General features: G+C 39.1%; 2 pseudogenes; one reads left to right on the top strand and one right to left on the bottom strand.

The window, feature by feature from the left end:
- Window positions 1–11,969: 11,969 nt before the first annotated feature.
- On the bottom strand, window positions 11,970–12,255 carry LOC119540611 (annotated as a pseudogene).
- Window positions 12,256–30,712: 18,457 nt separating this feature from the next.
- LOC119540610 lies at window positions 30,713–39,209 on the top strand (annotated as a pseudogene).
- Window positions 39,210–72,089: the final 32,880 nt, after the last annotated feature.

Raw genomic sequence — 72,089 nt, 5'->3', positions numbered from 1 at the left:
CAAAGGACTTTGTCAAGAAAGTGAAAAGGCAGCCTACTCAAAGGGAAAAAAAATATTTGGAAACCATATATCTGATAAAGGATTAATATCCAGAATATATAAAGAAGTCCTACAAATCAACAGTAAAAAGACAAACAACCCAATTAAAAAATGGGCAAAAGACTTGAAGAGACATTTTTCCAAAGAGGAAATACAAATGGCCAAAAAGCACACATATAGATGCTTAACTTCACTAGCTATTAGGGAAATGCAAATCAAAACCTCACTGAGATATCATTTAACACTACTAGAATGGCCACTATTAAGAAACAAAAAAACTGCAAGTGTTGAAGGGGATCTGGAGAAATAGGAACAGTGATTCACTGCTAGTGGGAATGCAAAATGGTGCAGCCCCTCTGGAAGACAGTTTGGTGGTACCTCAGGAAACTAAGTATAGGATTGCCATATGATCCAGCAATCCTGCTCCTAGGTATACACCCAGAACTGAAAGCAGGGATGCATATAGACATTTGTATACTGATGTTCACAGCAGCATTATTCACAATTGCCAAAATATGGAAGCAACTCAAGTGTCCATCAACTGATGAACGGATAAACAAAATGTGGTATATACACATAATAGAATATTATTCAGCTGTAAGAAGGTATAAGTCCTGATGCATGCAACAACATGGATGAACCTTGAGGACATTATGTTGAGTGAAATAAGCCAGACAAAAAAGAACAAATATTGTACGATCTCACTGATATGAACTAATTATAATAAGCCATAATAGAGTTAGAATCTAGAATATAGGTTAGCAGAAGATAGAATGGGGTCTAAGAACTAATGCTTATTATTATTATTATTATTATTATTATTATTATTATTATTGTGCAGAATTTCTAATTAGGTTGATTATAAATGTTTGGAAATGCATAGCGGGAATGGTAGCACACTATTGTGGGTGTAATTAACAGCACCAAATTACGTGTGTGTGTGGTTGAAAGGGGAAATTTTGGGTCAAGTATGTTACTAGAAGGAAAGTTAGAGGATAAAACATGGGACTGTATAACACTGTGAACCCTGTTGTGAACGATGACTGTGGTTAATAGTACAAATATAAGAATAGTCTTTCAAAAATTATAACAAATACATGTCACTATTACAAGGTGTTAATAAGAGGGTGGTATTTGGGAAAAAATATACCTAATGCAAATATGGACTAAAGTTAACAGTGATATTTTAATATTCTTTCATCAGTTGTAACAAAGACACCACACAAAGTGTCTACAATAGGGTGGTATATGGGAATGTTGTATTTTTACAAGACTTTTATGTAAACCTACAGTTTCTCTAATTAGAAAAGAAAGAATAATAATTTAAAAAATACATTATACTAAGTGAATGAAACAAGACACAAAGTACTACATATGGTTTAATTCCATTTTTATATAATGTACATATAAATAAATGTATAGAGACAGAATTAGATTAGTGATTATATAGAGCTGGGGAAGGATAGAGGACTTGAGAGGTGATTGCGAAGGGATATGGGATTTTTCTTTTTGGAATAATGAAAATGTTCTAAAATTGATTGTGGTGATTAATGCACAACTCTGTGATTATACTAAAAGCTATCAATCCACTTTGGATGGATTGTATGATATGTGAATTTATATTAATAAAGCTGCTTTTAAAAATATATTAATAGGGCTATTTACTAACAAATTAGGTTATAAGATGAAACTAAACCCTGATAAAGATTTTTAAATCTGTAATAAATTCAATTAATGACAACAGTTATTCTTTAGAATCTGAATCATAGATATATCAACATATCTTGAAAGATATTGATAGTGATTGTCTACTTTTAATATTAATAAGATTTATACAATACAATAATAAGGGGGAATATGGTACAATTTTAAAAAGAAATAAGTCAAAACTGTTGTTTTTCTATTTCTTTTATAAAGAGTTGAAGATTAATCTGCTTTCCTCTGAGCCCCACATGATACTTTCATTTGCCTCCATACATATCAAAAATTCTTAAAAGCAACTCTAAAATTGGTTATCTTAATGATCTTTTGCACTTAATCCATTTAAATGTGTTTTTCCATGCCAGCAGCCGTGGGGCTAAAGGTAGGCAAGTCAGTTATAATAAGGTAGCTACAATAATTAAATTATTGTCCTGCTGTCCCTGGAGCTGTAATTTGAAAGGATGAAAGCTTAATTTTTCCATCAACAAAGTCAATTCCATCCAAGCTGTTCTTCAGACTGCCACATGCATTTTAAAATTACATGTTTAAACTAATCAGGAGTAAAGGGAATTTAAACCTCTCATCACAATAACATGGATGGACTGCAAATTTATGGAAAACTAAGTCCAATCAAAACGTATCTGATGTTATCAGGCAGAGAGCAGAAGAGGCATAAAGTTCTCCAATAAATTAAAGTAAACAGCAGCTGAACTGTTCCTCACCACTGCTTATCTGTTCAACCTACCAGGGAAAGAAAGTTAGCATTAATTGGTATGCTCAACTGCTTTCTCAAAGGAACAGGCACTTAGAGCAATTAAGACAGTTGCAGAAAACAGCATTGCATTGAAAAGCTGACAGCAGGACTCAGGCACAATATATGTAATGAGTGGCTGAGGATTTTAATGGATGGATGCTTGGAGACTAATGGACAATTAATGTAAAACAAACAACTTCCCTTGGATATGACAGTTTTTTGAAAGATGCTTTACCTGCTGCTCAAACAAATGCCGTTGAAGTGAAAAGAGGAACATGGTCTCACTTAACTGGGCTAAGAGCAAGAATGTGCAGTCCTGTTTTCTTCTTGAATATGTTCAAAAACCAGGTCAGGGATTTAACAGTTCGTTGCAGCTGATGATGAGAGTTCCCTCTCTGTTGCCTCCTAACATTCAGGACAATCACAAGCTGTCCCTCTCAAGCCATTTTCAGCAGAGGTTCCCTGGAGGCTCAACTTGATTTACAGGGGAAAAGCAGACAGAGCATTTTATGATGTTTCAGTCAAGTCACCTCCAAATAAGAATTACAATAAATATATCTTGAAGCATTTCTTAGAAATTTTAGAACATGGTTTGGTTTCCATTTTAATTGTGCTCATTAAAGTGAGATAGCTGGGGTCCTTCAAGTTTGAGCTCTATAAACACAGATAGGCTTCTCTGGATGTATCAGGAATCAAAAGCATATACTTAAATCAATTGTTTGGAAAGATAAAGCCATTTCCTACAGGAAGAATATTACATATGGCATTGATGTTTCCCTGTGGTTCCCCAAAGCCTGTTTAACCCACGATGAGGCTGAGCCCACATCAGCTGTGTCCTGTGTCCCAGGTCAGGAGCAGCAGCCAGTGGAGGAGAGAGTAAAAGGGAGAAGGATGTATGTGTTTTTTTCTCTTTCTTAGTGGGAAGTGGGATTGGATGAGCTATAATTTTGAAATACAACAAGTATTCTTGACAATTTTCTATCTTCTACTACCCCCAGGAAATGAGTGCCTTTATGTGGTTTTAGTGGCTGGAAATTGCACCCCAACCCCCATACCTTTCTCTCTCTAAATGTATCTTCCTCCATTCTCCACTCATTCTCCTCTAATTTGGGTTCCATTTTCTCAGAAAGTGCATCTCTGCTAGAATTTAGAGGAAAGCAACCTGCTTGGACTAATTTATACCCTCGGGTGATGGACTGAATATTCTCAGAGATCTTAGCATGTTTTGTTTTGTTTTTAAGCTACTTCTAAACTTACACGTATCTCCAAATGGTAAAATTTCAGTAAGAAAAAAGTGAAAAATTCAGGTAGCTGAGCAATTCCATTTCTAAGTATCTAACTCATACATAGAAGAAATATATAAGGGTATTTGTTACAGGAGTGAAAAGTAAAAACCATGTGAAAGACAACTGGAAAATGCCCAAATGAAATGTAGTGCTGTTCATTCTAACTGGGTACTGTTATGTGGGAGCTGTGTGTGTCCAACAGAAAATGAGAGAAGACACTGCTTCCTCAAAGCCTGATAGGGTTTCAGCACCAGCTTGCCCCTGGGCAGGGCACCCATGGGCAGGCGTGATCTGCAGAGCTGAGCTCAGAAGCTTTGCCCTGCCCGCCCTGTGAATGCAGAGCTGTGGCAGGGGCCCAACTTGGTGTCCCAGGTGTCTGTGCCAGAAATGATCAGAAGAGAGGAGGGAAGTGCAGTTGCAGCCATGAGTGCTAATACATTTGGAGCATGTAAGAAAGGGTTAAGTTTAGCTTTCACATAAAGACAACACGGAATAGGGAAAATGGAGACTTGGCAGCAGAACTGGCTTAAACTGGCTCGGTGGTAAAGGGAAGGAGAGAGAGAAAGCCATGACGTAAGCCTAGAATCAGCTCCAGCTCCATATACGGGAAAAATAACCAGGGTTACTGGAATGTAAAGGAATGTGGGGTATAATCAAAGACGGGAACTCCCAGCAGGAAATTTAAACTAATTAACTCTCTCATAGGCTGTACAATTTAAAATCCCAAAGGCAGGCTAGTTAGCTCTCTCAGATAGGCTATAACCTCTGCAGTACCCAGCCAATGGGGAAACAGGGGAGGGACCCGCGTATTAAGTGTAGGGAATAACTATTGCTGTGTTCTTTTGTTCAGCCTGTCTGTCTCACGTTTCTTTGGTGGTGCACCCACTCTTGCAAGATCGTGAATAAATTCTTTTCTCCTCCACAATCATGTGAGCATTTATTACAATGTTCTTTCCAACAGAGTGTGTGTTATAAGACAGAAATTTGTGTAGTGGGTATGGAGTTCATTCAATGTTGGGTACACAAGAAGCATCTATTTTCTTGAAATAAAATTAAATCTGACTGCCACCTGCCATACTGTAACCACAAGTTAGGTTTAACAAATGGTTATGATTACGGAATCATTATATAGATGTTTCTTTTTGCTTTCCAATATATTAGAACAGACAGAGGGAAATATCTGAAATTTCTGATCTGTAATCCAGCTCTTTTGATCTCTGACAATGACTGTATAACTACATAGCCTTTATTGTATGCTTGTAAAAAGCTCATGGCTGACCCCCACTTGTACCCCCTTACCCTATTTTTCAACTTTGGAGTATAATACTAAAAATAACATCATCATATTAAGGAAGCATGCAATCAATCTGCACATGCAGGTCATCTCCAACCTCATCATCTTGAGCCACTGTACTCTATATCCTAAACCTGACCATCTTTTGATACTATAAAACTATCAGAGTTACTGCAGTTCAGGCAGATAGACTTTTAGGCTGCTAGGCCATCTGATCTCCTGCTTTGTGCCTAGCAATAAACTCCTTCTATCTTTGAAACCCCGGTGTCTCAGGATTTGGTCATTTGAGAGCTTTAGGCAGAGAACCCACTGCTTTTGATCAGTATCAATACCTAGAGTATTGGCAAGAAGTCCGATCTCAGTTATTTATCTCCTTCCATCCTTTCCATGCTTACATAAAAACCTGCAAGTTTTACTTGGTGCCCCCCAAATAAACCAGTCCCAGTGTGCCGTGGGTGCTGTGGACGAGTTCACTGCCAAGGGCTCACCCGGGGAACAGTTGGCTTACCTTGTTCTAGAATGAGGGTCCTCCCTTGGAGCCCCGGGCAGCCACTCTCATCTGAGCGCCGCCTCACCGTGGGGTACTGCAAAGGAGTGGGGCAATGATTCTTAATAAATTAAGGATCCAGAGACCTCTATGTTTTTCCTGGGCCTCAATATACACACTCCCCAGAACAACTCCCTCAATGAGTTCAGGCATCAGGCTCCAGGCTCTGAAAGAGAGGAGAGGCTTGCAGGTTACCAGGAAGAGAGGTTACTTTAAGACAGTAGCTGTCAATGTTAGCAGCATCAGTATTAACTGGGGATTTAGGATTAGAAATGCCAATCCTCCGGCTGCACCCCAGACTAGATATTCAGCAATCCATGTTCTAACAAGCCCTCCAGGCATCTTAAGATAACTTGGGCTTTCTGCTCTGACCTCACAACAAACTACCCGGAGGCAAAGGAGCTCCTAGTCCTGGCTGTCTCCTTTAAATGGGGGAGGGAAAATAGGGAGATGAAAACAAAACATCTCTTATTCTTTCACATCCTTCTGCAGCAGCAAAGTAATGAATAAATATCTTAGATAATTATCCGTCCATTTTTATAAGGCACAGTCTGGATTAATAAAAGATGAAGAAAGCCTGATCCATTTGATCCACACCTCGCCAACAAATTCTCACCCCCACCTTCCAGGTTTAAGCATTCAGGAGACTTTATCCTGAAAACTGAGCATGCTGAGAAGTAAAGGTCAAGTATTCCGACAAGGCTGCTCCACATCTCCAGGGAATGAAGGAATGTGTGAACACCCTTAGAATTTCAATTGGGCCTCCTTTTGCAAGAATTTTTAAACTGACCAAGATGAACCAGCATGTAACTTCCTTGTAGTAAAGAATTCCCTATTAACACATACAATGCACCCCCCCCAATATATTTTACTAGATAAATGCTAATTTTTATCACATCATCCCATTTCAACTTTGTTATATAGTTTGATTCATGCAACAGGGGACAGTATGATTTTAAGTTCTTAAACCCAATTAAATGTCACCGTTACCCTATCCATCCTCCTGCTGCCCCAGATAATTCTATCACATTTCAGATATTTTCTAAGCTGCTTCTTCTTTTCCAAGTCATTTTAAGAACCTGGCATTAAAACATAATTACATGACTGAAAAATACTTTTGAAGCCTGCTCAGTATGACTTTTCTAATAGTGAGGTTTCCGAATTGCATGCCTCAGGACGATTTTCTGAGCTGTGTGTAACAGGGAGAGTGTCTCTGCGGGTCCATTAGTCACCGTGCAAAATTGCATGAAATCTTTCATGCCCCCTGGGTAGCTACAACTTAGTAATAAATGAATGGATTATACTTCATACAGTCATATTTTAAACAGTATATATTAACAACCAAGGCGCCTTGTTGAGCAGTTTTTGGCTTCTGAGAGTATGGCTATTGCTATAAAATACAAGATTCACTTTTACAGAATCAAAAAAAAATTTAAGCCAAATGGAGAATTGGCCTACAAGTTTTACCTGAGGAAATCCAGGCCACAGAGATGCCTTGATCAACATCACACAGCCTGGTTTCAATGCAGCTGGAATTGGACTCATAGTCCCCCACCCCCACCCCCCACACTTTCCTTCAACCGCCAGTTGTCAAGTTCAGCCAATTCTTAATTTCCCACTGGCTGAAAAGATAGCCCCCAGCTGGCTTCTAGCACATGGTTGTCACCTAGTGGTGACAGTGGTCACTGCAGCTTAAACAATGACCAGACTCAAGGACCAGAAATTCTGGAAACAGAGTAAGAATTAATCTATCTTTAAAATGTATTGAGAATCTGCTATTCAGTTAGCTGCTTTATCTATGTTATTTTATTTAATCCTCACTATACTATGAACTATTCCTCTGGCTGCAATGACTGGTTCAGGGAGAGCCAAAAAGACCCACTGACGACTTTTGCTAGGACAGCTGAGGGAGAAGCACTTGCTATTTTCCACTCCCACAGCTAGTGGTAAAGATGGTGCTAGTCTGGAAGCTGTCCAAGCTCTGAAAAGTGGAGGTGAGAATCAAGTCAACACAGTGACAGGAAAAGCTAAGGGATGGAGAGAAACTGAACCTGATGACATCCCTCATGCCCAATTCCAGCTGTGCTCAAAACCAGCTCTACCCCCAGGTGTTCAGTTACGGCAGATGATAAATGCCCCTCTAAAGATTAAGCCAGCTTGAGATGGGTTTTCTGTATCTGAAAATTCCTGACTAATACCAAGGGTTTGCCCTTTCCAAGGGTCTCCATTTCTGTGTTCCTTTTCTTTTTCTACTTTAAACTGTCAACCAGTCAATATTTGTGTTGTGCCTATGCTTAAAGGCACAGTTCTATTTCCCAATACCTATTAAGTAAAAATGTCATTAGAAAATATTTAAATATTAAGTTTAAAAAGATGATTCTGTACTCATTTTAAAAATACACAAAATATCCTTGGAAATCATTGATTCTTCATCCTAAATATCATCTTTTCAAGAATAACCTGGATGTCTATAATCTAAAGTAATTAGCTCTTTCATTAAGGCAGGAATTGAATAGAGCTTTGGGCCTTGTGAGGGAGTCTAGCTATTTATCCAGGATTCATGGGTCTTTATGAAGCAGAGAAGCTCAGTAGTTCTTGTAAAATGAGACGTATTCCGTTGAGAAAATCAAACACTTATTCAAGGCAAGATCAAGACATACTAATGCCTTGGAAAAGGTAATGCTACAAATCAATATTTTAAAAAGTATTGTGTTTTTGGATTCAGGGGAGAAATTAATTTCTTTTCTTACAAATTATACATGTCTTTCTTAATGTTCAAATAAGAAATTTATTACATGCAATTTTCTAAACCAGACAACTTCTTGGGAGGTTAATAATTTATAATTTAGATGATAAAATAAATATCTTGATCCCAGAAAACAATTTGTTTTTCAAATATTACAGACTGACACCAACTTTTGGCAACTGACTGCTGGTTGGCATGAGGTTTGGAGGCCTGGCTGATGGCTGCCCAAGCAAAGTTCAAATGCCTATCACAAAAGCTACCCAAGAGAGATGGTTTGCAGCAAAGGGAGTTGTCGTTTTTTGCTTTTTACTATTTGAGGCTTCCACATTCGTAGAAGACATTGTGTAAGTAATATATGGAGCTATGAATAGAAACTGGAGTTGACTGCTATTCTTATCGTTGATATATTTCAGTGATACTGTAAAACTCTTTTAAGGATTGTTGTTGACCAGGACAGCTCCAGCTCATCCCTCCCCCACCAAAGCTTCTGCATCTCCAGTGCACCAAGAGACATTCAATTCAGCACTAAGCACTGTTTCCACACTGTTCTCCAAGGAGTCCCAGGAGCAGAAAAGAGGGCCAGGTGGGGGTTCCATCTGTCATCAGCTCTCATTCCCACCCTCAGCTCCTCCTGTCCGAGCTCCTAGGCTCTGAGCACTTTTACATATTGAATTTCCTTGATTTTCTTCCACTCATTTAACAACTGTTTATTGAAAAGCAACTATCTTCCATGCACTATGTGATACTCTCCTGAACAGAAAAGTCGCTATGCATTTATATTCTCTGGTTTTCTGGTTTTGAGCAATTGAATGAAAAGCGATATCTTTTACTAAGAAGGGAAAGATATGGAGAGAAATATGTGTGTGTGTAGAATGTAGAAAAAAGAGTTTCATTTTGGATAGTTCTAATCGAAAACACAGGCTAGATTTCAAGCAGAGATGCAAAGTAAGTAGTTTTATATGGAGTTGGGAGCTCAGAGAAAAGGTCAAGACCAGATATCTAATTTTGAGAGTCATAGATTTAAATGATTGGGTTGTAAGAGATCACCAAGAAGTGGGCCCAAGACCATGTTCCAGGCCCTCAATCAGCTAAAGTTTGGGCAAAGGAAGGGAAGGCAAGATAGAAAAAAAAAAACATGGAAAAAAGCAGTGGATTCTGCTGCAAAACAAGCAACCCCACTCTCCCCAAATAGGAAAAAAAAATCTGCAGCAGTTACAATGGATTTTCCTGGAAGTAAGCCTCAAGAGTATGCCCAAATTCCTAGTTGGGCAGAAGCAGGAAATCTTGGCTAGAAATTCGGAAAGAAAACCAAGAGAATTTGATGGATTCTGCCTCTTTAAAAAGTCTGCAAAAATTATAATAGATAATTTAAGAAGAACACTGTTTGCTAAAGATGGCATTATGTCAAATATCAGAAATGGATTGGCTTTTATAAAGGGGATTTATTAGGTTAAAAATTTACAGTTCTAAGGCCTTAAGAGACAGTTCTAAGGCCTTAAAAGTGTCCAAACTAAGGCATCAATAAGAGGATACCTTCACTGAAGAAAGGCCAATGGCTTCCAGAACACCTCTGTCAGCTGGGAAGGCACGTGGCTGGCATCTGCTCCTGGGTTGCATTGCTTTCAGCTTCTTATTCCAGTGGCTTTTTCTTTAAGAATCTATGGGTTCTCACTTAACTTCTCTGGGGCAAACTCTGCATTTCATCTCATAGCTTCTCTCCTGGCTCTGGTTTCAACAGCTGTCTCCAAAATGTCTCTGGGCATGTTCTCTCCAAGTGTCTCTGAGCTGTCTTCAGAATGTCTCTGCCTTTTATCCTCTTATAGAGGACTCCAGTAAAAGAGGTTTAAGACCCACCTTGAATGGCCAGGGTCACATCTCCATGGAAATAATCCAATCAAAAGGACCCACCCACAATAGGTCTGTCCCCACAAGAGTGGATTAAAAGAACACAGTTGTTTATGGGATACACAACAGATTCAAACCAGCACAGACACTAAGTATATAAAAAAGAAAAAATTATGGAACACTAACTACACAGAAAAATTGGGATGTATGAAAACATTTGAAGCAAATCTTGGAAGATCATATAAATATTAGTTTAATATGCTCAAACAAGGAAATTGCAAAAACACAGAAATAGCTATTTTGATACTCAATACTACTAAGAATTTGAACTGAATATACCCTAAATATTAACATATCACTTCACTCCTACACTATAAAATTATGTAAATCATTTTCTTAGAATGAGATATTGTAAAGTTCATTTTTCTTTCTTAGAAATATCACCAGGGGATTGTTAAATAATGCTATAAGCACATGGTGCATTACAACTATTTATAGTCATGTTTTAGAAGAATATTTAACATGGGAATAGGTTGACACTACAATGAATTTACAAAACTGTACATGTAGTATAATCACAATTTTTTTTTCAGAAAACATTATATATAAACACAACAAATATAATGAGAAGACAATCCTACAATAATTGCCTATGATAGTAAAGGTCATTTTATTTTTTTTCTGTACTGTTCTACATTTTTTACATTTTCTAAAATGGTAATTTCATTATAATAAAATAAAATAAAAAACTATCATTAATTATGATTTCTATAATTTAACAGTTTTTTTGCGCATGTCAAAAAGTATTCAAACTTGTTAATATTTATATATAAAAGCTACATTTTTGTTTTCTTTTAATATCTCAAATAATTAGTTTCTTTAGGCATTCTGAAATCTGAATGAAACACATTATATTCATCTCCATTCTTTAAATAGTGAATGTTAACATGAATAAGCCTGTGCAGATAATATAAAAACTCTTTTTGGTTTGGAAGTGGATGCAATTTTCCATGCAGGATATATAGCTTTCCAATGCTGAACATGAAAATGAACCCACCTTCCTGGTGCACTTCCCTCCAGCAGGCAGAAGAAGTGGCTGCCAAGCTGCAAGTGGCAAAGCAATGCTGGGAATAACTTGCAAAGTGGATCACCCTCTTGGCATAATCACACGACTCATGATATACATTGAAAGAAATAAAAGAGTAAACAGGTATTTCTACAGAAAAGAGCCTAGACTCAACTGGCATGAAAACAAATACATGCACTCATTTATATGTCCCAGTGCACAGAGTGGTATCCACATCGGATGAGCCCCACAGCAAACGATTTTCATCCACTGTATGAATGATGTAAAATGTAAGTAGGCTAAACAATGTCATTTTTATAAGGAAATGGTACATTTTCTGAGTTCTGTATGGAGTTCAGAGTTGAGCCTCATGTGGAGCCTTAAAATAAATTTATAGTGAATACTGAACCTTTGTTTTTTATATTATAAATACATTGATTTGTAAACTTTAATTTTAACCTCTTAAATCGTATACTTTAGGATACTCTGGATTCATTTTCTTTTTTTTGCTTGTTCACATATATCAGTTATTTCGTGTACAATAAAGGAAAAGGGAAGGAGAAAATGAGACTGGAGAAAACTATACTGTACTAGTCAAGGTGCGGTGGTACCAAATTGCGGTTTTTCTCATCGGCAATGTTTTCTTGGTCTGTAGGAACGGAGTTCTTGAGACAAGTAGCAGCCTCCCTTTTTAACAGACACCTCCTGTCTGCTGCTGGAACACAACTGTATCTTCATCCTCCGTTTCCAAACTGTGCAGATGTGTCTGTTTCATTGACTGGCCGCCCATCAAATCGGAATCTGATCTGCCTAATCGACAAAGCCGGTTGTTCACAATAGGCTTTCATTAGTTTAATAAGTGGTAGATGCCTCTTATAATCAAACTGCATCACAGAACCTTCCTGCCCCGCCGCCTTCAAATTAATAGGGTCGTTGTTCTCAGTCTCGACGCCTACCTTGGATTTTTCCTCGGCCATGGCTAGAGCCAGAGTGTCCTCAGCTGCCGGTTCACTGAAGAGATACAGCACCTAAACGAGCACGCAAGTAAAAGGAGGCGTCATCAGTGGTGGAGCAGAGAGAAGGCGCAGGCACATTGCCCGCGTACTTCCTATCCCTATATGTGCACTATTTTTTTTTTTTTTAAGTAAATATGGGCCGTTTCTCTCACTTTATTTATAAAAAGCTCATCTAAAAGTTGTAAACCCATCAATCTGGGCTATTGATTTTAATTTCTCTGCTACATTTGCTCATATATGTGCTCTCTGCTTTTGTTCTTTTTGACAACTGCATGTGCTGTATTTTTCTTCCCTTTCTGGGCTGATTTAACCCAATGGACATCCCAGAGACATTTCTCACTCAGCAGGTCTCTTCTGCTCTGAGGGGCTGCAGAAGAGACGAGACTGGCTATTCAGACAGCCTTTGAGCATGGATATTACGTGGAACTTTGATATTATGTGAAACCTTGAGGTTCTGCTTGGTAGTACCCGGCACCATTTTGAAGTGAAATTATAATACCAGAGCTCACGAAAGTGATCATACAGCTTCAGACTGTGACCAGAGACAGAAATAGGGCCTTAACTCTGCTTTTTCTTCCACAGCCCCAGATGTTATCTAGGATCCAGGATCCAGGGAAAAAGAATAGGTAGAACGAACTTCAACTATTTCCCCTCATATTCATTTTCCCATCCTTTGGTAAAAGGTGATCCTCTTCTGGAGCTCTCTCCATGACTCTGTAGCCATGGACATGTCTCCCAACTGGAAGTGTCTGTGCTGACCCTGTGGGACCTACTGGTTGGGTGATGAATATCAGCATCTGTCCTGACTTCTGTGGTGCTGGAAGGAAGAGAGGACATATAACCTGTTCACTGACAGACTTAGCTCCTTGCCATACCCAGCCTATGGCTACTAAGGAGGATGGAACTAATGTGATTTCCCAGGGGAAACTGAGAGCAGAACTCCACCAAAATCTCAACCAGGCAGAAGACAACTGCCCAGTAAGATAGGGGATGTTTTCCAACTTTGTGTGGGAATATAAACTCTTACCAATGTCTGCAATTGACCCAAGTTTCTTCTACGTTAAAGGTTGATCTCTAAAGTTTCTTCTTTTCTTTTCTTTTTTTTAAATTTTTTTTTTATTTTCTGGTGTTTTATTTGGACCTTGACATTGAACTATGAGTTTTTAGAATTTTCCTAAAAAGAAAATATCTCTGTCAGACTTCAAATCATAACACAATAATGACTTGCTTCATCAAGCCTAGGACATTTCCCCTCACAGCAAACCGGCCTGTGAGGAACTAACAGATATGCTGTGTGTGTGGTCTCTTTGGGGTAATAAACAATGGCTTTTTTTTTTTTTTTTTTTTAAATCATCATTTTATTGAGATATATTCACATACCACGCAGTCATACAAAACAAATTGTACTTTCGATTGTTTACAGTACCATTACATAGTTGTACATTCATCACCTAAATCAATCCCTGACACCTTCATTAGCACACACACAAAAATAACAAGAATAATAATTAGAGTGAAAAAGAGCAATTGAAGTAAAAAAGAACACTGGGTACCTTTGTCTGTTTGTTTGCTTCCCCTACTTTTCTGCACATCCATCCATAAACTAGACAAAGTGGAGTTTGGTCCTTATGGCATTCCCAATCCCCTTGTCACCCCTCATAAGCTACATTTTTATACAACTGTCTTCGAGATTCATGGGTTCTGGGTTGTAGTTTAATAGTTTCAGGTATCCACCACCAGCTACCCCAATTCTTTAGAACCGAAAAAAGGTTGTCTAAAGTGTGCGTAAGAGTGCCCACCAGAGTGATCTCTCGGCTCGTTTTGGAATCTCTCTGCCACTGAAGCTTATTTCATTTCCTTTCACATCCCCCTTTTGGTCAAGAAGATGTTCTCCATCCCACGATGCCGGGTCTACATTCCTCCCCGGGAGTCATATTCCACGTTGCCAGGGAGATTCACATCCCTGGGTGTCTGATCCCACGTAGGGGGGAGGGCAGTGATTTCACCTTTCAAGTTGGCTTAGCCAGAGAGAGAGGGCCACATCTGAGCAACAAAGAGGCATTCAGGAGGAGATTCTTAGGCACAAATACAGGGAGGCCTAGCCTCTCCTTTGCAGCAACCATCTTCCCAAGGGTAAAACTTATGGTAGAGGGCTCAACCCATCAAACCACCAGTCCCCTATGTCTGTGGTCATGTTAGCAACCATGGAGGTGGGGTAGGCAAATACCCCTGCATTCTCCACAGGCTCCTCAAGGGGGCAATACATCTTTTTTTTTTTTTTTTTCCCTTGTTTGTCTTTTTTCTTTCTTTTTTTTTTATTTAACTTTCCCTTCTTTTTTAAATCAACTGTATGAAAAAAAAGTTAAAAAGAAAACAAACATACAATAAAAGAACATTTCAAAGAGACCATAACAAGGGAGTAAGAAAAAGACAACTAACCTAAGATAACTGCTTAACTTCCAACATGTTCCTACTTTACCCCAAGAAAGTTACATAATATAGCAACATTTCAGTGAACTTGTTCCTACTACATCCATCAGAAATTAACAGACCATAGTCATTTCTGGGCATCTCCAGAACGTTGAATAGCTTATCTGTTCTTCTTGGATTATTGTTCCCCCTTCCTTAATTGCTCTCTACTGCTAGTTCCCCTACATTCTACGTTATAAACCATTTGTTTTACATTTTTCAAAGTTCACATTAGTGGTAGCATATAATATTTCTCTTTTTGTGCCTGGCTTATTTCGCTCAGCATTATGTCTTCAAGGTTCATCCATGTTGTCATATGTTTCACCAGATCGTTCCTTCTTACTGCCACGTAGTATTCCATCGTGTGTATATGCCACATTTTATTTATCCACTCATCTGTTGAAGGACATTTGGGTTGTTTCCATCTCTTGGCAATTGAGAATAATGCTGCTATGAACATTGGCGTGCAGATATCTGTTCGTGTCACTGCTTTCCGATCTTCCGGGTATATACCGAGAAGTGCAATCGCTGGATCGAATGGTAGCTCTATATCTAGTTTTCTAAGGAACCGCCAGACTGACTTCCAGAGTGGCTGAACCATTATACAGTCCCACCAACAATGAATAAGAGTTCCAATTTCTCCACATCCCCTCCAGCATTTGTAGTTTCCTGTTTGTTTAATGGCAGCCATTCTAACCGGTATTAGATGGTATCTCATTGTGGTCTTAATTTGCATCTCTCTAATAGCTAGTGAAGCTGAACATTTTTTCATGTGTTTCTTGGCCATTTGTATTTCCTCTTCAGAGAACTGTCTTTTCATATCTTTTGCCCATTTTATAATTGGGCTGTCTGTACTATTGTCATTGAGTTGTAGGATTTCTTTATATATGCAAGATATCAGTCTTTTGTCAGATACATGGTTTCCAAAAATTTTTTCCCATTGAGTTGGCTGCCTCTTTACCTTTTTGAGAAATTCCTTTGAGGTGCAGAAACTTCTAAGCTTGAGGAGTTCCCATTTATCTATTTTCTCTTTTGTTGCTTGTGCTTTGGGTGTAAAGTCTAGGAAGTGGCCTCCTAATACAAGGTCTTGAAGATGTTTTCCTACATTATCTTCTAGGAGTTTTATGGTACTTTCTTTTATATTGAGATCTTTGGTCCATTTTGAGTTAATTTTTGTGTAGGGGGTGAGGTAGGGGTCCTCTTTCATTCTTTTGGATATGGATATCCAACTCTCCCAGCCCCATTTGTTGAAAAGACCATTATGGCTCAGTTCGGTGACTTTGGGGGCCTTATCAAAGATCAGTCGGCCATAGATCTGAGGGTCTATCTCTGAATTCTCAATTCAATTCCATTGATCTATATGTCTATCTTTGTGCCAGTACCATGCTGTTTTGGCAACTGTGGCTTTATAATAAGCTTCAAAGTCAGGGAGTGTAAGTCCTCCCACTTCGTTTTTCTTTTTTAGAGTGTCTTTAGCAATTCGAGGCATCTTCCCTTTCCAAATAAATTTGATAACTAGCTTTTCCAAGTCTGCAAAGTAGGTTGTTGGAATTTTGATTGGGATTGCATTGAATCTGTAGATGAGTTTGGGTAGAATTGACATCTTAATGACATTTAGCCTTCCTATCCATGAACATGGAATATTTTTCCATCTTTTAAGGTCCACTTCTATTTCTTTTAGTAGAGTTATGTAGTTTTCTTTGTATAGGTCTTTTACATCTTTGGTTAAGTTTATTCCTAGGTACTTGATTTTTTTAGTTGCTATTGAAAATGGTATCTTTTTCTTGAGTGTCTCTTCAGTTTGTTCATTTCTAGCATATAGAAACATTACTGACTTATGTGCATTAATCTTGTATCCCGCTACATTGCTAAATTTGTTTATTAGCTCTAGTAGGTGTATCGTTGATATCTCAGGGTTTTCTAGATATAAGATCATATCATCTGCAAACAATGACAGTTTTACTTCTTCTTTTCCAATTTGGATGCCTTTTATTTCTTTGTCTTGCCGGATTGCCCTGGCTAGCACTTCCAGCACAATGTTGAATAACAGTGGTGACAGCGGGCATCCTTGTCTTGTTCCTGATCTTAGAGGGAAGGCTTTCAGTCTCTCACCATTGAGTACTATGCTGGCTGTGGGTTTTTCATATATGCTCTTTATCATGTTGAGGAAGTTTCCTTCAATTCCTACCTTTTGAAGTGTTTTTATCAAAAAGGGATGTTGGATTTTGTCAAATGCTTTTTCAGCATCTATTGAGATGATCAATTGATTTTTCCCTTTCGAGTTTTTAATGTGTTGTAATACATTGATTGTTTTTCTTATGTTGAACCATCCTTGCATGCCTGGGATGAACCCCACTTGGTCATGGTGTATGATTTTTTTAATGTGTCTTTGGATTCGATTTGCAAGTATTTTGTTGAGGATTTTTGCATCTATATTCATTAGGGAGATTGGCCGGTAGTTTTCCTTTTTTGTAGCATCTTTGCCTGGTTTTGGTATTAGGTTGATGTTAGCTTCATAAAATGAGTTAGGTAGTGTTCCATTTTTTTCAATGTTTTGAAAGAGTTTGAGTAAGATTGGTGTCAGTTCTTTCTGGAAAGTTTGGTAGAATTCCCCTGTGAAGCCATCTGGCCCTGGGCATTTATTTGTGGGAAGATTTTTGATGACTGATTGGATCTCTTTGCTTGTGATGGGTTGGTTGAGGTCTTCTATTTCTTCTCTGGTCAGTCTAGGTTGTTCATATGTTTCCAGGAAATTGTCCATTTCTTCTACATTATCCAGTTTGTTGCCATACAGTTGTTCATAATATCCTCTTATAATTTTTTTAATTTCTTCAGGATCTGCAGTTATGTCACCTTTTTCATTCATTATTTTGTTTATATGGGTCTTCTCTCTTTTTGATTTTGTCAGTCTAGCTAGGGGCTTGTCAATCTTGTTGATCTTCTCAAAGAACCAACTTTTGGTGATATTTATCCTCTCTATTGTTTTTTTGTTCTCTATGTCATTTATTTCTGCTTTAATCCTTGTTATTTCTTTTCTTGTACTTGGTTTAGGATTGGTTTGCTGTTCATTTTCTAGCTTCTTCAGTTGATCCATTAGTTCTTTGATTTTGGCTCTTTCTTCCTTTTTAATATATGCGTTTAGTGCTATAAATTTCCCCCTTAGCACTGCTTTTGCTGCATCCCATAGGTTTTGGTATGTCGTGTTCTCATTTTCATTCGTCTCTATATATTTAGCAATTTCTCTTGCTATTTCTTCTTTAACCCACTGATTGTTTAGGAGTGTGTTGTTTAACCTCCAGGTATTTGTGAATTTTCTAAGTCTCTGATGGTTATTGACTTCTAATTGTATTCCATTGTGGTCAGAGAATGTGCTTTGAATAATTTCAATCTTTTTAAATTTATTGAGGCTTGTTTTATGTCCCAGCATATGATCTATTCTGGAGAAAGTTCCGTGAGCACTAGAAAAGTATGTGTATCCTGGTGATTTGGGATGTAATGTCCTGTAGATGTCTGTTAAATCTAATTCATTTATCAGATTGTTTAGGTTTTCAATTTCCTTATTGGTCTTCTGTCTGGTTGATCTATCTATAGGAGAGAGTGATGTGTTGAAGTCTCCCACAATTATTGTGGAAACATCAATTGCTTCCTTTAGTTTTGCCAGTGTTTCTCTCATGTATTTTGTGGCACCTTGATTGGGTGCATAGACATTTACGATTGTTATTTCTTCTTGCTGAATTGCCCCTTTTATTAGTATGTAGTGGCCTTCTTTGTCTCTCAAAACATCCCTGCATTTGAAGTCTATTTTATCTGAGATTAATATTGCTACACCTGCTTTCTTTTGGCTGTAGCTTGCATGAAATATTTTTTTCCATCCTTTCACTTTCAGTTTCTTTGTGTCCCTGTGTCTAAGATGAGTCTCTTGTATGCAACATATTGATGGTTCATTTTTTTTGATCCATTCTGCGAATCTATATCTTTTAATTGGGGAGTTTAATCCATTTACATTCAACGTTAAAACCGTGAAGGCATTTCTTGAATCGGCCATCTTATCCTTTGGTATATGTTTGCCATATTTTTCCCTCTCTCTATTAATATCCTTTATTGTACCCAAACCGAATCTCTTTAGTACTGAACCTTTCTCCAAGTCTCTCTGTCCTGTCTTTGTTTCTCTGTCTGTAGGGCTCCCTTTAGTATCTCCAGTAGGGCAGGTCTCTTGTTAGCAAATTCTCTCAGCATTTCTTTGTCTGTGAAAAATTTAAGCTCTCCCTCAAATTTGAAGGAGAGCTTTGCTGGATAAAGTATTCTTGGCTGGAAATTCCTCTCACTCAGAATTTTAAATATATCATGCCACTGCCTTCTTGCCTCCATGGTGGCTGCTGAGTAGTCAGTACTTAGTCTTATGCTGTTTCCTTTGTATGTGGTGAATTGCTTTTCTCTTGCTGCTTTCAGAACTTGCTCCTTCTCTTCTATGTTTGACAGTGTGATCAGTATATGTCTCGGAGTGGGTTTTTTTGGATTTATTCTATTTGGAGTTCGCTGAGCATTTATGATTTGTGTATTTATGTTGTTTAGAAGATTTGGGAAGTTTTCCCCAACAATTTCTTTGAATACTCTTCCTAGACCTTTACCCTTTTCTTCCCCTTCTGGGACACCAATGAGTCTTATATTCGGACGTTTCATATTATCTATCATATCCCTGAGGTCCATTTCGAGTTTTTCAATTTTTTTCCCCATTCTTTCTTTTATGCTTTCATTTTCCATTCTGTCATCTTCCAGGTCACTGATACGTTGTTCAACTTCCTCTAGTCTTGTACTATGAGTGTCCAGAATCTTTTTAATTTGGTCAACAGTTTCTTTAATTTCCATAAGATCATCCCTTTTTTTATTTAGTCTTGCAATGTCTTCTTTATGCTCTTCTAGGGTCTTCTTGATTTCCTTCATATCCCGTACTATGGTCTCATTGTTCATCTTTAGTTCTTTGAGTAGCTGCTCTAGGTGCTGTGTCTCTTCTGGTCTTTTGATTTGGGTGCTTGGGCTTGGGTTATCCATATCATCTGGGTTTTTCATATGCTTTATAATTTTCTGTTGTTTTTGGCCTCGTGGCATTTGCTGAACTTGATAGGGTTCTTTTAGGGTTTGTAGACCTATTGAAGTGCTTATCTCTAATTTATCAGATTTACAGCTTCGTGGAGTACACTTTCTCTAACTAACCAGCAGGTGGCGTCCACGAGCCACCTGTTCTCCACAAGCCAGTTCTCCCCTGCTTAGCCTTTTTGGTGAGTGGGGGAGTGAGTCTTGTGGGGCCCAATTGGTGTACCAAGCTTGCGTGTGTAGTTGGTGTTGCCTGCCCTGTATGTGGGGCGTGTTTCTGGGCAGTCGGGGAGGGGGGGTGGCCCTAACAATCAAATCTCCCTGATGATCCTAGAGTTTTAAAGCTGCTGCAATAGTCTAGTCCTTCAGTTCAGTCCTGCCACAGTTTGTCTCTGCCACTGACCCACAAGTCTTTGGTATTGGCGTATGGCTCCTGAGACTTGCAAGTGGGCCCCTCTTCCAGGCTGTGCACCCCGGGTCCTCTGTTGAGGGATGACTGTGCTATGTCACAGGTGAGTGCCGTCCCCCCAGGGCAGTTCTGGGCTGCTGGGCTGTGTAGGGAGGCTCCCAGTCTGCTGAAATGATGGCTGAATGGGGCTTTGTTAATTCACACTGCTCCAGCTTCCCAGCTCTGGGACATTCAGCTGAGGTTGCAGGGAAGGCTAATGTCCACGCCCAGTTTTGTGGTGTGTGCCTGTTATTTGAAGCACTTCCGTCACACTGGGTTGTCTGGGGCAGCTCTGGGCTATGGGGCTGGCGATGGGCAGGAGTGTTTCCTGTCCACCAGGATGGTGGCTGTGAGCAGACACCCCCCTTTTCTTGGGAAGTTGTGTTGTTTAGTGAATTTTCTCAGCCACTGGATTATTGCCTTTTGTCTCAGAGCTCTCTTAGTTCTGCTCTTGACTTGACGTGCCCAAATTGCAATTCTTTGAAGCTTTCTGTATTGGGCTTCTTAGAGTAATTGTTTTAGAAAAAGAAAAAAGGATTTAAAAAAAAAAAAAAAAAAACGGCCCTCCTCAGAGATCTAATGGGTTATTGAAATGCTAATAGACAAAGCAACCAGGGCCATTAAGGAAAGGTCCACAGGGCAGAGAGATCAGCTTTGCTTCGGGATTTGCATATGCGCCTCAAGGCCTGAGCTCCGCCCTTCCCCTTTCTGTGTTCACCAGAACTCCAAAAATCCTCTGCTTTTATTTTGGAGTTTTTCGAGTTGTTTTTTTCTATGCCTGTCTCCTCTCTGGTGGGCTGGCTGCTCTCAGAGTCTCTGGTGTCTGGTCTCAGTCTATCTATGGTTGGAGTTTAAATCAGTAGAATGAGTTTCCGATAAGAGCAGCCACTGCAGATCTCCCTTCTCCTTCCCGGAGCTGACAGCCCCTCCTCCCCCGGGACTGAGCCTGGCAGGGAGGGGCGCGGGTCCCCTGGCCGCAAAAACTTACAGATTTCGCTGATCTCAGCAGTTCCACGTTTTCATGAGTGTTGTATGAAGTATGCCCAAAGTCAGATTGCTCTGTGGTGTCCAGTCCACGCAGTTCCTGGCTTTTTACCTACTTTCCTGGAGGAGTAACTAAAACTTACAGCTCACCAGTCTGCCATCTTGCCCCGCCTCCACAACAATGCCTTTTTATACTTGATGAATCACTGATCATGCTGGACCTAGGAAGAGTGAAAAAGGAGGGGTAGGGGTGGGGGGCAGTGTGTGGAAATGCTGAAGCCATGGTTTAAAAGATTGTCTGAGCAAAAGTTTTTTTGTGTTTGATTTTTTTGTTTTTTTACAGTTTACTGAGAATTTCACTGAATGCATGAATTTGGGAACTGACAATCCATGTTTCATTTCCATGTGAGACATGATCTGGGAACAAATTGGATACTTTGTTGAGTAGCAGGTCAGTTTGATTAACTTTCTTTTATAGGACAAGAGGCCACCATTTAACGTGAAATTCTCAGGAGGCTATTTGGAATTGAGTGATTCAACCAGTAATATTTACTCCGTTTGAATTCATGTTAAGTTTATTGATTCCTTCATCCGGGAAATAAACAATCAAGAAGAAACAGGGAGTAGCTATACAGGGAGTAAACTGGATCTTAAGGTCTTTCCTGTAAATCATGGGTAGGGGTTTGGTTTAAATCGCTCCCATTCATAGATCCTTCTAGGCTGTTGCTTATGTGAAAAATTACTTACCTTCCATCTCCTTTTTCTGTCTCTCATGAGGAAGCCCAGTGACTAGCAATAAGGAAAATTGTACTAAACAACTGAAAAAATTATTTTCCCAGGAGACCAGCTAAATGAAAATCTGTTGGATTTTGTAATCAGCATGACAGGAGAATGATGTTCCTGTTCTCTGTGAGATTTTTTTCCTGACTATGCAGATCTGGAGTGCCAGCCCTTACCAGGAGCCCATAGCTGTAAGGGAAGACAGCTGTGATTAATGGCTCACCAGTGCCCCAGGTACATGGAACAAGAAGTTCACTTGCATTTTCGTTTACAGAACAAAAATTTTCTGGCAATAAGTAATGCCTTCAACCTTGATTTTTTTTTTCCTAGACTAATCCTATTCATTAATCAAGCAAACCTTATTCCAAACCCCAAAGGCTAAATATGCTACAAAAGATCTCAGATATAGTGAGGAGGGTTGATTTGAAACTATAATAGGGAAAAGAAGGATGGCTTTTTGTTTCCTTCATCTCTTCCAAAGCTTGCAGTTTAAAACACACTTAAAATTCATAATTTAAAACCTTCGATTTCCTGAGCTAGTAGAACCTGATTGTCTTTCAGATAGCTGCTAATATGCCAAGAGCCACGTTCCAGAGAAACTGTAGAGCACGGCCAGTGTTTCCATTTATAATGAGGGGCTGGGAGTTCACAGGAGAATAGAGAAACCTAGCACAAGATATGTGGGAGACCACACTCTGGCTGAAGCCAAAAGGACTTTTTGAAATCTTCAATCACATTTCCTTGGCTGACTGATACCTCACAGCGTATCATGTTAGATAGTTTCACTCTCTCCTAAATTTTAATTTTTTCCCTTTACCCAATGAACTATTCCTTGTAGTATAAGAAATTTGTAATAACCAAAGTATAATTATTCAATCATTTAAGAACCACTGAATTTGGCAACATGTATGAACAACTGTGAACATTTAAATATCTCTTGGTCCAATAATTGCACTTCTAATCCTAAGAAAAGAATACTTTCTATCTTAAGAAAGTAATTAAAAATAAAGTTAAATAAGTTAATGCATGTGTATCACTATGTTTATCACAGCATTTTCTATAATAGGAAAAAAAAGAGAAACATTCTATTTATCAAACAATGGAGAAATTTTTAAATTAAATTTGAAACATCCACATGTTGGAATATTAAGTCCCCACTAAAAATATTGTTTTAGAGGCTATGGGGGAAAAGTTGAACTTTCTTAACTGTGAAAATCCAGGTTGTAAAACTGTTTTTTAAAAAATTAACTCTACGGTAACTTTGATATATTTGTAATATATTTACAAATAGTATGTATTTATAAACAAACAAAACAAAACAAGGAAATACACCAAAATGTTAAACTCAATTATTTCTAGGTGATTGAATTCTGCATGATGTTATTTTCTTTTTTTTTACTATTTTCTAAGTTTTCTTTGTTATTTATGACAATCAGAAAAAAGCTATAAAACAAAATTAGGCCAGAGTTAGGAATTACAGAATTCACAATTAACTCACAATTACAGAATGTGAATGCTTTTTACATAATTGTCATGTGCCTTATCCAGTGCTATATTGATAAGACCACTTACAGGTTTTTTTCATCCTTTTGGTTTTCCTAAGAAGAAAACTAAACTCTTTCCTAGTTTTCAATTCTCCTAGTGTAGTTTTCAAATGTGTCACTTGGGAAGAAGTTCAAGACTAATATATCTCTATCACTAGATTTGAATGGTCCAACAAAGAAACATATTACTGGGATTATATTAAGTAATTAAGGCACATAAAAAATCATTACATTTATGATGATGCTTGGACATTATTTCCCATTAAACTCCATGAGAGCAAGAACTCTCTTCTGCTCGCCATTATATCCCCTAGGCCTAGCACAGTTCAAGGCATATACTAGGTTCTCAATAAAGGTATGTTGATTGAATACTTGAATAAATTATGCACAATATTAAATACATGATTTTGGAGGCCCAAATGTGAATTTTTAATGTTATACATATTTAGAGTAATTACAGGGCACTAAAATTTCTTTCTGAATCGTGAAACTACCTGATATGTGTTCTCATTTAATCAATAATCCTAGAAGATTCTAGTTTGGATCAGTTTGATCCAGATGCAGACATGTACTCAATTAAACTCATTTTATTTTCACTAAGACACAATGGCCTATGTAGGTATTTGAAAATACGATTATCGTTATATTTGAAATATTGTTTTCAATTACCTTATAATTTCAAGGGGCTCATAACAAAAAAAGCAAGAAATATGACACCAGGCAGCAAAATCAACACTTCAGTGTCATAAGGTATTTTAGTAATAAGCATGTATTTGTCTTCTGAGGACAAAATTAATTAAAACCAAATTTTTGTGTAAAGTTTTCTGAAAAGTCTTATATACTCTCTAATCTTCTTCAGTGGAAAATGTGATCATGCTAACTTTTCCTTCGCAATTCAAGCTATTTATTTTTATACTTTCTACTTAGAACTAGAAATTGTCCTTGCTACATAGAAATATAATTATATATTTATGCTTTTGAATTTTTCTTTCTCTAATGTTAAGGTGTGAGCTGTCACTTTGACTGTCTTTAGGCCTGATCCCAATATATTTCTAATTTTCTTTGGATTTGGGCACATAAAGTTTTTAAGAATTGCGTGTTAATAAAATTCAGTAAGATTCTGAATAAAGTCCTAAGTGAGCTATTGCAGAGTCTTGGAAAATGTTCTTTTGAGAACTCAGAGGCTTTTTGTTGTTAAACTAATAGGTTGGGAGCTGTGGATTAAGATTTCTGGAATTCTAAACTTCTGAGACATTTTAACCAGTTATTGTTGTCATAGAATAAGGCCATGTAAAGTTATTTAGCTATAATGGCCTAGAGCAGTAGGCTTCTCAAACTGGTAAACTATACTTATACCCCTGAATGTACATGGAAACTTTCCAGAGGATATGGAAGCCTGAGTGGTTTCAAGAAATCAGTTTCTAGGTTGTCAGCTCCCAAATGTACCATTTCTTAAAATTGATCTGCCAAAAAATTAATCTGTATTGCAATTACCCTTTTAAAATTGCTGTAATCTTCTGACTGCCCTGAATTCCTATCTGCTACATACACTTTAAGCACCACTGAATCTGCTGGGTGATGCTGACAGACCCCAGACACTATAGATACAGCCACATGTAGACTCTTTAATCATAACAGTCTAACAATCAGATAAGTTCAAATATCTCTAATCAACCCCTAGTATATATATCCTAGTACTTCTAATTCTGCAATCCAACCCTAACTGAGGAGAATTTGTTACCAAAAGTGGTTCTAGAGGGAAAGAGCCTTAAGAATGAATTTTAAGTTGTCTGAAAATATTTCTATGATCTAATTGTATTTAAAGGAATTAATGATCCTACTTCCAAAGGTAAAAGAGTCATTGGCATGTCATGGCACATACTGGCAAAAGAGTTTGTCATCTATTGATACATGTAATTAAATACCTATGGAGAGCAAGGCTTTGGGCAGTCAATTATTGCTGCCATAGAGCATTTTAATAAAGTGAGAAGTATAATATTGGTTGGTTACTTCTAAATGTGCTGGAAAGATTGGTAAAAGAAAATGAAGAATTCAGGTTATTAAATTCTAATTTCTGCATAAAGGAACTGAAAGTTTCTATAAATGCCCTAAAAGAAATCCTTACCTCCTGTAGCTAATGGGCCAAAATTTCTGAAAATCAAACTCAAATTCTAATCCTATGGGTTGGCTGAATTACAACACAAATGAATTCTCAACCTTACAGGATCTCTTATTTTATAGGTAAGGCATATATTGGGAAGGATTGGGACCCTGATAATTTGAGATGAGGACATATGGGAGGATTCTGATGAAGCTGGGGACTCAGAAATTCTGCTCAGTTTTCTTTGCCAGTAGTAGCAGTCCTTCTTCTCCTGTCTGGGGAGCTTAGTGTCAAAAACTGTAAAAAGCCCTACTTGAAGCTAAGGTAGCCTGCCATTTTATGAATGCTTGTATAAGACATCAGAGTCCTGGGTCAGAGATGAATGACAGTTTATTATTCACAGCAATAATAGTAACCAGAGTATGAGCATGTTTTCGTCAGTTTCCTGAACCCCTCTTCCCACCATGCAACACAAAGAAGAACAGATGATACATTTACACACAGTGGGTTGCATTACAGGAGAGGAGCCCTGAGTTTAGGAAACTAGAATCTTTTATGATGGGCAGTAAGCATGCCTGCCAATTTCTCTGGGGGGAGACCTATTTCTATTTTCAAGACTGTTCACTATACAAACATCTTTGAAAAGATAGTCCAGAAAAGACACACAGGAATATGAGAGAACCATAGAGAATTATTTCCCAACAGTTAGCCTCCCTTGCTTAAAGAAGCTGTTGTAGTAACCCCTGATGTACTTGCTTTTCAAGGATCTTCTGATTATTTTCAGGACCTACCTCACAATCTCTCATTGCTTCAGACTGAAGTCTGAAGAGGTTCAGAGGATAAGGTACAAATTGTGACCCATAAAGAGGTATAATACACTCCAATATTTTTGCAAAATTATGCCTATTTATTATATAAATAGAAATCTGGGGAAACATGGAAATAGATACTAAGGATAAGGGATCAGGATGGAAGGAAAAATTTATTTGCCTGGGTTCTCTAAGCAGAGATGCTGGATTCATTATGCTAGCTACAGGGTCTGGAAGTGTTTATAACCATTTATTTGGTTGATTGACTAAAGGCTGGACCAAAAGGTGGCCAACATGAAATAACGTGAAAATTTCAGAATTTCCTTGATAGTTTAGGAAGGTAACCAAGAGCGTAGGAAATTTGAAATGCTGGCTTGTATTTAAAACCTGCTAACCCATGTCCTAAATCTTTCCTATGGTGGGATCCAGAAGACAGTTCCTCACCAAAATGTGAAAAATATAATCATAAGGGGAGTTTCAATATTCTTAAAGAGCTTAGTAGTAGCCATCTCTGTAAACAAGAAATGGTAGTGAGAACTACTCTCATTAAACTTGGATCCCCAAATTCAAGGGGTGAGGGGATCTTGCAGTGTCAGGGTCAAAGTGGTAACACTGTATTGCCCAAAACAAGGTAGTCATTGTTACCATATTAAGAGGCAGAGCCAAAGCAGTGAGCACAGTAATCTAAACCACAGAAATATTTTGACCTTAGCTAGTTGATCATAGTGTTCCGAAAACTGAAGATGGGCAGCCTACCAAAATCTTAATTTGTATAAGTGCAAAAGCTGTAGGTTCAGTAAAAAGAAGTCTTACTAGAATCACCACAATAGAGGATCGTGGTCTCCAATAAATTCACAAATTGAATCATTTCACAGACTCAGAGCTCCTTGTAAAAAGTGGAGGCCAGATCCCCTTGAAGAAGGGACCAAAATGCATGCTATAAATCCTCCTCTTGGCTGATTCCAAAAGAACCTGTGGCCATTTTACTAAGATGAATGTGCACTGGGGAAGGGGAAATTACCAGATCCTTTGAGAGTTTCTGAGACTCAAAATACCACTGTGGTTCATCAGTCAGAATAGGCATTTATGGAAGTCAAGTTATCAATGGAGTTTTGACTGAGATCCAATTCACACTGGACTTGTTGGGTCCCCAAACCCACCTTGTGGATATTTCCCTTGTTCTAGGGTATATCATTGGAATCAGCAACTTGCAAAATTTCCACACTGGTTCCCTGACTCATGAAATAGAAGGTATTATTGTAGGAGGAGCAAAGAGGAAGCCACCAGAACTGCTCTATTTTGGTAGTTAGACTACCAAAAAGTATTTTTGGTAAAATACTTACCAAAAAGTAGACTATAAGTATTGTTGCTTACTGAAAGAATTAGAGAGGGTGGTGTCACCAGCTAGCACTTGAAAGATCCCCTAGAAAAATGGTGATTTCTACTACATCCCCATTCAACTCACCTATTTTGCTCGTGCAGAAGACAGATGAAGTCAGAAAATAACAGTGCATTATAATAATCAGTGGTGACTCCAATTGCAGCTGCTGTTCCAGCTATGCTTCACTGGTGGAGCAAATCAACATATCCCCTGGCACTTAGTAGAGCTATATGCATATCAAAACAAAACAAATAAAAAACCCAACAAAACAAAAGGATCTCTCTGAATGCATTTTCCCTCCACTCTTGGTTTTTCCAAGATTTGAGAGCACATAGTTGCTCTATAGTGATATTATTCTCATCCCAAATATGCCTGTAAACTTGGGGAAAATGCAGAGTAGAACTGAGAGGAATGTAAATACTGTGTATTCTCTCTATAGAGCTGTTCAGGAAAAGCTGTTTGCTGAGAAATAGAGCTCTAGAAAGTATGTCTGCCATCTGTAGTCCAGATGTTGGTGACTGTGGCAATGAATTAAGCATTTAGAAATAAAATCTAATGGTTGTTTCTGTTTTCAAGGAAAAAGCAACTACAATATTGTTTCACTACTCTTAAAGCAAAAAATAGTTAGAATTTGTTTACTTGTCATATAGTCATAACTTAAGAGATATATGGAGAAGACAGGATGATTGTGCATTTTGTGAGAGTGTCTTGGCAGAATTTCTATACAGGCTATGGAGCATGCATAATGTTCTAAGACACAGGACAATGCCAAAAGTTTGAAAGCATTATTATCATCATCACTATTTACTCTCAGAGAGGAATCATGTTCTAATCTAGATTGCTTATTTCATATGTTGCTGCTCACATGCATGATATTCCTATCAATTAAGTTGGAATGAATATCCCCATTCCTTAAGCCATGAAAAGACATTCATCAAACTGGGCAGGATTCTTCACAAAGTGAAGTGTAAAGAAAACTAAATAGGTTCTGATTCCTGAGACTTGCTCATGAAGAGTAGACAGTCTAAAATGTTGAATTTAAATGGACATATAAAGGAAAAGGATAAGGAAAATCTTCAATACATTCATAAGATATTCACATAAGTCAGGCCCCATGAAGTGTTTTGATGTAGTTAAAGGAAAAAGGAAGAGCAAGTTTGGTGTGGTGTGGTAGGGAGCCGCTGCGGTGGGATTGGTAGTGGTGGAATCATCACCTTTCATCCAAATGTCAAGAGATAATTCTGATATGAACTAGGATTTTAAAGGTTATCTGGATGATGGAAGGAATGGTTATGCAATCAAGAAGGTGAGAAGGAGGCATAAAAGAGAGAAAATACAGTTGAACAGAAAACAAGTGATTGAAATCAACCTTCCCTATGGAGGTGGTGAGGAATAGAAATGGCTGATGCTGTCAAATACAAAAATGTTAAGTTGAAGCAGCCTATTCACCTGCAACTCAAGAAACTCAATAAAATGGTTCTAGGTCTTGAAGAGCTAAAGAATGTCCTGACTTTCTGTTCTATCTTTTTCTTACAAACCTTTGTACTTCTCTGCAATTAACCAAATAAACTAGTTGTTTCAATCAAACAGCAAACACTCCTGGTTGAGAATGCAAGCAAGGGAGTTGAAGTGATTCTGCCTGGAGTGTCAGCTGAATGGGGAAGGTTTGGGTACTGATGGCTGGTTGAGAAGAGTCCTATCTTGTGGTGTGTTGGAATCAGCTCCTACTGGCTTATAAGAAACTTTATTGATTTTTCAGAAATTTTGCAAGCCAGTTGTTACATATAGTCATTATTAAAAATTAAAATATATAAACTTACAATTAAATAAATTACAATAAAACAAAAGTAAGAAGTATTTAAAACTCTCCACTTCCTAAATATTTCACTACATTCTACTTTTATCTGTGCTCTTGAGGTAATATTATATTTATCTGTAAGGTGGAATACTGTATGATTGTGAGCTACTGTGCATCTCTTCCCAAAGCCACATTCAGTGACAAAATCTTGGTAGCTTGTCATTGGCCTGGTCAATAAACGTTTACCAGTACATCATTAATCCTAGCTACAACATGCCATCTCCAACACTGGGCCTGATCTTTACATCAGAACTGATTTTAGAGGCAAAAGAAAATCCCATTAGAAAGTAGATGCAAGAAATCTATGTATCTAGAAGAGAAGTATCTGAGGTAACAATTCGCTGATCTTGCTATCCATAACTTGTGACCATTCAACAATTCATTCAATGATGTTCATGGAGCCCTTTCAACTACCATGCTAGATTCTCTAGATATAGTGAAACATAAAATGAAGTACCTACCCTTAAGGAGTCCATGACTGAATACATCCCCAGAGGAGTACATGGGTGAGTACACTACACTGATATGCGAGGGAAGCACGAGGTGCATGGGAGCATAGAGAAGGGAAACCTAAGTGTTAAGGCGGTTGTGGGACTAACATCATAAACAACACAACACTTAGTGCTAGCCAAAGTAGATTATTGGGGAATCTTAACAGGCAGAGAGCATCAAAGTGCATGCAGTCTCTTAACTCTTATCATGCCATGGAAGCATGTGCCCTGGGAGATGGACCCCCAAACTTTTGCAGCTGGGTGAAGTTGTAAGGGAGCAAGTAGCATGTGCCAATGGCATGACAATGGGAATAGAAAGGCTTTGCAGTATGCAGGGTGGTCTTACTATTGAGAAGAACACCCTGGAAATGGAAGCTTGCCCATTCCAGCTGGCGATCTTGCAGTCCTCCCTAAGGCTACCTATTTCTTCTCATTCACCCAGGCAAAGGGAAGGGAGGAGGTATGGTTCATACTAAGAAGCCTGATCTGAATCTTAAAGGAGGTAAGATGGAAGGAGGGACAAGACAAAAGTCACACCTGGTGACATCTACCCTGACATCATGGTTAATTCCCATCCAAAAGAAAGTCATTTCTGGGATGTTTAGCAAAAACTTGAAAGATGAGAAGAGAAAGAAGATAAGAAAGAGTGGAAAAGGGATGGGCAGCATTGCCTCCTCAGGTGCTGATAAGATTTTCAGTTGGACCCTGAGACTGGTTCTGGAGCTCTGAAATGGCAATTAAATTCTCATCCAATTCCTAGAAAATACTTCTAATATCAAGCAATTGAAAAGTAAACTGAAATGACATTATTAGAAATAAGTCTCTATGTATAATAATTTGTCATCTTTTTTTCATGAAAGAAGAGATTTCTTCATCTGTATTCATTGCTTTTGAAACTGCCAAACTGAAAACTGAATCCTATATTTCTTCAGGTTGAATTGAAGCCTGTAGTTATCAAAATGCTGACAAGTTGAGTTACTGGCTATTTTCAGGGTCCATGCAAAGAGTTTCCCATTAATAAATCCACAGTGTACCTTGATAGAAGAGAATTATTTAGAGCTATCAAATGTGTTATTACAGCTTTTCCTGTATGCCCTGAAGAAGACTTTTTTGATTTATGGGAGAAAAAAAGATATTTGCAGGGAGTTGACAAATGACAAAATACCATTGGTGATAATAGAGGGAAAATGTAGCAATCTAATTCTACAATAACTCAGTTAAAATCTATCACTCTTGCATTTTTAGTTTTCAGCAAGATTCGCCATGCTCATCTCGCAGCATATAAGGAAATATCAGATGAAGAAATTTGTTTTAAATACTGATTTATTATGTAGGCTTAAAGATCCCTACCAAGAAAAACAATTGACAATCTCCTTTATTTCATGCTAAAAATATTACAAACCACCGGTTTGAGGATACAATCCACAACTCTCCAGCTTCCCTTTCCCTGCCACAGTGCTCCAGGAAGCTTCCAGATGGTATATCTATGCATTGTGAGAGAGCCATTCAAGGCAGATCAGACTTATATGAATGAGAAAGGAAGATTTTCTGTGATTGTCACTGAAGGTTGGGATGTTTGTTACCACAGCAGTGCCTATTTTATGCTTGTTAGTACAATGGAGAGGTTGTCTTATTGGAGCCATAGATCATATTGTGGTAGATGTCTGTGAGGATGGCATCTCCTCAAAAGTAATGGATGCTCCCAGAGTCAGTCATCTTGGGAAATGATCAGACCTGGGGTAAGAATAAGGATATCTGTAAGCATTTGGGGAGAAGGAAAATTTTTCTTCTCTTTGGGGCCAGTTATCTAAAGCAGGGAGATTACTGGAGCATTTTTGTTGTTGAGATGAGTGTAAGGGGTGGTGAATGTAATGGAGGCACAGAAGGTTCCATGTGGTTAGGTGAGGGGGAGTAAGTGAAGAGACGGTAGAATAGGCTTCCACATTCCTCAACTCTTTAATAAAGTCTTATGTAAAGGTACTGCCCCGGTTTGCTAGAGCTGCCATTAAGCAAAATACCAGAAATGGATTGGCTTTTATAAAGGGGATTTATTAGGTTACAAATTTAAAGTTCTAAAGCCATAAAAGTGTCCAAACTAAGGCATCAACAAGAGGATACCTTCACTGAAGAAAGGCTGATGGCGTCCGGAACACCTCTGTCAGCTGGGAAGGCATGTGGCTGGCTTCTGCTAGTCCTTTGCTCTTGGGTTGCATTTCAAAATGGCTTTCTCCCAAATATCTCTGGGATTCTGTCTCTCTTAGCTTCTCGCAGCTCTCTGCTTGGTTCTCCTGGGGCATTTCTCTCTAAACATCTGGGAGTCCTCTCAGCTTTTCTGGGGCAAACTCTGGGCTTCGTCTTTTAACTTAGCATCTCCAAATGTCTTTCTGGCTTCATATCCAAGTGTCTGGGTCTGTGCTGGCTCTTAGCCTCTCCCAGGTGCAAACTCTGGATTACATACCTTAGCATCTCTCCAAATTTCTCTCTTAACTTCTCTGAGCTCCTTCTCTCTGTGAACTCTCTTAAAGGACTCCAGTGATCTAATTAAGACCCACCCTCACTGGGCAGGGTCACACCTCCATAGAAATGATCTAATCAAAAAGTCTCAAAAGGTTGGGTGGATCACATCTCCATGGAAACAACCTAATCAAAAGGTTCCACCCTGTGAGATTGGATTAAAAGATCATGACTCTTCTGGGGTCCATAACCAGCACAGGTTCAGCTTGGTTTCAGCTGTGCTATGGGGAATTAGGGAAGGACTTGCCTTTGCTTCCAACATACCATTAACGGAGAGATCAGTGTCCCTATCCACAGAGGTCACTAGCAAAGAACCATAAGGCCCAGCTGAGTGTCACAGAGCAGGGAATGAGAAGATGCTACCAGGCAGCACTGTGATTGATTTGGCATGTTCTTTCCCGCTTTACGCTTAAGTAAAACTAAGATGCTGAACACTAAAAATACTCTTTTCACTGGCCTGCCTTTCTGACTTCAGCAAGCTGCAATTTCATGGTGAAATTGGAAATTTCCAACAAGAGTCACTTCATAGGAAACATGTCATTTTTTCTGCCTTGTTATCAGCTCCTGAACTGTAACAGTGAAGATGCTATATTGTGCTATAGTGACAAAGAGCCCAAGTATCTCAGTGGCATAGAAGAACAAGTCTTATGTCTTTTTTATGCTACATGCCCAGTGCAGGCCTGCTGGGGCCTCTGCTTATGTCATTCTCCTTCCAGAAATAAGGCTGATGGGAAAGCCACATTCTGAAAAGTAGTCAGTTACTGCAGCAGGGAGAAAGACAACATGGTAAAGCATGTGCTGGCTCTTAAAGCTTCCACCCAGAAGTGATATATGTGACTTGTGCTTACATTTGAACAGCCAAAGCAAGTTCCATGCACAGAATATTTGTCTATGGACTAATGACTTCCACATACACTACACATTTCCCATCAAATCCCCTTAAGTCCGTTATTACAACTTGCTGAAGAGTATGTTGTTTTAGGTGAGCAAACTGTAATCAAATTTAAAATGTACTGAACAGGCTGTTAGCTTTCCTGACAATAGAAACTCTTGGAAAGAAGACTAGTTCATAGGTAGAGAAGATGAAAAAAGAGAGACAAAAGAAGGTAAAGTGGAGAATGGATGATGAGGGAATTATAAGAAAATAAGAGAAGTGAAGGAGAAAGAGAGAACCATGACAATATTGCCCATCCTGAATATCTTTGTTACAACTTTTCTACTCCTCTGATTCTCCATTGCTCTCCTGTTCATTTATCCTGGTCCAGACAAAGTAATAGCGCAACGTTTCCTAGGAGAGGCTAGGAAAGAGGAAACAGTTGGAAAGAATAGAAAAAGGTGGTTAAATCAAGGACATATGAGTTCCAGGCTGTGGAAGAAGGGCAACTGGAGAAAATGAACTAGTTAACAATGAGGAGGAAAGGAACATGAAAGCCACCAATGGAGAGTCTAATATATGAAAGCTCCTTAAGCTGGGGAAGAAGCTGCAGCAAGACAAAACTGCTGGTTTGTTATTTTAGTCCTTGGAAAATCCAAATTTTTCCTTGTGCTTCATCTGATGATTTTTGCAAAGCTCACACTCTTGAGATTTTTTTGTGTCTTCCAGGGAAGAAGGTTGCCAGTTGGGAATTGATTATGCCAGAATCATCTTGGGCCTTTGTGTTGTGGCTGGAGGTTGACTTGCCTTTTGAAGTGGGTCCAGCTCATGAGTTTGGACTCTTTCTGCTCATCTTTAGACACACTCAGTCTTACCATTTCCACATGGCCCATGGCTTTGGAGAATTTGCTGGGCCTGCTGGGTAGAAATAGTATAACTGTATTCCAGGGAAAATCTTACTCTGACCTGTGAGAAAACACTTAAGATGGTTAAAGAAAATAAAAATCTTTACAGCTCAACAAGTCTAGTGCTAAAAATATTTTAATGTAACCAGAACTGCTTTCAGTAGCACTTTGCTAGTGGAGACTATCTGGCATCTCAGTAAATGTCAGACTGTCTTTTCACATAAAGGCTATGAATTGTTTAATTGAAATCCACTGTGAAAGAGCTTCTGAATCCTCAAAGAAGGGATGTTGTATGCCTGGGAAAGTAGCAAGCTTCTCTCCAATGTGCTGTTTAGACATTTAAATGCAGTGTTTTTTACTCTACAGCATCTATTACTTTATCATTTTTTTCATGACTTAATTGTGTAACTGTTTTTTAAAATGTATGTAAAATGGAAATAGTTTTCTCAAAAGAACTCACTTATTGTTAGTAAGCAAGAAATCTTGGCATATGGCCTATATTTGAATTCCCATTCAGTGTTTTGTCAAGCATCTCCCCCTTTTCTGAAATTAGTACTTCCCTTTTCTTCCTCCATCTGTAAATATATCATTTCATGCTGCCACATTTTACACAGGGCTGCCAGTAGCCTGATCAGTGCCCTTTTGGGGACAAAAAGGTCCTAACCCCATGGATGCCCAGTTTGGCAAATTCCAATGCCTTTGAGAGAATTAAAAGGCATCCCTTCACTTGGTGACCCTGAGATGGGCTTCCTTTCAATCCTCACTGGCTCCCTGGGTTGGGCACCTTTGTGAAGTGCACATATTGCACAAGTGTACATGTCAAATCTTACTTGTTCTTACAGGATCCTGTTTCCTTAGCTACTTTCCATTGGACCAGGGATTGTATCCTTATATAAGCCTGGTCAATGAGAACCCTTCCGTAGAATTTCTTCCAACTAGAACTGAAAGAAGCAGACCCTCTCTGATTGTAAAAGCCAAAAGATGAATTTCATGAGTTATTCATGTCTGAGATTGCTACCATTTAACAAAAAGCTATCTGTAGAGAGAAAGAATGAAGCCAACGGCACACAAAGAAGCAAATCAAGAGATGGCAAGAATTCATTCAGCACTGAAATCCCTGGTCCTGATGGTACCTGAGACAAGCAGCATTTCTGCCCTCTAGGGGCTGGGTGGTTTTGTTATTCAACCATCCCTTGGATTCCATGAGTCAGTCCACAGCCCTTTTTGTTTCAGCTGCTATGAGTTGGGTTTCAATCACGGCAATGAAAGAGTGTTGAAAAATTGCAGCAGCACTGCAAGGAGCAGCCATATATCATGGCAGCCAGTCATTCCAGCTGTGGCTCCAGCTTGCACAGCTCAGCCCCCTGAACAGCCCCCTGACCAGAGGAGATATAATAGCAACCTAGGCACAGAAAGGCCTGTGCTTATTAAGTGGCTAAGAGCCAGACATTTCCCCATTTCTAGTAGTATGACCTTGTGCAATTTGCTTTACATCTCTAGGCCTCAGTTTTCACATCTGTAAAATGGGGATTCAACAGTTCCTATCTCAGAGATTTGTTAGAGGATTAAATGAGGTAATGCAAATAAATTCTTAGGACAGAGCCTGACATTTATGCTTAGTAAATATTAGAGCTGATTAGTACTATCTCGTATTTCCCAGGTGTCAGTATGGTGCTTGACATATAATAGGCAGAGTAAATGTTGCCTTAACTCCATAGTTAACATTCTGTGATGTTAGGTAAGCCATTTTATTTTTTTTTTAACCTCAGCTTCCTCATCTGTGAATGGTAATAGTAGTAATATTTTTGGTAGGTAAATTTGAAAGATAACATGAGGTAATGTGTGTGAACTCTAAAGCTCTACTCAATTATAAACCATGAAAGGTAGAAAGATGCATCTAAGCTTGCTTCTTTTAAAAGATGATGAGAAATTAATATTTTAATAGCTAAAGTTAGTGAAAATTTAAAAACTGACATTCTTCTACTGAATGCAATAGGTACTATATGTCCTCAAAATAGTCCTTTTCTCTCCATCTGAAACAATAAAGTTATGTTTATTTTGATTGAAAAAATACGTATCCTTTAAAAATTTTTGGTTTTCTTGAATTAGCCCTCATACAAAAATTTTGCTTTCCCCAAATGAAGACTGTCTAAAAAATCTTGATAATATCCCAAGACCAGCTTAGGAAAATAGCAATTTCTAAATCACAGATCAAATCTTGGTACAATGCAGATACTATTAGTTTGCAAAAAAGGAAAGAAGCCTCAGATCAAATCATCTGTTCTCTTAGCATGCTATCATGCAATAAGTAGAAATTTTGAGTTATAATACATAAAACTGAATACAATCATTTTAGGACCATTTCAATGAGAGAGTAGCACTGACTAAAAAACTATGGCCTTTTCTATTGAGTTTGCAGATCAGTTGAAAAAGACATTTAGCAGAATAAATTCAAGTTAAAAGAATAAAAAAAGTCTGACAAGCTATAAAACTAGGAACCTAGCCCTACAACATCCTGTTTCTCTTTTAATTTAGGTCACCATCCATTCTCTGGCATCATCTACCTTCCCTCTCCATCTGAGAATTTGCAGGTCAGGACTGACTGGTTCGTGGAGTGGGGGTGACTGGCCACAAAAACAAATGCTCAGAGTGGCTCCTTTGTGATATGGTTCTAGGGCAGTGGCAGACGCTATTAACTGTCTTCCAGAACTCTTTCCCTGCTTCCCTTCTAACAAAACCTCGATTTTGTTCGGTTATGTGCCTAGTCCTCGGGGATAATTCATGATTAGTTTCTGTCAGTCACAGGGATTTTGTTTTCCTTTGACAGAGATGTATTTTCTTAGATATCCCTGTACTAGAGGTGGCAATGTGACCCAGTTCTGGCTGATGCAATGTACGAAGAGTCAACTGGGGGCTCCAGGAAAGAGTGTTCTCCCAGATAATCAGGGCAAAGCCTATGAGCATACTCCTTTGTTCTCCCTTTCTCTGTCCTTTGAACACTGTTATGTGAGGCTATGATGTGTGGAGCTGCTGCAGACCTTTATGTAACCGTGGTGGGAAGACAAGCCAATTAGAGAGACGCTGTGGCTTGGCAATTTTGAACTGGTGACCCATTCCAGAAACTGCCTACCTCCAGACTTCTTACTATGTGAGTAATTAAATGACTATTGGCTAAACCACTCTTAGGTTGTTTTGTTTTTGTTACTTGAAGGGAAAATCACCCTGATATGAGACTTTCACTACCCACCTCCCACAATACATGGCCAATTATGACACTACATATTTAGAGCCACAGAGTGTCAGAGCTGAAAGTCACTCTACTTCTTCTCTTAACAGATGATAAAATAAGAAACTTGGAAGTGATGCCCTTTGTTTAAGATATTGAACCTCATGTGGTACAAGTGCTGATGGCACAGGGAAAGGATCCTTCGGACATTTGAGCTTCAGTGTGACCAACTCTATCAAAATCTTTTCCTAGGAGTAGATTTATCTGTGGGATAGTGAACATGAGGTGCTCGGAACCTGAGGGGATGGAGGTTATCTTTAAGAAGGAGAAATTAATCCATGAGTAATTTCTTCATCAATTTTTTTCTAATACAAGTTCTGGAGTAAATTTTTCCACAAATGTCATATAAGATGGAGGATGCACTTTGCCAAATTGCTTTCCAGAAATGTGCAATGAGCCTTTCCTCCAGATGGTGGGAGAGTTCTGTTCTCACCATACCTTCTGCTGCCAGGCCCTGTTCTGGGCACTGGAGGTGCCGGCCACTGGTGAAGGAGAGGCCTCCAGGTTCATATTATCTCATGGAAGAGATTTTTTTTTCTTTAATTAAGAGCTAAAGTAAATCATGTAAGCAGTATCAACAAGCAGTCTCAAAAGCTGCAAATATTTTCTGAACTCTGTCAAACTGATTCTTCTGTGACTATGTAGATGCAACTTGAACATTTAATTTATTTGAATGGCTTATTTACAAAATTTTTCTTGGAATTTTGACAATTCCTTTCCTCATTTTTCCCTCAAACTTTTACAAAACCGATAATGGCAGAGCACTGCAATATGTAACAAAGGGTGCATCTGCCCATAAGACTCAAACTCCTGCAGCAAGCCAGAACTGAAACCAGTTTCCCAGGCAAGTCCTCCCCCAAAACTGAAGATAAGATTTTGAATACTCATTATCATAATTCCAGCAGCAACCACCTCTTTAATAACAATGCATAATGCGGAAGATCTTCTACACCAACTGAAATTTGTCCTATCAAATGGAAAGAAGAAATAGCACTGCCAATGAGAAAAGGAAAGAACAGACTCAGCCAGACCACATTGCAATTAGTCTCACAGTTCCTCGTAGAGTAGTAGACTAGCCTCTTAAATGTATGCCTCAAGACTGGGCCAGACTTACAGCAGTTTTTGTACATGGTCCTGCCTGGCAGTTCAAAGGTTGGCCATAGCTTTTGCCTGATGGATTACCCGTTGGCATATTTGCTAAAGTTAAAGACTTTCATTTCAAGTACAGTGAAGTTGTCCTGCATCTACAGGTTCAGAAATGGAATGCCACAGTATTAGAACTCAGCTATCACAAATGTCATTTGGATAGCCTGGTTCCTTACAGTTCTGGGAAACATTGATAGGTATATGGTAATGCGTAATTCCCACTTGAGATTCTGAATTACTTGGTTTCTCCTTTGTCTGGAAATTTGGATTAAGAAGCATGGATATACCTTGATCTGAAGGCTGAGATTAAATTTTATAAATTTATGAAGAATACAAATGAAGAAGGTCACAGATTCATCTTTTATAAGACCTTATATGATGCTTTGTTTTTCAAAGGAGTGATGCCTGCCATCCTCATAAGCAAACTTTTTGGCTTTCATCTACTTTTAAATAGTTGCCTTCTAATCTGTATAAAAGTCTTTTCTCCATTGGTTAAATTAGCAACAGTATTTATTGAATGCTTTTGAGCCAGTAATGTGTCTGGGATACAATTCCTGAGTTTGTCTTCATTATAAAATAATCCATTCAGTATCCACATATGTCTTTTATCCTATCATTGATTTTTTTATTAGAGAAGTTGTGGGTTTTCGGAACAGTCGTGCATAAAATACAGGATTCCCATATATCAACCCATTGCAAAACCTTGCGTTGGTGTGGACTATGTGTTACAATCGACGAAAGCACATTTTTATAATTGTACTATTAATAGAAGTCCATGGTTCAGCTTAGTTAAACTAAGGTTTACCTTTGTCCATGTTTGCGTGGTGTAGCTCAATGTATTTTTTTTAATTGTTAATTTTATATTACAGTTTTCTAATGTAATTTATCAGCCTCTTCCTCCTGCTCTTCCCTGGATGCTGTCCAGTGTTCTTCTGGCCTCTGGAGTTTCTAAATAGCTGTTGCAGACAGTTCCTGCCTGTTTAATAGTTGTTTTGGTGGGAGGACTGAGTCCTGGAGCTCCCTACTCCACCATCTTCCCCAGAGGGCCCATGATCCTATCATTGATTTACAAGGTTCTGGTAACATGACAAAATGCAAAATTCTATTCTCTTCCGTGAGGTTCTTCTGAGCAATTTCTCCCTCTGCCTCTTCAACTTAAAAGAATTTTGTCTCCATACAATTGCATAAGCATGTTTTTCTTTGAGTCTCTCTATCATACTAAAGTTCTTAAAGTTTTGTACCAGATTATTATTTGGCTTTAAGATAGGTTTCAGGCCAGTGATATCCATGTAAAATATGTTTGCTAGAAGAATTCCATAATCCTTCATTCCAATTCTGAAATCCAGAAAGCTCAAAATAAATAAAAATTTTTCTTCTTTTTGAGTGGCAACATCTGACCTGAATTTACATGAAGCACTTTATAGCCTTCATTCATTGTACTTAATGTGAATATTTTTACATTTTCTTCAAAATATCATGTGAGATGCTGCTGTGACTCCAAACAGATATATTATGCTATATGTGGCATGTATACTTATTACTCTCCTAACATTGCAGAAATTGTGAATACTGAAGGGCCTCAGATAAGGGACTGTGGACCTGTTTGAATTTTTTGAAAGAGGACAAGGACTTACCTAATAAGATGAATTCAGGGCTGGAATTTCTGACCTTATCTACTCAGTAGTTGAGGTGATATTTTGGCTGTGGGGCCCTTCCTGCACATCTCCACATCTCTCCATGAATGCCATGGCCACTCAGTCTGAGGGTGATGCTGTCCCGCTCCTTGCCAGCCAGGAGCCCTCCCTCTTGCTCTTTTTCTTGCCCATTTCTCTGCCAGCTGAGTTACTATTTCCTGGCAGACACCTGAGACCCTTTCCAAGTCTCTCAGATCTGGGATCCTCTCACCCCCTCGGTAGCCTCAGCATGAATCAGATCTCTCCTGGACAGTAGCAGCAGAAGTAGCCCAGAAACAGATGGTGGTTGGATGCAGGACTTGAAGGAGCAACCGTGACATCAAAATAGAGCCATCCTGGGAACAACAGAGAAAGGAGACTGAATGGGCCAAGAAGCCATGGATTAGGCTAACAGGTCTTTGATTCCCTTGATAAGTACTTGGCACAATTATCCACATTGTGTGGGAGCAAATGAAAATAGAGACTCTGTGACAAGTATTAAACTTTTTCACTCTAGGTCCTAAATTGGATTGTTCATTAGCCATGAAAGCCTACATGGAACAAATATTTCCAAAATGATTTGTACTTCATTCAATATGAGTTATCTCTATTATTTCTTTGTTATCTGAAATGACCTAGAGAAAGCAGTGGGGGAGCACATCAGTGATCTCCAACCAAGAGTCTTTTTATGATGAAAAATTTGCTTTGGTAAAACAAGAAGGACTAATTTAAAACAAAAATCCTAACTAATGATCTATTCAGCACGCTTAATAAGAAACAGACATGCCAATTACGTCTTCTTAATTATTTCCCTTATCTCCATTTTCTCTCCTCTCCCTTTGTGAAATACTGCTGCTCTTTTCTGCTCTCCCAGCTTTCAAGCTCCCCTTGCCCACTGCCTCCCCATAGAGATTTAGGCTCCTGACATCAGCTTCAATGATTGGTCTAGAATATTTGATTGGCAATGAGGAATTGACTAATATTCTTTACATTATTGTTTTATGATTTACCTTCTGGTTTTGCCCCCAGGTTTAAGAAGCCACCGACACCAAACCAAATGGGAGCTTGCTAGTTCTGGAGAGTAATAACTCTGAAGTGTTGGCTTCAATTCTGGGTACCACATTTTAAAAGAGAAAATGACAAATGGTTTGGGGGCAAGGAAGGCTCTTGGGATGCTTGATGGGTTGCAAAAGCAATGCCCTAAGGGACTTTTCAAACTCTGAAGCCTCTTGGCTCATGCAATTCCCACAACCTGGAATGTTGACCCATTTCTCTCCTTATCTTTCAAGGCCCAGTGAAAATACTATCTCCTTTGTCAAGCTTCCCCTAATTCCCACCCCGGACCCTAAGTGTAAATCGGTAGCTCCATCTTCTGTGCTCTCACAAAACCTTGTATCATTGCCTCAGTGCTTGTTTTATAGTTAGGCCTAACTTGTCCAGTCCCCAAAGGTGATTCTTTCTTCAGGAAACAGACAATCCCTTATTCATTTTTCTATTTCCTAGTACCAATCACACATCACCATTTTATTTTTGTGTATTGAATGAAACTGGAGATGTTTATTTAGCCTGGAGAAAATAAGGCTTAGGGGAAACTTGAGAACAAATTCAAATAAGTAAATCTGTCATTTAGAGAAGAGAGAAAGCACATTCTGTGTTTTATTCCAGAAGGCAATATTTGGATCAAAGTTGAAAATTAAAGATAGGGAGAACTTAATGGAACATTTTTTTTTAATAGAGAGACACCAAACTGGAAGAGACTGCCTAAAAACTTGATGAAAAGAAAATAAGGAATCATTCCAAAAATAAAAGGGCCATGTTAATGTGACATAGGAGCTAGTTTGGCAGTGCTCACATTGGTCAAACCCAGGGCAGTTTAAATCTCTCAATTAATATTAAGAGTAAAGGAATGTAACCCAATTGAATAAAAAGGAATCCATGAATTCATAATGATACAAAAATGAGAACAGTAAAAAAAAAACAAAAAACAAACAAACAAAAAAAAAATGAGGCAGGAGAGAGGAGAAAAATTTCCTTACAGAAGCATGCCAACTAATAAATGTAGAAAAATCTCTTCACAGCAATCATAATAATCAACTGAGGTAAGAATAATCAGTAGATGCGAAAACCATTTGGGAACTGAATTAAAAAATACCATTCCACAAATTATCTATTGATTCCAGAAGGGAAAAATGTACCTTTACGGTGGAGAAATATGATAGACACAACCACTCATATCAGTAACGTCTCGTCACCAGTAACAGGAAAAACTGACATCCTGATAAGATGCGCCGTGAAGGACATATATCACTTGTGTAGTCTTCTTGCCAAAAATGCATTACCCAAATAAAAATCTTGAGGAGACAATCAGAAACACCCAAACTGAGGGACATTCAGCAAAACAGTGGGCCTGAAATCTTCAAAATACCTGCCATGTGAAAGATAAAGGCTGCGAAATCTTCCAGTTTAAAGAAGAGTAAAGAACCTGATAACTGAATGCATGCCTGATCCTGGATAGGATCCTGAATGGGAAAATAATTGCTCTAAAGGATGGACTGGGGACAATTGGTCTAATTTGAATATGGATTCTATAGTAGATAATAATTGTACTAGCGTTAGATTATTTTAGGAAATATACTGAAAAATTTAGGGGTGAAGGATCATTTTCTCTTGAATTATTCTCAAATAGTTCATAAAAAATATATACAAATAAAGAATAATAGAAATTTTAGACACATATACACACACATACATGGAAATTAGTTGTAATAATCTTGCAGCTTTTTTTGGTAAGTCCGAATCTTTTTCAAAATAAAATGTTTAATTTAAAAAATGTTGAGAGGCCTCTTACCAGAGATGTTCAAGCAAACTGGATGATGTTCTGGGCAAAAAGGGATTTTTGCTTGGTTTAGAAAGCTGGACTAGATAATTTCAAGTTCTCTTTGACCCTTCAGTTCTGCGGTTTTCTCTTTCCCAGTTGTTTCCTCCCAACTCCTGATTTTCTTCTCTCTTTCTTTAACTCCCCAGAAGCCCCTTACACTTGCTCTACCTTCCTCTCAAGAGCTGAGCTGAGCTAAGAGAACTGAGTTGAGCTTCCAGGGGTCAACGGTAGCCAAATAACACAACAACCTTGACTGAAGCCTCGAATCATTTCCTGTGATGGTATAAGCAAGAGGTTAACCCAGAGAAAAAGTGCTCACTCCTCCCTGTTCCATTTTCCCCCATGGAATGGCACCACCAGGTCTGTCCACAGAGGTGGGGGACAGACATCTCACTGCCAAGGGAGCTCTGAACAGAAGGCCCCTGTAGTTTCATGGACCCAGGGCTGGAAGGAAGGGGGATGGGGATCTAGGAGTGGAGAAGTACTGAATAATGAGTCAGGGAGTGGAGAAAAGTATCTTCAAGTTCTCCCCTTCCTTCTCCCAATGAGGAGCTCTCAGTAGATGCAACTGAGGAAGGCCTTGGGTTAGGAAGGCAGATCCGGCAAGAGCTTGGCCAGCCAGGAGAGCCTGAATCCTTGACTGCAACTCCCTTCAGTTGCGCTTGCTGTGAGCCTGTGTGGGGAGGACAAATTTCCCTGGTGAGGCCTGCCAGGGAAAGCCTTTGCAAGGGACTATGATCTGACCTAAAAAATCACGAATAGGATTTTGTCCAGGACTTCTCACCCTTGTCTTCAGGGCCTGGCATATAAAAGAAGGTCCTTCCACCCCACTAACTGTGTAATGCCACTGCCAACTGAGAAGAAGCCCAAGGGACAGCTTAAAAATCAGATAATATAAGTTGTTCATATTGCAAATTGCAGTTACCAAAATTGCTATTTAGACCATGTTAGAATCGCCAGTAGGCTCATGCCTAACCTCTGAATGATTTGTCTCTAATCACAGAATGGAGCTTCAGGGCAGTAAATGTCACCCTGCTCCACTTCTCTGATATATGGCCTCATTAAGGTCAAAGAGAAGAAATTTAAATATCCAGGCTGAGATTTTGAGCAATCATGTCATTTCTATTGACCACCTAATGAAAATTTATGGCATTTAACAGTGAAGACACCAGTTGACATCGGGACACTGGCTTCTATAGCTGTGCTTCTGCCATTTCCAGGAAAGCCTGTCACCATACTTGCCCTTACAGTGCATTTTAAGATTCTTCTAATTTCAGAGAGCACACTAGGACTGGAGAAAGGCTGGGGGCTTTAGTTCTGCAATTTCATTATCAAGTGATAGAAATAAAATTTAGATCCAAGTAAGCACCTTAGAACCCAATAAGCTACAATGCAGAGGCCCCAGTAAAGGGAAAATGGACACTTTACTTTATCCATTTGGGTAGATTATGTCTGTGATGTTTTCCTGGTGTCCTGCGGGTGTGATGTTTAATAGCAACTATATAAACTCCGAATAGGGAGGATAAAATGAGCATAGAAACAGTCACACAGTGATGAGCAATTAACAACTTAAGGAGGGGAAAAAAAAGCAGAGGAATGACTCACATATTTGAAACAAGTGAAAATTGTGTCAGCCACAGAACCTAATTTTTAATCATGAGAGAAAATAAAAACTTCTGAGAAGCCATAGCAATTCTGTCTAGCAGGATGGGTGTGGACACTGCTCCTGGAACTGTGGTCTTGCAATGACTTTAGGAGTTTGTTAAACAAGACACTTTCTTTTTCTTTAAAAATCAATCATGAAGATGGGAAGGATAAAGGAAACACCTGCCCCAGATCCCCCCATCCCCATTATTTTGCAGAGTCCTTTGAGATCTCTGCAGGTAGAGAGCCCACATAGACATGTCACTGTCTCAGAAAGGCCCTCCCTGACTTTCTCATCAAAAGCCACACATCACGCCCCAGGTCACCCTCTAGCAGCTCACTCTGCTTTGCTGCCCTTTGCAGGGTCCCTTCCTGCCTGAGGAGGGCAGGCTGGCAGAGTGGGAAGGCATATAAGCTGTGACTTGTCAGCTGTGGGACCTCAGGCAAGGCACTGAACTTTTCTGTGCCTCCATTTCCTCTTTTGAAAAACAGGGATATTAATAGTCCTCACAGAACCGCTGTGAGTATCAATGGAGTTAATATTTACAAAGCCCTTGGAGGAGGGCTTGGCACATAGTCATACTTGTGTTTGTAAAATGAAGCAGGTGAGTAAAATATCTGCTTGTTAATGGTCTCCCCTGTTAGAATATAAACTCCACGAGGGAGGGCTTTGCACTCTGTTGTATCCTAAGTGCTAAGAATGGTGCTTGGCACATAGTAGGCTCTCAATACATACTTGCTGAAGGTAGGGTCAGTGGAACCACAGGCTTCCTCTGTGCAGCTGTCCCTAGTTTCACTTTATTGTTCTCGCCCTTCTTATTCGAATGACCTTCTTTGGGTAATTTGACTTACATGTTTGATTAAAGACACAGAAATGTTTTATGCCAACAAATTCTCTGGGAATCTAATGTTGTGAAGACAAATATTAGTTTATTGAGATGCTGAAGTTTAAAGCCTTTATTTCCTCCTAACCGAAATATACTTTCCAAAAACAAATACTCAGCATATATATTAAGTATAAAATAATGGGATGCTGTTTAAATGAGCCTTCTAGGCTTGGCCAGGAGGTGTGTGGGCCAGTGGGGAACAAGGCTAAGTGGAATAGGCAAGTTTCCAACAATCAGGAACTAACTCAACCATCGTGTGTGCCTTGGAAGGGGTGGCCCACCTTCCGAATCTTGGAACAGAAGTCTTCAAGCCAAGCTGGCTGCTTTATCCAAAGGTCTTCTCTGGTAAACAGGAGCCACAGACAGACTCTGCAGACAGGGGTGATGCTGTGCTCAGATGGGTGTCCTGTTCTAGTGAAATGGAGGGGCAGGGAGAAGCCATTTGAATTGAAGCAGGATCTTAGTCAGCAACTGAGTTTTGAGACAGGGTTCACCTCCAAGGGTGAGGGGACTGGCCAAGAATTAACATGTCATCCAGCCCCAGACACGAGGACTGCATTTTAGAACAGAGTCCAGTCCCAGGAGGAAACTGGGTAACCAACCAGAGGCCAGAGCACAGTTTCTGAGGCCACAAATCCAGCCAGGTTTCTAGCCTGGGCTCTGAAATGTCTCTGTTAACCCCTTGGTGTTGGTCTTTCCTCATTCTCTGGGCTACATTTGCATTTTCATCTGGAATCTCACATCCTTCGATTTTGAATCTTTTTTTCCTCATAATACTTCCTTAGTACCTTCCTCCTTTCCATTTTCTCTGTCCTCTCCTTCTGAAATTCTTATTATTTAAATCTACCTCCTGGTTTCATCCTCCAATTTTCTTATTGTTCTTTTTCTGTTTTCCTACTTTCTATCACTTTGGGGTGTTTTGTTTTACTTCCAGGACTACTTACTTACAATTACTTCCTAGCAATGTTATTGAGTATTTAAATTTCCGCTTTCAAATTTTAATTTCCAACAGCCTCCAGTCTTAATTCATGGATATAAGGTATGCTCTTGTCTCTCTCTGAAGATTTAATTATTTTGGGGATTATTGTTTTCTTCTGTGTTTATTCTCTTCTGCCCATTCCCCAGCTGTCCTTACTCACCAATATAAGAATGAGGCCCTGGAGAGCTGGGTGGGAGCTCTGTGTGCAGGGCTGGCCCGTTTCCTGGTTAACATTGTTCTGTGGTTATTGGCAGATGCAGCCATTTTCCTGAGTGATCCTCAAAATTGGGATCTGTAGATCTGTTCTTTTGTCCCAATCTGTTTCTTCAGAGGAGGAGTCCTCTGACAGCGTTCTGGAAAGAGAGCTGAAGTCATATTTTGGGAGGATTCTTACCACTTGGTGTGTATTGTCACTGAATTCGCCAGCTTTCTGTCTCTTGCTTCCTCACCACCTCACCCCACCTTTTGCTCCTGAGTCTTTTCTCTCTTTGGAAACTTCAGAAAGTTAACCAACTCTTTCCAGCAAATTCTCAAGTTCACAGGGAATAACATACTGAGTGGGATGATTTGAAAATCAGACCTTAGGAACATTTTCATGCATCCCCTTCTGATGGCAATGATTATAAAAGGTTATTAAGTTTAAAGAGTAGCAGTTTCCTTTGTGTATTCTAATATAGAGAAAGAATCACCCTTGCACTGCCACCCTCTTCTGTTTTCCTTTCTGGATACTGCTAGGCAATAATCTACTTCCTAGATAAATCCAGATCATGCTGTCACATACTTTGACTCAACAATGACAGAGCTACAAAAATCCTGTATGACAATAGCTGCTATGGGTTTTTTCCACTGCATAAGAAAGCAAGACCATTGCAGTTTGGGGAATTGAAGCCATCTCTCCCATCCTCTGTTCCTCCTCTTAACAGTAGTCTGCTGTAAAGTGTATTTCTGCAAAACTCTCAAATAGTTTGCCTAACTGGCCATACCTGGGGTCCTAACTAAAGTGAAACAGCCTGGAAGGCTGTGGGGGAAAGTAAAGGTGAAAGGGTTCCATTTCTCCCCCTACCCTAGATATTGTGGACCCCTGGAGGAGAAGACATGGGTGATTATTGTCAAGTATTTTAGTCAACTTAAGCAAAATGATTTAATAGCAAGCACATGAAAGCAGTGGCTACTCAGTTCTGGACTTAGCAGGACATCTGACAAAACAGAATAGTCGAGGTGATTTAGAAGGAAGAGCACTAGCCTGAGATAAAGGGTCTGGGCCTTCCTCTAAGCAGCCATGTGAATTTTCCTTACAGCCAAACAAACAGGTCCTGCTCTGGCCCTTCTTTGGCCATGCCCCTCCCTAAGAGGCAAGGAATCAGATTTCTGGCCAACCAAGGTGGTGGTGTAAGATGTTCTCACATGCTATTCCATCACAGAATCTTTAAACAATTTAGCAAAAACTGGCAGAGTCAGCCTCCACAAAACTCTGGAAAACTGTTAGAGGGTTGCAGTAACTGGGTAAGGGCCAAATCAAGAAAACACAGTTTTTTTAAATGGTAGGAGAAGCTCATGGTGCCCTTGCTGGAGAACAGAGATAAATAAAATAGAGAATTAAAAAACACTAGAGAGGGAAGAAAGTAACGTCAGCCCCTATGGTGGAGGAACCCCACTGCTGTGCTGCGGTGAAGGCCTTCTGCCAACACCATGTCTCACCTACCTATGAAACTCCTGCGCAAGATCCAGATTCCAGAACCTGAAATAACAGCAGTGAAGCCTAATGCTACAGGACCTTTAACTCAGATAGAGACATGTTCTTTCGAAGGAGCCTCAGATGTGAGCCTACCAGAAGCCCAGAATGGAGATGTGTCTGAAGAAACTGTGGAAGCTGGAAAAGTTCAAACACCTTATGAATGTGGGCTTGTCAGAAGCCCGAAATGGAGGCATGTCTAAAGAAAAAGTGAAAAATGTTTTTTGGGGGTAACGGGAAGTGTCATGTAAGAGCTCAGAGGTGTGGACTGGAGAAGCTGCACCCGTGCTCACATGGCACTTTGCATCCAGGTCAGAGAGTGGGGTGGGGATGGAGGGGCAGACCAGAGGTCCCTGGGGGACCACAGGGGCCTGCTTGGGTAAATTACTTTAACTTCACCAGTAAAATGAGGGGTTTAGAGTGTGAGGCCATCTATCTATTCCACAATACTAAACCCAGAAAGCTAGGCTAAGTCATGTACAGATGTCATAAATCTTAGTTCGGGACATTCAGGGGATTTAAAGTGATATAACATGAATGCATTGAATCATAAAAAACAATTTCTACCTGATGTGGTTTGGAGGTTACACGTGAATAAGCAATGTAATGTGAGAGTGAATCTTGCAGTTATTTGGGCTTTTCTTTTAGGTATATAAAGGCAAAGGCAATAAAAACAACACTAAAGTATTAAGGAGATTCTACAACTAGCCTTTTGACCATGGACAAGATACATTATGAGTCCATGACTAAGTCTTTTTCTACCTGCCTACCCCATGGAGTGGTTGAAGAAAAGATAATATTGAGGCAATATACTGCAATACTGAACAGCAATTATACCTCTCCTCATGCAACACATGATCCTGAGCACTTTACACATGGTAGAACATTTACAACTCACAAAACAATCCATCAAAGATGTAACTATCACCAGATTAGGAAACCAAGGCAAAAGAGATCAAGTACATTTTTCAATGTCATGAAGAATTATAAAGATTGATTGGCTTTTCACTAAACCTGGTCCTTGTTTCTGGACAAAGGAATATAGATAACCTTTATTTCCCAGGCCTCCTCCCACTTAGTTTCCCTGCAACAGAGTTGTGACTTATGAAACATAAGCAGAAGCATGTGCACCACTTCCAATCCTGGCCCATAAAACTCCATACACATGACCATCAAGTTCTTTTGAAATTCCACTGGCTCAATGCAGGTAAAACTATCTTGGAGGGTACAGATTAAAGATTGCAAATTACTAAGGTCAAAAGCACCTGGAAAAATCATTTCTTGAAGGAAAACCACCTACTCACCAGAAACACTCACTTTGGGCTTTACATGAGTGAAAAAGAAGCATCTATTTTATTTGAGCCATTTTTTATTTAGAGCTTGTTTGTCACTGTGACAGTTTGATGTTGTCCTAATTGTGGATCTCTGCCACAGTTAAATCCTTGAACTATGTGACTTTGGCTTAGGGGCCAGATAGATGGCAGTGAAAAAACTGCTATAAACTGAAAACATGGAAAGTCATGTTATGCAAATCCTCTGGTAAAGCTGTTTTCTTCAATAACATGAAAGGTGTGATAGTGAACTTCATTATCAATTTGGCTAGGTTATGGTGCTCACTTCTTCAGTCTAGCAAGCACTGTCCTGTTTATTACTGTGATTGTACGTTGTGGATGTAAATCTTGGTCAGTTGCTTGCATCTATGGTTTGTTATATGTACAATCAACAAAGGAAACTGCCTTCAGCTATGATAAAGGTTTCATTCAATAGTAGAAGGCCTTAAGGGAGACCTTAGGATTTCAACAATCAGAAAGAAGAATTTCTATCTCTACTTCACCCAGCCAGATCCTTCTAGGGAATTCATTGAAACCTTCATCGCAGTTACCAACTTGTCTTCACTGTGGAATTCAGACTTGTTAACCCAACAGTCATGTGAGCCAATTCCTATAAAATATCTCATAATTGCATAAACATTCATACAAACAAATATAAATGTAAATGTAAATATGTAAACACACAAACACGCACACACACTGTCAATTCTGTTTCTCTGCAGAAACCTGGGAAATAAAGATTTTGGTACCATAGAAGTGGGGTGCTGCTGAGTGTGCAAATGCCAAACCTACTGGAATGACTTTTTAATTGATAAGGGGAAGATTCTGGAAGATTTGTGAGGAGCTTGACAGAAAAGGCTTAGATTGCTTTGAAGAGACTGTTGATAGAAACATGAACTCTAAAGATGCTTCTGATGAGGCCTTAGACAGAAATGATGAATGTGTCATTGCCAACTGGAAGAAAGGTGATCCTTGTTTTAAAGTGGCAGAGAATTTGGCAAAATTGAGTCCTGGTGTCAGATGGAAGGCAGAATTTGAAAATGACAAGTTGGGATACTTAGCTAAAGAGATTCCAAACTAAATGTCAAAAATGCAGCCTGGCTTCTCTTTGCAGCTTATGGCAAAATGTGAGTGGAAAGAGATAAGCTGGGAACTGAACTCTTGGGTACAAAGAAACCAGAGATTGATGGTCTGGAAAATTCTGGGCTTTCAGAAAGTAAGACCCCAGAGGCTAGCACTCCACATGGAGATTTAACAAAAACTGGAAACAGCCAGCCATTTCAGTACAAGCCAGGATTGGAAATGGAGTTATCCATGAAGATTTGTGGTAAGTCCTATTGTCTAATGGTTTTGACCCCTGTATGTTGCATGCCAAGCTAACAATTTTTTTGTGAGATCTGTATAAATGGAACCACTGCTAGTCTGGACTAAAAGGGACAGAAAAGGGACAAATTGAAGGAAAGATGACTTAAAAAGCAGAACAATGGAAGCTATGGAGCCAAGAAATTTTGGGCCAGGAAAACAGACTACCGATGCATGTGGAAAGGGTGAGTTTGCCCTAGAAACAGAGGGCAGGTTTTCTGACTTGATGCTCAGGAAGAGTGCTAACACCCCAAGCCTCAGAGAGGGCGGAGCACATTCCCCAGAGATTGAGGAGAGATTGGCCACCAACCCATTTTTCTGAAGGGGTTGAGCATGTGCCCTGAGATGGAAGACAATCTGGGTGCCACCCAGATGCTTGAGGAGGGTGGGACCGAGAAGAAGGTGGTCTCCCCGATGTGTGGATATGTTAGAGCACTCACCCCAGCATTTGGAGAGAAAAAGGCCACAGCATAAGTCTTTGGAAAGGGTTGGACTCCTGCATTCTCAAGCCCAGAGGATAAGATGTCATTCAATAAATCACCCTCAAACATTGAAATCGAATGAAGTTTGCCCTGTAGGATTTAGGAATTGTTTTGGCCCTGTGAGCCTTGTTTTCCTTTCAATTTCTCCCTATGGCAATGAGAAATTTTATCATATTATAGCCCCTTCTTTGTATATTGGAAGCAGATAACTTGTTCTAAGTTCCACAGCCAGAGGAGAATTTTGCCCTAGGACAAATCATGCCTGTAACTGATTTTTATGAGACTTTGTAGTTATTCATATTGTGATGGAATGAATGTATTTTTGTGTTTAGGAAGAACATGACTTTCTGGCATCTGGGGGGTGGAATGTGCCAGATTGAAACTATGATGGACCCCAGAGGAGCCATTGTCTTTTAGTCTAGTCTTCTTGGGTGGAAACTTTTGATTGGTTGTTTCCACAGAGATGTGACTCACCCAACTGTGGGTAAGACCTTTGATTATGTTGTTTCCATGGAGGTGTGGACCCCGCCCATTCAGGGTGGGTCTTGATTAGTTCACTGGAGTACTTAAGAGAGCCCAAGAGCCAACATAGATGCTGAAGATTGGAGACACTTGGAGATGCAGACAAAAAGACATTTGGAGATGCTAAGCTAAGACACAAAGCCCAGAGTTTGCCCCAGAGAAGCCAATAAAGGACCCTCAGATGCTTAGAGAGAAACGCCCTGGGAGAACAAGCAAAGATGCACAGGAAACCCATGAATCTTGAAGGTGATTGTATAAAAATTGAGCTTATGGCAGATGACAATGTGATTGGGAAAGCCATATGGACCACTTTGTCCAGTGTATGGATGGATGAATAGAAAAATGGGGGCAAAAAAAAAAAAAGTTCTTTTTCACTTTAATTTTTATTCTCATTATTTGTGTATGTGTGGTAATGAAAATGTTCAAAAATTAATTTTGGTGATGAACGCACAACTATATAATGGCTGTGAACAACTGAATGTACACGTTGTATGACTGCATGGTATGTGAATATATCTCAATAAAAATGAATTAAAAAAAAAAAGATGCACAGGAGTTGAGAGAGAGAAGCTAAGAGAGACAGAAGCCCAGAGACATTTTGGAGAAAGCCATTTTGAAATGAAACCTGGGAGCAAAGGACCAGCAGGCACTGGCCACATGCCTTCTCAGCTGACAGAGGTGTACCGGAAGCCATTGGCCTTCCTTCAGTGGAGGTATCTTCTTGTTGATGCCTTAGTTTAGACACTTTTATGGCCTTAGAACTTAAGATTATTTGTAACCTAATAAATCTCCTTTATAAAAGCCAATCCATTTCTGGTATTTTGCATAACGGCAGCTTTAGCAAACTGGAACACTAAGATGGAAATTTCATATTTAAAAATCTGCAATATATATTTATGAGATAAGAGGAAGACAGGCCAGTTTGTGTGGCTGGGGATGAATCTGAATGTATAATTACATGCAGCAGTAGAGGAGGTCAGCTGCAGACAGCACAGTGACATGGTGGGCATGCTGGGAGTCTGTGAATGCTGTTGCTAAAACGTAGCACACATGCCACACAAATATGGAAGATGCTGGCATGTGTCATTGCAATCCCTGAGAATGTACTTCTACACAGCCTTTGAAAGCAGAGGTGACCTGGTGATCAGTCTTATGAAATACAGGGAAATATTTCAGCAAAGGATAAAAAATAATATGTTAATCATCTGGAAAACTTTTGTCCATCAAAAAGATTAAGTTCTGTCCCCCCTTGTCACCTTAGGAAAAAAATTTTCTCAATTTGAAGTTGCTTTCACCTGCCATTTATAGGTAAAAGACTTTGCAATTCTCCACATAGGCCATGTGGGCAACGCCAAGCCACAGTCTGGCCCAAGACTTGGCAGAACATCCTGTCATCCTCTAAGGAACTTGGCAAGAGAGGAATTATGTAAGGAGCTCACCAAAGGCTGTTTCCATCCACCTCCCCACTTTGCAGGAGGTTGCTACAAGGAAGTTTCTCAACCATTTTCCTTTTTCCGAGGAAGCATGAGACTTTCCACCTTGCCCCCTCCTTTGGGACAAGTTGCAGATCATAAAACTGCATGTCTGGAGTCTAGAGTTGGTTCCTCCACAACAAAGTGCCCCATTGCTCCTATTGCCCATCATCGGAACCCTTTGGTTTGGCGTCGTCCTATGGAACAAGGAGTGCACGTAGCTGATATCACAATGATCTTGTTTATGCTGTCTGTGAAAGTAATACATTGTTTAAATCCATTTGGGCTTGTTGTCTCCTTACCAGCCAATCCTAGCAGCTGCCAGCATGCTGCTGCTCAATGACTGCTAGACTGTGTGATGGAAAATCTGATCTATAATAGCTGAAGAAAGAAGGGGTATTTATTTTCCCCAGATACCAAGAAGTTCTGGACATAGGCAACTGCTGTATTGAGTCAGCAACTTGATGTCAGGGCTGAGGCCACTGTAAAAATTCTTCAATCTTCTTGGTCACAAAATGGCTGCTGTACTTCCAGACTTCCCATCTGCATTCAAGTCAGGAATAAGCAGTGATGGGAGGCACAAACTGTTTATCTGTTTTACTAGGAAGGTGAAAGCTGTCTCAGAAGCCCCCCACCCCTACCCCAGCAGACGTCCCCTTGTGCATTACTGGCCATAACAAGGTCATAACAAGGAAAGCCAGACATCCAGTTTCTGAAAGAAAGGAGTTAGATTGGCATGATTGGCCCAGACTAGACCAAACTTGTCACAATACCCCCTGAATTGGTCACTTCACCTCTCTAAACAGATGGGAGTTCCATTGCAAGACAGAAGGAGAAGATAGATTGGGTAGGCAACAAACTGTGCCTTCAACTTGAACCAGTTTTGCAAATGGTGGCTGCCAGTCCCAATTTTCCCAGCTCTAGAAGGCCAGGCAGCAACTGACTCCACAATGCTTACTTGCTTGCACATTGATTGATCTCATATTTGAACTGACCAATGAATAGATAAGATAGTTGGGGGCATTGTGAAGACAACTTCAAGTTCTGCAGAAATTGTTGGAGTTGTCATGATCAAGGTAAAAACTATTGATGCCATCATAACCAAGGACTACAGATGCACTCACCCCTGAACTCTTTTTCTTCACTTCATCCTAGAGGTGAAGAGAGAATGGCATTAGGTGGGCATCAAGAGTCTGAAGTCATCCCAAGCTTACATATGTTTGTGGAATTCCAACTATGTTTCCTTTGGGTAATGGTAATATATTACCTCATAGTTAAGTAAGTGATAATTGGGATTCCTGCTTGTGTTTTTGAAAATTGATCAGAAGGAAAAAGTCAACCTTCCTGGTCTAGAGGAGAGAGAATTGTTCAAATGCTAAGATTGCACCTAATCCTTCAAGAGCCAGGCTATGAAGACTTAACCCAGCCCTCCCTTCTCTTCCACCTATCAATCTCCTACACATCTCTCAACACCCTGCTCAGAAATCACCTTCTCTATGAACCCTTTTCATATCTCTGTTTTAACTCTTACCATGGTACACTGGAATCATTTACTTGCATGGCTGTCTCATCAACTAGATTAGGAACTTTTCCAAAGAACCAGTTATGTCACAAATACTTTTCACAAGGTCTGGCACACAGTAGTAAGTCCTCAGCATATTTTTGTTGAATAAAATTCATTTAAAATGTGCTTTCACCAATTTTAATAAATGTTCCACACCAATGCAAGATGTTAATAATAGGGTGGTATATGTGAGTCCTGTGTTTCATGCATGATTGTTCTGTAAACCTACAATTTCTCTAATAAAGAAAAAAATTCATTAAAGCATGAATAAACAATACCTTTTCACATTAAAGTCTTTTATATTAATTAAAGTACGAAAGGAAACATTCATGCATAGCCCCCTCCCCCAAAAGAGATAAGCAAAGTAAAAAAGCAAAACAAGGAAAATATTTGTAATTCATATAAAAATGGCCTAATATGTATATAAATACCTAGACATTGAAGTGAAAGAGATCAACAAGCCAAAAGATAAATTGGCAAGGACATGGAACAGACAAATTTCACATAGAAAAGAAGTACAAATGGTCCTTAGACCAAAGGAAAGATGCTCAACTTTACCCATAATAATTTTTTTAAAAAAAGCAAATTGAATCTATGCTGAGATACCATCCTCAGTTATCATATTGGCAAAAATCCAAAAGTTACCCAATATAATCTGTTGGTGAGACCACGGGAAAACAGGGATTCTCAAGCATCCCAAAAGGCACAATGTGGCAATACATCTATGCTACACTACAAATATTTTCACCTTTTAACCCAATCATCCTACTTCTGAGATTTTATCTTACAGATATCCCTGCAATGGTTACAATGGTTACAGAGTGACGTGTACAAGTGATATGGTATTGTTTGTATTAAAATAAAATGCAATCCAACCAGTTTCATAAATAGAGAAGTTTGGGCCATTGTTCTTTTTTTTTTTTTATTCAGTTTTATTGAAATATATTCACATACCATACAATCATCCATGGCATACAATCAACTGCTCACAGTACGATCATATAGTTATGCATTCATCACCGCAATCTATTTCTGAACATTTTCCTTACATCAGAAAGAATCAGAATAAGAATAAACAAAAAAGTAAAAAAAAGAATACCCAAACTATCCCCCTCATCCCACCCTATTTGTCATTTAGATTTTATCCCCATTTTTCTACTCATCCATCCATACACTAGATAAAGGGAGTGTGATCCACAAGATTTTCACAATCACACTGTCACCCTTTGTAAACTACATTATTATATAATCATCTTCAGGAGTCCAGACTACTGGGTTGGAGTTTGGTAGTTTCAGGTATTTACTTGTAGCTATTCCAATACAGTAAAACCTAAGAGGTGTTATCTATATAGTGCATAAGAATGTCCACCAGAGTGACCTCTCAACTCCATTTGAAATCTCTCAGCCACTGAAACTATTTTGTCTCATTTTGCGTCCCCCTTTTGGTCAAGAAGATATTCTCAATCCCATGATGCCGGGTCCAGTTTCATCCCCTTGAGTCACATCCTGCGTTGCCAGGGAGTAGGCCATTTTTCTTAATACCAAATTTAACAATAATAATTTTAAAGAACCCTCAGTAACCCTTTAGTGATAGAATTTCCTGTATCTTCACAATATTCCTGTGTGAAACATATGATCTGTTTTTGTTTTTGAAGATAATAAAATGAATGCTAAGAGAAATAAAGTGTGTTAATCCAAGACAGCACAGAGTCAGTCTAAGTACAAATGCAGGAAATGACTCAGTGTGTTAGTTTGAAGCTATTAGCACCCCCAGAAAAAGCCATGTTCTTTTAATCCATTCCTGCGGGTACAGACCTATTGTAGTTGGGACTTTTAATTAGGTTATTTCAACTGAGAAATGACCCACCTCATTCATGGTGAGTCTTAATCCCCTTAGTGCAGTCCTTTATAAGAGGATAAAGGGCACACAGAGAAAGGCCAGAGAACTCAGAGAAGCCCCAGAGAAGCTAAGAGATGAAATTAAGAGAATCTCACAGAGAAAAGCCCCAGATAAGCCAAGAGAGGACTCACAGAAGCTCAGAGAGGAAACCACTGGCAGAAGCTGAAAGCAATGAAACCCAGGAGCAAAGGACTAGCAGATGCTAGCCATGTGCCTTCCCGTGGAACAGAGGCATCCTGGATGCCAGCAGTCTGTTTTCAGGGTCCCGTTGATGCCTTGAGTTGGATGTTTTCACGGCATAAGATTTGTAAATCCTGAGTTAATAAATCCCCATTGTAAAAGCCAACCCATTCCTGGTATATTGCATTACAGCAGCTTTAGCAATCCAAAACACTTGGTCATTGTTAGAAACAAGCATTATACCTTAAAACGCTCACCTGGTTGTGGAGAAAAGAATTTATTCACGATCTTGCAAGAACGGACACACAGCCAGACACATGGCAGGCATGCCAAAAAAAAGAACATGGGGATAGTTATATCCTACCCCTGATACACAGGTCCCTCCCGTTTCCCCATTGGCTAGTTACTCCAGAGGTCACAGCCTGAGAGAGCTAACTAGCCCACCTTTGAGATTTTGAATTGTACAGCCTACCAGAGAGAGTTAACTAGTTTAAATTTCCCACCGAGGGTTCCCACCTTTGATTACACCCCGTATCCCTTTACATTCCAGTAACCCTGGTTCTTTTTCCCATATAAGGAGCTGGCACTGATTCTAGGCTTACATCATGGCTTTCTCTCTCTCCTTCCCTTTACCATGGACCCTGTTTAAGCCAGTTCTGCCACCATTTTCCCTTTATGTGAAAGCTAAACTTAACCCTTTCTTACAGTCATCCCATGTTACACATATAGAAATGCTATGAGACAAGTTCATTGATTTCTACTCAGAAGATAACTTTCCTTTTTAGCAAATCAAAGAGACTATAATCTTGTAGTGCGGTATTATGAGTGCACAAACTGTTTCAAGATGTGCAAGACAGCTGTAAAACACAGCTCCTGAAAGCAACTGCCTCATGGCCTTGACCAATTCAGTAGATGCAATCTTCCTATCAATTTTCCAGATGTCCAGAACATGGGGTTCACCATCAGTCTGGGAGCTTCCAGGGAGAAATTTCAAATGAAAATATGCAACAGTTTCCACTGTGATGCTTTTATTTGGGATCTGGAACACGCCAACCCCGTAACTGTTTATTAAAAAAACAAAGAATTATTGACACAGAAATGATAAAATTAGCAAGGTACTGTTAGTAAATTAGCCAACACTTTTTGGATGGTTTATGCTGCCTTTTTTTGTAAAAAATTAATTTATGCATGACAATTTGGTATTTTGATTATCTGATACACCAATTCAAAATGCACAAAGGAAAGCTTAGGTGGTTTTCTTTTGAATCAAAAAACAAAGCCTAACACATTCTGAAGAAATTGTGCCCCCTGCTGATTTAATTTGATATTAATGTCATCTGCTTAAAAAAACAAAAAGGTTTGTCTTCAGTACTAGAGAATAGTGATGCATCTTCAAGGTCAGTAATTTAAATGTTCTCTTGGAGTCTAGGGCAATCTCTTCCAGCAGTTAGGAACTTATTTTGCTTGAGAAAAAAGGAAGCAAAGAAGGACTGCTTCCTTTGGTAGCTTCATGGAAATATTTGTTCTAAGAATCTTCTCTGTCTTTCTTATACTTTGGGTGACCCTGAAGAGGGAAAGCGAGCAAGCAAAAAAAGTGTGGAGAGATGAGTTAGTTGATGGTGAGCATATATCTTCTTGAGATTATGCTTGACTTCATTAGGGCACAAAGGACATTAGAACTCTTCCGACTACCAGAAGAAATAAAAATGCTCCTTGAGATTGATTATGTTTGGTCTGAGAAGACTATTATCTCCAATGAGTAGCGATCATGGCTGTACATTCCAGGTGCTCAGAAGACATGCTGTCAACTTCATATAAGCCTGTTGAGATTCTAAATGCACCCTCCAAAAGAGTTCCAGCATTGAGCAACATTGTTAACTGGGAATGTTGCATTAGTAACCACAGCCTCCCTCTTGTGGGGTCTTCACTTTTATCCTGATGCCTTGTTCCTTCCTTTGCCTTTTCCCTTCCAACCTGAAATTTTAATCTATTTCTTTTCTTGTCTGGGCCTGATTTAGAACAAGCTCTCAATCAATGCTCAGGGAAATGTTAACTGACAAGAATTTAAGTTGTTTTCCTGCTAAAAATATTTGCATATTTGGGAGGATTCCCTGATCATAGACGGGCCTTTAAATGGCACACTGGGCCATGGAGAAGATAACAGGAGGAGATATTTTGAGGTAGAGGACAGCTCCTCATGCCTCTCCTAGCCAAGGCCATCTGCTGCTTTACTGATGTTCTGCCAACTGTAAAGAAAACAAAGTCTTTCAATCTAAAGAATGTAAAAAGGCTGTTCCAGATTCAAGTAACAGGTAGGTAAGGTAGTAAATATTGTCTTTTCTCTCCTCCTTCCCTTAGACGGGCTCTCAGTCTTTGTAGGATCCCTTCGATCTTTAGATAGGGTTGCCAGAGTTAGCAAATAAAAACACAGAGCACCCAGTTAAATTTGAGTTTCAGTTGAATTTGAACAACAAATAATATTTTAATGTCTGTATTTGCTTGTATGAAATTCAGATTTAACTAGGGGTCCTGTATCCTTTATCTGGCAACCCTACCTTTGATTTAACTTTGTCTTCATACTGCTTTCCAGGGCATTCCAAATCCACCCTAAGTGACAGTACCAGCCGGGTGGGTAGGTGGGCCACAGCAGCACCTCATGCTCTCGCTGCTGCTTCAGGCGCTCATCTCCCTCTAGCGACCTCCGGGGACATCACACCCAGAGCAGGAAATCTAGCTGGGCGGTTGCCAGGGGCCTGGCCCCAGGAAGGGGGCGGCAACCACGCCCTCAAGGGATTCTCTCCGCTGGGGAAGGGCACCTGCTGAATTCAAAGCAGCTAAGCCTAGTTCCATTTCTCCCTGGAACCCTGCACAGGAAAGTACCCTGTTTCCAATGGCAGAAATAGAGTTTCCCCTTGTTCAGTTAGAAACACAGTGGAAAAGTCTCTCTAGAACGACGTAAGACAATTAATGCTCAACCCTTGGCCACCCCCCCCCATAACGGAAGATGGAGCCAAAGAGAAATCTTAGCTCAAAATCCAGGTCCTTCTCTCCACTGACCCCAAATGAGTCAGAGTCTTCTTTTAGAAGGCAAGCTCCAGAAGGTGCAGATGCTTATCTGTCTTCTGCAATGTGCCTGGCACCCAGTCAATATGTTTAAATGAATTAACATTGTAATACACTAGCGGTTTTGAATTTAAAATTAAGAAGAAACTCATTCCTACCCTCGGAGAATTACCAGTTGAATGGAAGAGGCTTCAGTGCTTTCGCTTAGCAGTGACTGTAGAATTGGGTCTTAGGATTTAACTTCCATTCCTAGTACATTGATGGCTGCAGTTGCAGCTGGTGCTGAGAGACTGATAAAAGTGATTTCACATGCACTGCTTGTAAATGAAACAAGGGTAGTGTTGAGGGTAGTGGAATGGAGACAGGACATGGTTCTAGAATCCTGCAGTGACTCCTAGATTACTCTCTGAATTTCTTGACAGTATCTGCAATGTAGGTGTTGATGATTGCTTGTGAAGTGAATAAATGAACAGACGACTGACTGAATGAATAAAACTGTATTTATCACAACCACACTGAAGAGATCGCTTGTTGTGGAACAAATTCATTGGCTTTCATGGGGTCAAGGCAAGGTAGACACTTTAATGGCAGAACCTTGGTGCAAAGCTAGCTTTAAAGTACCTTTAGCCTCCCCCAAGCCACCAAAAGAGCATAGGATCGTCTTCCTTTGCAGTTTTAAGACAAATCCCCTGGAAGTTGCCCCTTTTAACTGTTTTGCTTCTCTCAGAGCCCTGCCTGCATAGATAGACTGGGCCTCCACCACCTCATACCCTTCTTGGTCCTGATCTGTCATCTTACAGAATAGAGTGGACAGATGATTTGCACAGGAAATTGAGGTATCAGATACCCTTTTCAGAATAAGTCATAAGGAAGGAAATAATTACTGAGTATCTCATACATGCCAGGTACTATATGTGGTTGTCTCATGTGATCTTCACAGTAACCCTGTATGGTTATCATTATTATCCACATTTTTAAAGATAAGGAAATGGCTGGTTGAAGCAGTGGCCCTCGCTTAGCCAAGATCATACAAAGAGAGCCAAGATTCAAACCCAGGTTTGCCTTACTCATCTCTTTCCAACATACTGTGCTTGAGAACCTGGGGAGGTTATTTGTATACTCTAGAAGTAGGATCATCAAATAATTAGGGAAGCATTAAAATAAATAATCAATTTAATAACAAATTTTTAAATAAAATTTGAAAAGGAAACAAATAATTAGGGAAAGTATGTTGGGGGAAGAAAAAAGCAAAATGTGGAAAATTCCACCAAGTGGTATGGGGAGGAAGAGGACTGGGCTCTGTGTTTCCTCTACATGGGCTCTGAACTCATTGCCTGGGTCTCATCAATTCATTCTTTAGACCTAGGGTGCTTTAGCAAACAAAGGAGAGGGGTATGATTTCAAGACCCTTCCCAGCTTTTAAAATGCATAACATTTTCTGTCCTCACCCCCTGGATATTCTGGCTTGGTAGGCCTGGGGAGGGGTCCAGGAATCTACAATTTTAGCAAGTATGCTAAATTTAAAGCTCAGGGCATTCACACTTGTGTCCGCAACATTCTCTTTGAATATCATCAGTTTTGATAAGGACAAAACTCTTTGAAAGGAGGTAAAGAGGCTGTGTTAAGCCTTCAGCTTGAAGTAACCTTCGGATCCATCTTGTTGAATCAGATAGGGCCAAAAAAAAAGGTTAGTTTCAAGTTGTTTGACTAATGTTCCTTCATTTCCCTCATACAACTTTTGTTTTTCCTAATTATTTATCTCTTGGGCCACCCAACTGTATTCCTTTTGCTACTTACACCCTTCATATCTTTTACATAAATACTATTTCCTTCTTTAGTCATCAACCAAGGTACATATATTTCATTATCTTTATCTTATCTCAGTGTAAGAAACTCATCTAAATGCACCTAGGCACTTGCCTTTGAAGATGGTATCACAGCATTTGTAATTTGTCTCTCTTGCATTCTATAAGGTGATTTTTACATCTTCTTTTTATTTCTTTCCTTATAAAACCCCTGTCAAAGTTGCTGCTATATCACCTATACAAATACCTAAGATTAAATCTGTACTTTGGGGCAGGCATGTAGTTGATATATGACTAAAAGGCATTTCTCCTTTAGGAAACTGCAAATTGTGTAATACACCTGATTCATACTCTGCTGCAACTGCAATGTGTAATAATGGAGTAACAACAAAGAATGGAGATGATGACAGCCTAGCTGTGGTGACTGGTTCTCTAGCTCAGTCAACCCCACAGGGAAATCATGACCCTGGAGAAACAAGTAGCTCTCAAAATCATTCCAGCCATTCCAAAAAGTGTTGTGATTTTTCTTCACAGGCTCACAGTGAAGTGATTACGTTTTTTAATTAATGCTTTTCTTCAAAGTTAGCTCCATTGCCTATATTTCCCTTTCAAGGCTTTACGCTGTGTCTTTTAATTCAATTTCTGCTCAACCAAGATTTCTTGAACACCTTCTACATGCTAGGCACTGTGCTAGGAGTTGGAAACAAAGACAAATATCATTAGGTAGACATGGATGCTGCTCTCTGTTATATTCTCCTTCTATTCATTTAATCGAATTCAGCTATTTTAAGATATTTTGATAATGATTCAGGGAATAAGAGTGTGGGGCTAAAAGCGTGGGCTCTGGTCAGACTTCAGCGTAAGCCTCAGGCCTGTCCTTGCTGCCTGGGTGGCTGTGGTCCTGGATGAGCCATGGAGCCTTTGTTTTCCCATTTGAAGTAGAGGTCACATTAGTATCTACTCCTTGAGGGTAGCTGTGAGAATTAGGTAAGATGAGGTAATGATGTAGAACTACTTGCCCCGGTGCCTTGAATTTAGCAAGTGCTCAAAAAGTGGAAGCACTTATTAATTAATAATATAATTTTCCCAGGCATGTATCGTAGACTCAGCTGGTCTTTGCCAGAACACTAGGGCTCTCCTTCAGCCGTCAGCTGGATTGGATTTAAGAAAAGCTTCTGACAAGGGTTGACATTTATGTATGACTCGATTCATTACAAGCTTGGTCTTGGGGAGTTGATGAGAAGAATTTTAAATTAAGATTTATTTTGGCAAGTGAAATCAAGAGAATAAGGACTTGTGCTGGAACCCAGCATTCCCTTTTACAGGGATGGCATTTCCTCAGATTTATTTTGGAGAGAACAAGTCCTGAGAAGGGCTGTGAAGCAATGGTTCTCTGTTCAAATACCTTTGGAAAATGCTATTGTATATTCACAAGGCACATTAGCATATTAAAGATTGAGAGAATACTGGCAAAAAAGGAACCAGTTTTAACTTCCTAATATTTCCCAAATTCATTTCTCTATGGCATTCTTTTTCTTTGAACAGCATCAATTAACATCTCAAGGAACACCTTTTGGGAAATGATGAGAATGTACCTTTTACTTCTTCACAATCTTCAAGTAGTGAAAAGGGTGCAGACTTAGGAAACAGGAAAAACGTTTTTCTGGCCCTAACCCTTACCAGCACTGTGATCTTGGGCAAGTCATTTGATTTCCCATCCATTAAACAAAATGATAGTTCAGTCTCCATAGAAAGCTGAAGATAGATGATTCATTATAATAATGCATATAAAGTGGGAATAAAAGTTATATAATAAAAGTTAATATTTTTAGTGTTTGCACCCTATGTTGTACCACAGTAAATGTAAGGACTCTTTTCTTAAGAGTAAAGCCTGTTGATAATAGATGGCTGTGAACAAGCTGGGGTGTGATCAGGAAATAGTTATTGTCTCAAGCAAAAGGTATGTGTAGGGAAGGAGTAGGAATCAAGGCTGGGAAGGTGGAGTAAAGAAGGAAGACAATTCAGTACGGACTTTTGATTAAAGACTGATTCGGCTGACAGAAACGGTGAGGAAAACGTGGGTAAGGTTGGCCAAGAGATAAAGTTAGCCTCAATTTTGAGGAACTGATTTTGAAGAGCCACAAAACCACCCAGTTGGCAATTTGATCTATCTAAATTTTATGAAAGAGATCAGTTTGACAAACAAATTGAGGAAACTTTAGCACATTATTGTGAAATTTTTGAGAAAAAATCATGTCGACTTCCAAAATTGATCTTCTGCAGTCAATCTAGTGTCTGGTGCATAGAAGTTTAATAAATGTTTGAAAAATAAAATTAATAAATGAACAAATTAATATTCTACAGATGTAATAAATAAAAGTAGATTGCGTGTTGTTCCGGTTTGCTAATGCTGCAAAATAGCAGAAATGGATTAGCTTTTATAAAAGGGGGGTTATTTGGCTACACAGTTACAGTCTTAAGGCCATAAAGTGTCCAAGGTAACACATCAGCAATCAGCTACCTTCACTGGAGGATGGCTAATGGCATCCAGAAAACCTCTGTTAGCTGGGAAGGCATGTGGCTGGCATCTGCTCCAAGTTCTGGTTTCAAAATGGCTTTCTCCCAGGACATTCCTCCCTAGACTTCAGTGCCTCAAAAATGTCACCCTTAGTTGCTCTTGGGGCATTTGTCCTCTCTTAGCTTCTCCGGAACAAAAGTCTGCTTTCAAAGGCCGTCTCCAAAATGTCTCTGTAAGCTGAAGCTCCTCTCTCAGCTCCAGTGCATTCTTCAAAGTGTCCCTCTTGGCTTTAGCAAGCTTGCTCCTTCTGTCTGAGCTTATGTAGTGCTCCAGTAAACTAATCAAGGTCCATGCTGAATGGGCGGGGCCACACCTCCATGGAAACTATCCAATCAGAGTTATCACGTACAGTTGGGTGGGTTGCATCTCCATGGAAGCACTCAAAGAATTACAATCTAATCAACACCAATACGTCTGCCCACACAAGATTACATCAGAGATAATGGTGTTTTGGGGGACATAGTACATTCAAACTGTCACATGTCATATGGCCAGAACAGAATAAAATACTCTGTGAATGAAAGTAAATAAAAGAAATGATCACTGAAACCATGAAGTTGGGCAGATCAACAAATAGAGGAGTATAGAGAAAAAGAAGGAGACCAAAGGACCAAACCAAGAATTGCAACCTCATTCAATGACTGGCAGAAACTAGAGAAAACAGAGGGAATCAAAGAAGCTAGTGGAGAAACAACTTTTCCAACATGATAGGGAACATAAGGGAGAGTGGGTGTTCAATGATATCAAATGATTCTGGAAGGTCAAGTAGGATGAAAATTTTCTTTCTTAAATATCACTTCTTTCAGTCATGCTTTGGGAAGAGCAACATGACAATAATCCCAAGTCCTGATGGCTGGGAAGTGGTGACACAGCCTGAGTAGCAGGAAGGTCCTTCCTCCACATTTTTGGAACTTGAACCTAAAAGAATTCTAATAATAGAAGAAAAACAGATACCTGACTTGGTTCTTTTGCTTTAAACATAGGCTGATTCTTTTTAGATTTTTGATTATGAAAAATTTTAAACATATGCAAAAGTAAAGACAGAAAAATAATGGACTCCCATGTATGTCCCCCAGCTTGATCCATTATCAATTCAAGGTCAGTTTTGTTTTGTCTATACCTCCACCCACCTTCCCACACATACACGCTGGATTATTGCATTATTATATGAGTTATTAATGATATATCATTTTGCTTATAAATATTTTTGTAAGTATCTCTAAAAGTTAAGGACCAATTTTTAATTACCATTGTCTCACACACATAAAATTAGCAGTAAATTCTTAATATCTCAAATAACCAGTGTCCAAATGTCCTCAATGGTCTCATTCAACTTCTAATTGTTGCTGTTTTTACAGTTTATTTGTTTATGTAGGGATCCATGTACTGTACTGTTCATACACTGCAATTAGTTGATAAGTATTTATAATGTGATAATGTAAGACAGATTTTTTTCAAGGTAGAAAAGCTCTGACAATCAGTCTGTGATTTCCAATGCAAAAATCTGTGGTTAGAATCATTTTCAGGACAAACTGGCAAAACTTTCTTTCAGAGGGAGAAAAAACATATGAAAGAGCTACTATCACTTTTTAATACAGCAATTAGCACCAGAAACAAAAACTTTTTTCACCAGTAGTGGTGATAGTGATGTTATTTAAATTCCCTTGTGGATGAACTTTTTCTCTACAAACATTTCTGTGTTTGTTGGTCACACACATATATGAGTTCATCAGCATTTCTGATGGTTTTGATAGTTAATTACCATTGAGGATGGTACTTATGCTAATAAAAACATTCTTAGGGTGCACAATGCATGCCTTATAAATGGGTGAGGACAGTCTCCTAGGTATGTGGAGCTCACTTTACAGCCAGCAAAATGTAGAGTTAAGTCAGAGAAGAGAGGTTAGAGAGAAGAGAATAAAAAAAAGAGAAAAGAAACTCATAGTCAAAATGTGAAGTCCAGGACAAAGCTCCTTAATTTGTGCTGCCGGAGAAGGAAAGAAAAAGGGTCTGAAATAATCAGAGAAGCTAACCTCCAATGATTTCACACTATGGATGAGACACTATTCCAAGCACTTTATCTTAATTAACTCATTTAATCCTCACAACAACTGTCGAAGGTTAATACTATTATTTTAGAGATTTAGAAACTGAACCACAGTGAGGTTAAAAATCCCCATTACCAGTGGAGAAGAGCAGAGTTTTGACTACCTGGACAGAAAAATAATATTTTTCCTACCCATGACAGAGAGTAACCTCTAAGCTGACTTTTCCTTTGGAAAGAAGAGAGCCCTTAGAGATCAGGTAAACCGGGGTGCAGGAGAGAGGGAGATCCAGGGTATCACACAGATCTGGGGGCCCAAACCAGACAACCTGATCATTTGTAGAGACACAGTGATCACTGAGGAAGGAGGGATAATGATAAGATATCACCTCCCTGACTCCAGAAATGGAAGAGCTGTCAGGTGAGGACAAAAGGGGGACCATCCAGAAAGGAAGGCTAGACACAGCTAGCCAAATCCTATTCACCTGTCCATGAAAAGAGAGGCATGCTATTTATGCCTGCCAAGAGTACACATGGCTTTGCAGAAACTAACCCAATGTTGGTTTTTTGTTTTTGTTTTAACCCACTTCCTTACCGTCACTAGCAAAAACATGCACACAGACAAAACCAGAAAACTTCCAAGGGGACAAAAGAGTTTGTGTGTTTTCTTCGGATACGGCACATTGGAGAACTTGGAGAGTTCCAGAGGATCGAAGACATTTCGTAGGAAGCAATCTGTTGTTAGTTGGAAAAGAGAGGTCAAAGGCCTGAGAAGGAAAGAAAAGGAATAAGTTATAAAGGTATTTTAAGAAAGAGAATGGCTGTGTAAATTTTATCCACAGGGAGGTCTTGTTCCTCGACAAGAGGGAGTTTTCAATGTAATTTCTTGAGATGAAATTTTATTTGATAAGTCATTTTATTATTATAGATTACAGTCATACCTGGCACAAAAGAAAATTATGAAATGCACTTCTGCCCTTCCTTTCAACTTTCGGCATCCCTGACCTTATATCAAAATGTATTCTTATCCCTCCCTCTTCCACAGTAATAGACTTCCAGGACAGTTTCAGCCTCTAAGTTCACACACACACACACACACACACACACACAAACACTTGGACTGTGTTATTTCAAACTCATGGGAACATTAGGCCACCTATTTTCCCTACAAAAATAGGCCTTGGTAAAAGAGACATAATCCTGGTTCTCAGCCCAGTGTTAAGTCTCAGCAAAAGATAGCGATAGGCTATGGATGATTGTATGGTATGTGAATATAGCTCAATAAAACTGAATTTAATTTTAAAAAAAGATAGTGATAAGGACACATCTCCTCCAAGACCTTTATACTCTTTGGATGATACTTAAGTAAGCTTCATGCTCACTTATGTAAAACAAACTGCATTATTTAGCTATCTTTTGGTTACAAGTGACAGAAATTCAATCCAAATAAGCTTAAAGCAGAAAAGGGAATTATTGTCTTATATAAGTAGTATGGCCAGGCATGCAATTGGCTTGACCCAAGTTGATATTATCAAGATATTTTCTCTCTATTGCCATCACTCAACTATGCATTCTTTTGTGCTGACTTCATCCTCAAGCAGCCTCTCTCCACCGGTGCCAAGACTGTCCCACAGTGACGACTTTGCATTCTACCAAATGCGCAACCTTAGCAGGAAGCTCCCTTTCCAAATGATGCCAGAGAAAGTCCCAGAACTGACTCTTCTTGGTCCAGCTTGGTCTTTATATTCATCTTTAAACAAATCACTATAGTGAGAGTGAAAAACTAACCTGGTCAGCCAGAATGGGGTTATACCCACATTTGAAGTCCCTCCTGAAACACAGGTATAGAATAGGGAAAAGGAAAAGATGGTTCCCCAAAGGCTACTTAGATTATACACAAACAGAAGGGAAGGACACCTGGACATGCAAAGACAGATAGAGGTTTAGATATATATTCACATAGATAATTAGTTAATAGGAGATGGATGATAGATTAAATAGATAAGTGCAGATAGATATATCTACCACGTGAATCTATGTGGCCACAGTACCAGTTAATCCCTGATTCCTTCTCTCCTTGAAGTGCAGCCAGGCTCTCTGCCCCAGAGTCTTTACTGCTTGCTCTCCTCATGGCCAGCACCAGTGAATTGAGCCTAATAGCACTGTCAGTGTTTCATCTTCTACATTAAGACTTTAGTCTTTGCTCAAATGAAAAATTCCTCAGGGAATTAGAACACTTTTAACAACCATTTACACCTTGAGCATGACTAAAGCTTCTGGGAACAAGTTTTGAAAAATAGATATATCCTTTTGAGTGGTCTCTTCAGTTTCCTTTGCTAAGGGTCCTGTCTTAGTATTTGATACATTTCCTCCCCCATTAAAACAGGTAGGCTGATATTTTCCTCTTTATGGGTTTGCTGTAAGCAAAAATAACAATCCCAATGAATTCAGTTGGGTGAGAGGCAATTTATCATTTCAAACTAAAATGACACTGATTAAAAAACAAACATCATACATGTCAGCAAATGTTGCACAGTCCACAGAGGTTTGGCCTCCTTCTGCCAGCTGACTCTTTTCATTCATTCATTCATTCACTCAACAAATTACATATTGAATGCAGGACCGGATTTATCATGAAACTAATGAAGCTTAAGTTTCAGGGTCCCTTACTATACCCCAAGTCCCTTTCAAAGACCCGTAAGAAACCCCAGTTTCCTAAAATTTGTAAATGTAAGAAATTTTAACTGTAATAGGCTAAGTGTATTATCTCTTTTTACTCTGATTACTCTTCTATGAGAGTAGTGTTGTGGAAGTCACCAACAATTTGGGGATCTGGATAAACAGAAATTGAGTTACGTTAAATATGATATATTTATACTGTGTCCTGAAGCATTTGGTTGTACTTATTGATAGTTCAGCTTGGTAGGAATGGCTTCCAGAAATTCTCAACTGCCCACCATGCTGACTCACCTGGTATCACGACTGGAGAAACAGATAAAAGGCTAAATAGAGATATGAAATATATCCTAAACTGTCTGGAACGAAATGTACGTGGGTAGTGAAAGAAGCACATGGTTTATATGGATCCAAAAGTGAGCAGTAAGAAATTTATCCTGATTTTCCGAAGTATAACATTGTAAGTCAGGGATTCAATTCTCATCAACTACTGGCTAAAATGGAAGTTCATTCCTATAATAGTCTAGGATATGTTCACTAATGCAGAGAATACACCATATAATATTTTCTTTTTAATGGGGTTTGTACAAGATAGAAGGTAGCAGAATTCCTTTGATTGTAGGGAGTATGTGTGTGAGGCTGAATATATTATACATCCCAACTATCAGTAATAAAAAGCAGATTTTGATCAACAGCTTTAAAGACTGAATTAATAATTAAATTGATAATTAATTATTTTAATAATTTATAATTAATCGTCTTAATAATTTAGTAATGCAAATTAATGTTAATTTATATTGATATAAATTATTAAATGCAGATAACGCAGGACTATGGAGGCATAAAGGACAAATTCAATTCCCCTATTACAAAAGAACAAAGTACATCAAATTTAAATGATAGGGACTCAGGAGCACTCCACTTACACCAAGAGACTCAAGAGGTAGGGATAGGTAGTGAAAACAATATAATTTTGGTGTGGTGGGCTTTCCCTGCAATATGTGAACACAGCAAACAAAAATCCAACACCACGGAGGAGCCTCCCTTCTCCATCCCCAGGGCATGTGGCTATAAGCAGCAGCAGATCAGAATAGTGGGACTTTGTTCTGAAAGAGCAAACAAATCACTAGATTTGTTAAGAAGATAGTGGCTTTGAATAATAAGTTGAAATGCCTTTATTCCAAATAGATTTATTGAAAGAGAAAAGAGGCAATACTAGAAAATTTTTGACTTAAAAGAATATATTATCCGTGAAATTAGGATGAGTAGTCATGAAGAAAGAACAATCTGAGATAAGGAAATTTTCCTTCTTGAAGAATTAAAAATCACATTGTTATGGTGAGATATGCACTGTGAATCAGAAGACTTGATAGCGTTCAGGTGGCAACTGATATTCTCCTAAAATTGATCTATAGATTCAATACAAAATCCTAGCAAGCTTTTTTTCTTTTTTAAATACAATTTTATTGAGATATATTCACATACCATACAATCATCTAAAGTGTACAATCAATTGTTCACAGTTTCATCATATAGTTGTGCATTCATCACTACAATCAATTTTTTGAACACTTTCATTACTCCAAAAAATAAAAATAAGAATAAAGATAAAAGTAAAAAATAACACCAAAAACATCTCATACTCCTTTCCCCTCTATTATTCATTTACTTTTTGTCCCCCTTTTTTGTACTCATCTGTCCATATACTGGATAAAGGGAGTGTGAGCCACAAGGTTTTCACAATCACACAGTCATACCATATAAACTATATAGTTATATAATCATCTTCAAGAGTCAAGGATAGTGTATTGAAGTTCAACACTTTCCTTCTAGCATATCTAATACACTAACAACTAGTGTATTGTATTGAAGTTCAACACTTTCCTTCTAGCATATCTAATACACTAACAACTAAAAAGGGATATCTATATAATGCATAAGGATAACCTCCAGAATGAACTCTCAACTCCATTTGAAATCTCTCAGCCACTAAAATTTCATTTTGTTTTGTTTCTCTTCCCTCTTTTGGTCAGGAAGTCCTTCTCAATCCCATGATACCAGGTCCAGGCACATCCCAGGGAGTCAGGTCCCACATTGCCAGGGAGATTTACAACCCTTGGAGTCATGTCCCACATAGGTGGGGAGGGCAGTGAGTTTACCTCCCAAGTTGGCTTAGAGAGAGACAGGCCACATCTGAGCAACAAAAGAGGTTCTCTGGGGGTGTCTCTTAGGCACAATTATAAGTAGGCTTAGCTTCTCCTTTGCAGTAACAAGCTTCACAAGGGCAAGCCCCAGGATTGAAGGCTTGGCCTACAACAATGGTAGTCCCCAATGCCTGTGAG

Source organism: Choloepus didactylus, chromosome 7 (genome assembly GCF_015220235.1).
Source record: "Choloepus didactylus isolate mChoDid1 chromosome 7, mChoDid1.pri, whole genome shotgun sequence".
Classification (NCBI taxonomy): domain Eukaryota; kingdom Metazoa; phylum Chordata; class Mammalia; order Pilosa; family Megalonychidae; genus Choloepus; species Choloepus didactylus.
Note: the sequence above shows the minus strand (reverse complement) of the source record. Positions and strands in the feature narration are given on the sequence as shown.